This window comes from Eptesicus fuscus, chromosome 5 (assembly GCF_027574615.1).
Source record: "Eptesicus fuscus isolate TK198812 chromosome 5, DD_ASM_mEF_20220401, whole genome shotgun sequence".
Classification (NCBI taxonomy): domain Eukaryota; kingdom Metazoa; phylum Chordata; class Mammalia; order Chiroptera; family Vespertilionidae; genus Eptesicus; species Eptesicus fuscus.
This window is the reverse complement of record NC_072477.1, coordinates 41,533,959-41,594,906: the sequence shown is the minus strand read 5'-3', so window position 1 is coordinate 41,594,906 and position 60,948 is coordinate 41,533,959. Positions and strand designations below refer to the sequence as shown.

At 42.2% G+C, this 60,948-nt stretch overlaps 2 protein-coding genes, 1 non-coding gene and 1 pseudogene across 3 annotated transcripts in view; 3 read left to right on the top strand and 1 right to left on the bottom strand.

Moving 5' to 3' along the window:
• The first annotated feature begins 14,451 nt into the window (after nt 1-14,451).
• On the top strand, nt 14,452-43,577 carry KIF23 (kinesin family member 23). Its single transcript, XM_054716095.1, has 19 exons — nt 14,452-14,514; nt 14,931-15,067; nt 16,885-16,994; nt 17,425-17,592; nt 20,131-20,243; nt 20,586-20,707; nt 23,667-23,769; nt 31,075-31,154; nt 31,243-31,362; nt 31,655-31,781; nt 32,099-32,257; nt 33,059-33,216; nt 34,872-35,045; nt 35,327-35,506; nt 39,628-39,858; nt 40,834-40,916; nt 41,110-41,188; nt 42,011-42,081; nt 43,071-43,577. The coding sequence occupies exons 2-19, from the start codon at nt 14,978-14,980 to the stop codon at nt 43,084-43,086; spliced, it is 2,184 nt and encodes a 727-aa protein (XP_054572070.1). The 5' UTR covers nt 14,452-14,514; nt 14,931-14,977; the 3' UTR covers nt 43,087-43,577.
• Nucleotides 43,578-58,343: 14,766 nt separating this feature from the next.
• On the top strand, nt 58,344-59,048 carry LOC129149137 (60S ribosomal protein L21-like; annotated as a pseudogene).
• Nucleotides 59,049-59,086: 38 nt separating this feature from the next.
• Nucleotides 59,087-59,193, bottom strand: LOC114230686 (U6 spliceosomal RNA). Its single transcript, XR_003616653.1, has one exon. It is a non-coding gene; the product is annotated as a U6 spliceosomal RNA (small nuclear RNA).
• A 1,250-nt stretch (nt 59,194-60,443) lies between these two features.
• The window catches only part of RPLP1 (ribosomal protein lateral stalk subunit P1), a 2,453-nt gene continuing 1,948 nt past the window's right edge, over nt 60,444-60,948 (top strand). Inside the window, exon 1 of the mRNA XM_008139080.3 lies at nt 60,444-60,657. Coding sequence (XP_008137302.1) covers nt 60,586-60,657 — 72 coding nt within the window. The 5' untranslated portion in view covers nt 60,444-60,585. The remainder of the gene's footprint in view (nt 60,658-60,948) is intronic.

Genomic DNA, 60,948 nt, shown 5'->3' with positions numbered 1-60,948 from the left:
GTAGGGAAAATCTAAAGCAAGAATAGGGCAAGAGAAACAGGACAGCAAAAGGGGAAAAGTGAGGAAGAGAATGTTGGCATAAAGGTAAAGTTGAGATAGAGTGAAATGATGCTAAAGAAAAAGAAAAATAGAATGTAGAACACTAATCCCAAAATGAAATAAAGAGAAAATAAAATGAAATTAAAAAAAAGGTAAAATAGTAGTAGTAATAATACTAATTAAAAATAAAAATATAATAATTAAAAAGATAAAATCAAGTGAGGAAAAAAAAACTTTCGTTTCTTAAGTAAAAGATAAAAAATAAAAATGTGCAGTAGTGAAGGTCACTCACTTCCTCTACTCTTCTGTTTGGCACGCCTGTTTCCTGTCAGGTAGGACAGTATTGAAGTTCCCTGCGTTCCACAGCTCCTCTGTGTCGTAAGCCACAATCTTGTTTTCAAACAGGCAGTATTTCTTTGTTACTCAGCCTGCCTGTGGTTGTATTTTCACAAGAGTCAGTTTGTGATTCAACCCCTGGGTGGCAGTGTTTCTGTATTGACATCTGGGGCTATAAGTCCTCTCTACCCAGAATTTGTTTTCCCTGCTGTACTTAATACTGGTTTGGGGGTATGGACTGCCCCAAAGCTGGTTTTCTGATAGTTTTCACCCGCTCTGATCCCCAGGTTCCACAAAAATAACTTTCCCCTGCAGTCTCTGAGAGTGTTTTTAATTGGGTGATCCTGTGTACTGGGCTTAGTAATCAAAAGCAAGGATTTAAAGAGAAAAAAGAGCCAGAGTAAGTGCATGAACTCGCGACTTTTTTGTCCTGGCACTGCGTGCGACTCTGCTCATGTCTCTGTGCATGTCTTTTTCCCCTGGCATAGTGCAGCCCATTTACTGGTAAAGCTTTAGCCTACCTTTTTGTGTCCAGCCCAGCTATGAGTTGATTTCTAGACTTCCCTTTTGTGTCAGCAGCCCTGTGGACCCCCTTCCACATTCATGGACTATGCTGGCCCCAACGTCTGCAGATTTTGTGGGGCGCATACTTCATTTGAACCTCTAGATCCCACTGCGCGTGTTTCTCCCTTCAGCCTGAATCACAGACCTCACTTTTCTCTGGGTGAAATCTGACCTTTCCTTGAGAAGATGCAGAGCTCATCTGAGTCCCGCGTATTGTGCTGCTTGAGACCCGGTGTTTGTGGGTTCGCTGCTGGTCCCTGGGTGTTGTGGTTATAGGGTCCGGGGAGGTATCCGATTCTTTCCAATTGAAGGTAAGGCTAGGCTTCCGATCACAGCCACTCTCCCATTCAAGATGGCGCAATCTCTGTGGCAGAACCAGTCGCTCCGGGAGAGATTTCAGCAGCAGTGCAGGCTGCCCGGTCAGGGGAGCCCGGTCCGGCAGTCCCCAGCAGTCCTTGGAATATAGCTGTCCCTCACTCACAAATAGACACTTCCTGTATGTCCACACATTCACCTTTCGTTCTCTCACTCACTATCTTGCAGCCTGCCTTCCTGTCGGCAGCCATCTTCCTATCTCTCCTCCACCTGTTTTTATAATTTATTGAAGTTACTCACTTGTCAGTCTACCTTGGTCAATGGCTGTTGGTGCAATTTGTGTATGCACACAAACATAAATGTGTTTCAAGTAAGTGTGGTCATTCATCAGTAGACTTTTCAAACTTGTTGTGCCTTTGTAAAATTGCCACTCAAGAAAATATCCCAGCTATTTTAAATAGGAAGTACGTACATTTAGTACCAAAAATGTCTCCTAAAACAAATTTTAATTATATTTGGATTATGCATGCCACAGACACTACTAATGCAATTTATCCTTAATCACTAGAGGTCTGGTGCACGAAATTCGTGCATGGAGGGGGGTTGTCCCTCAGCCCAGCCTGTACCCTCTCCAATATGGGACCCCTCAAGGGATGTCCGACTGCCCGTTTAGGCCCGATTCCCAGTAGGATCGGGCCTAAACGGGCAGTCGGACATCCCTCTCACAATCCAGGACTGCTGGCTCTCAACTGCTTGCCTGCCTGCCTTCCTGATTGCCCCTAACCACTTCTGCCTGCCAGCCTGATCACCCCCTAACCACTCTACTGCCAGCCTGTTTGCCCCCAACTTCCCTCCTCTGCTGGCCTGGTCACCCCTAACTGCCCTCTCCTGCAGGGTTTATCACCTCCAACTGCCCTCCCTTGTAGGCCTGGTCCTTCTCAACTGCCCTCCCTTGCAGGCCGGGTGCCTCCCAACTGCCCTCTCCTGCTGACCATCTTGTGGTGGCCATCTTGTGTCCACATGGGGGTAGGATCTTTGACCACATGGGGGCAGCTATATTGTGTGTTGCAGTGATGATCAATCTGCATGTTACTCTTTTATTAGATAGGATAGAGGCCTTGTACAGGGGTGGGGGCCAGCTGGTTTGCCCTGAAGGGTGTCCCAGATCAGGTGGGGGTTCCCTTGGGGTGTGGGGCGGCATGAGCGAGGGGCCTGTGGTGGTTTGCAGGTCGGCCACGCTCCCTGGCAACCCAAGCGGAGGCCCTGGTATCTGGAATTTATTTTCCTTCTACAATTGAAACTTTGTAGCCTGGAGCAGAGCCAAGCCTGGGGCTCCCTCCGAGGCCGGCAGCCATTTTTGTTGGGGTTATAATTGAAACTTTGTTGCCTTAAGCAGGTGGGCCCCCCAGGGTGTGCAGAAAGCTTTGCTTCCCCTGTTGCCCGCAGCAACGCTGGCCTGCTCTCTCAAGCTCCATTCTGCTGCCATTTGTTTGCATTTGTTTACCTTCTATAATTGAAACTTTGTAGCTTGAGTGGAGGCTTAGGCCTGGCAAGGGCAGGCGGAAAGCTTGGCTTCCTCTGTTACCTAGGAAACCTTGCTCTCTGTGGCTGTAGCCATCTTGGTTTGGGTTAATTTGCATGCTCGCTCTGATTGGATGGTGGGCGTGGTTTGTGGGTGTGTCAGAGGTATGGTCAATTTGCATATTTGTCTGTTATTAGGTAGGATGTTAGTTATTTAGGGTGTAGTGTTTTGGAGCTGCTCAGAAATAATTTATAGACCTTGGAAGTTTTTCTTTGTATGAATTATAGGGGAGGTATTTGAATGTCAGTGTTGAACTGAAATGTTTTTCTTTGTTTTTTCAAATCTATGACCAGGAGGACTAAGACACCCAGGAAACCTGTAGGGAAGAAAGGATCCCAAACGAGTCTTAAAGACCCAGTTGGGGTAAGGTGAATTTGTGTGTGTTCTTTCTTCATTCCTTTTATGTCTTACTAGAAGCTCTGTGCACAAAATTCGTGCAGTGTGTGTGTGTGTGTGTGTGTGTGTGTGTGTGTGTGTCCCTCAACCCAGCCTGCACCCTCTCCAATCTGGGACCCCTCGAGCAATGTTTGACTGCCACCGGGATTGGGCCTAAATGGGCAGTCGGACATCCTTCTCACAGTCCAGGATTGCTGGCTCCCAACCGCTCACCTACCTGCCTGCCTGATTGCCCCTAACCGTTTCTGCCTGCCAGCCTGATCATCCCCTAACCACTCCCCTGCCAGCCTGATCAACACCTAACTGCTCCCCTGCCGGCCCGATTTCCCCTAACTGCCCTCCCCTGCTGGCCTGGTCACCCCTAACTGCCCTCCCCTGCAGCCTGGTCATCCCTAACTGTCCTCCCCTGCTGGCCTGATTGCCCATAACTGCCCTCCCCTGCTGGCCATCTTTTGGCAGCCATCTTGTGTCCACATGGGGGCAACCATCTTGTGTGTGGGAGTGATGTCCAGTTTGCATATTACCTCTTTATTATATAGAACTAGAGGCTCAGTGCATGAAATTTGTGCACGGGGGAGGGTGTCCCTCAGCCCAGCCTGCACCTTCTCCAAGCTGGGACCCCTTGAGGGATGTCCGACTGCCTATTGGGCCTAAACGGGCAGTCGGACATCCCTCTCACAATCCAGGACTGCTGGCTCCCAACTGCTCTCCTGCCTGCCTTCCCGATTGCCCCTAACCTCTTCTGCCTGCCAGCCTGATAACCCCCTAACCACTCCCCTGCCAGCCTGATTGATGCCTAAATGCTCCCCTGCCAGCCTGTTTGCCCCTAACTGCCCTCCCCTGCTGGCCTGGTCGCCCCTAATTCCCTTCTCTGCAGGCCTGGTCCCCCCCAACTGCCCTCCCCTGCAGGCCTGGTCCCTCCCCCCCCAACTGCTCTCCCTGCAGTCCTGGGTCCCCTCCAACTGCCCTCCCCTGCAGGCTTGATCGCCCCCAACTTCCCTCCTCTGCTGGCCTGGTCCCTCCCCTGCTGGCCTGATCACCCACAACTGCCCTCCTTTGCAGACCTGGTCCCTCCCAACTGCCCTCCTCTGCTGGCCATCTTGTGACTACATGGGGGCAGCCATCTTGTGTGTTGGAGTGATGATCAATTTGCATATTATTCTTTTATTAAATAGGAATGGATGGAGATGTGGAAGTGGAGTAAAAGAACATTTAGTTAAAAAACTGTACTAAATTGCTTAAGGCTGGTTCCAGCTTTTTAATTTTGTTTCTATATATGATTCATTAGTCCGGTAAAATGAAATTTTTGGTTGTCAACTACATGCTTACTATGACTAATTATAATTTGAAGAGTTAGATAATGAAAAATATCCAACTATCCCAGAGAATTCTTCATACTCTGTAAGATGGGAAAAAATCTTTCTGCTTGGATGAGCATCCTCCCCCATCTTCAAGACTGTAACACACCAACTGATGGAATGCTTCATGAGAAAAGCCCCAAACTCCATGTTTTATGGGACCAAGTTTAAGACTGATAGAGAACAGTTTAATTCAGTCTAATGACTATTCATAATTGCATGTACTTCACTAGCTTCAGGCTTTTACAAAGCAGGTGGCAGCCCTGGCAGTGTGGGTCAGTGGTTGGAGCGTCAGCCCACGCACCAAAGGGTCATGGCTTTGATTCACAGTCATGGGCACATTCCTTGGTTGCAGGTGATGATCCCTGGTCCTGGTCGGGATATATGCATGAGGCAACCAGTTGATGTCTCTCTCACATTGATGTATCTATCTGTCTCTCCCTCTCTCCTTCTCCCTCCCTCTCTAGTTTCTAGAACATCAATAGAAACAGTATCCTTAGGTGAGGATTAACAGCAACAACAACAAAAGGCAGGGGGCAAACATAGGACCGTTGGTTTGCTCTGGAATATTTTATTTTTAACCCTTTGCACACGCTTGCTTTTTTCTCGATCCCTTTATTCTAATGCTAACCGTGTCGAGTCACACTGGACATCCCAGTGCAAAAGGTTAAATATTTTTAAATTGGTTTTAGAGGAAAGGAGAGGGAAAGATAGAAACATCAATGATGAGAGAGAATCATGGATCGGCTGCCTCCTGCACGCCCCCTACTGGGGATCGAGCCCACAACCCAGGCATGTGCCCTGACTGGGAATCGAACTGTGACCTTCTGGTTCATAGGTCAATGCTCGACCACTGAGCCACGCTGGCCGGGCTGCTCTGGAATATTTTAACTCTCCCCTTCACTGGTATTGGAATGTGTCTCTTGGTCTGAGGGAACCACATCCTCTGCACATAGTAGAGCTGAACAGTTTTTCCTCAACACTGTCACTGATTAAGAAAACCACATACACTAAGTGTTAAGCTGGCAAATATTAATTGACATTTAATTCCAAAGAATTTGAACAGATTTTCAAATTCTCATTGTGTGGTATGTTACTGATTTTTAAAGTTTTAAATTAGTAGTATAACTTTATTAAATTTGTGTCAATACAATAATGAAAAGAAGCTATGGGTTTGATGATTTTGTTACCAAAATGTTTTAGATTTATGTGCATTTAAAATCTTATATCACTCAGCCAGTGTGGCCCAGTGGTTGAGTGTTGACCTGTGAACCAGGAGGTCATAGTTCGATTCCCGTTCAGTACACATGTCTGGTCGACCCCAGTTGGGATGTGCAGGAGGCAGTGATGATTCTCTTTCATCACTGATGTTTCTATCTCTTTCTCCCTCTCCCTTCCTCTATGAAATCAGTAAAAAATATACTTTAAAAATAAATAAAATAAAATCTTCTGTCCTATCATATCTAATATCTGTTTGCAGTCTTGGGTAGCAAGTTTTCATTTTCATAGCTCTAAGTTTATTATATTGATCTCTTAATTTAAGACACCAAATATTTGTTGAATGGATGAATAGGAAGCTTAAATGAAAAGTCAGGTAAAAGTCAACTTTTGTTCTTTAATCACTTCCTTGTATTTTCAGGTATACTGTAGGGTGCGCCCACTGAGCTCTCCTGATCAAGAGTGTTGCATAGAAGTGATCAATAATACAACCGTTCAGCTTCATACTCCTGAGGGGTACAGACTCAACCGAAATGGAGACTATAAGGAGGTACTTACTATTGAAACCAAGCTGTTTTTACTTGATGTGTTCTTTCAAGTAAATATTCAGGCACACCTTTGGCATACTGGTTCGATTCCAGCCAAGGGCACATGCCTGGATTGCGGGCTTGATCAATAATTCTCTCTCATCATTGATGTTTCTATCTCTCTGAAATCAATAAAGAAATATATTTTAGCCCTGACCGGTTTGGCTCAATGCAGGGGCCTGATGCGGCGGGGGCCAAACATGGCGGGGATCTCCCTTTTCCGCGTCCCACGCGGAAAGAGAGATGAACGAACCGGTTCTAAATGGAGGTGGCTTTTTTTTTTTTTTTTTTTAATTTGACAAAATTCATGTGTTTTGGGGGATTTTTTGAATGACTTATCTACTTCACTTTAACCACCATACCTAAAGTTTTTAATTCCTGGGATATTCAGGCACACCTTTGGCATACTGGAGTTAGAGGATTGCTTTCTAGAAGATAATTTATTGTATGGGATATTTATTGCTTCTTAGAGGATATGTTAGGCATTGTTTAATATGAAATGATATATGATCATGCTAGGAACAGACACAAAATTTCATATGTGGAGATTGAAATAACATTTAATAGGCATTGTACACTTGTACCTACCTCTTATGAAGTGTTTTTATTTTTAGTAAAATGTTGTGCAAAATTAGTTCATTCAGTTTAACAAACACATTGTGTTAAGCTTGGAGGGTGGAAGGAGTTTTTAAAAATAAGTGAGACACAGTCCTTGCCTTTATGGAGTTTATAGCTTGGTTGAGGACACAGATGGTAAAAAAGTAACACTCAAACAGATAAGTAAAAAAGATAGGTGTGCCACGGCTTGGCTCAGTGGATAGAGCGTCAACCTGTGGACTGAAAGGTCCCAGGTTCGATTCCAGCCAAGGGCACATGCCTGGATTGCGGGCTTGATCAATAATTCTCTCTCATCATTGATGTTTCTATCTCTCTGAAATCAATAAAGAAATATATTTTAGCCCTGACCGGTTTGGCTCAATGCAGGGGCCTGATGCAGCGGGGGCCAAACATGGCGGGGATCTCCCTTTTCCGCGTCCCACGCGGAAAGAGAGATGAACGAACCGGTTCTAAATGGAGGCGGCCAGGGATTGGGAAATAATAGAAATAAAGAGAGCAAGACACAGAAATAGATTCACAGAGCTGGGGGCTGGGTGGGACACCATATTGTCTGCTGGAGAGGCAGCATGACGACGACCCTGAGCCACACAGCAGGTTTATTTTATATCCCCAAAATCCTGGAAGTAGCACCAAAACTTAGGATCAAAGGAGCTTATTTGCATTCTTACTAGGCCCTAGCATTACTGGATTTACATATCTAGACCCGCCCCTGCTGACACCTGGGCTGCTATGAAGTCAGAACTGATTAACATGTCCAGCCTCATTGGGGAAGCATGTTCCCAGGGCGTGGCTCTGCCTACACCCTGAGTTCAGCTGACGATAATTAAAAGAAATGCCCAGGTGCCCCCCAGGCGGCCCTCTACAGCTCAATGGACAGAGCATTGGCCTTCGGACTCAGGGGTTCTGGGTTCAATTCCTGTGAAGGGCGTGTACTTTTTGGTTGAAGGCGCATACCCAGTGGGGAGTGTGCAGGAGGCAGCTGGTGGATGTTTCTCTCTCATTCATGTTTCTGACTCTATTCCTCTCTGTAAAAAATCAATAAAATATATATATTTTTTTAAAAATATTTTTTTTAAAAAAGATAGGTGTGCTAAAAGAGATGACTGTGAGAATGCACAAGAACGGATCAATTCAGGCTGTGGTTTCTACTTTCAAGTTGCCATTCACTCTTTTTTTTTTTTTTTTTGCCATTCACTCTTTTGTGCACATTACTCCAGTGAAATTGTTCATCAAAAGCCCATCAGTGACCTCTTTGCTGCTAAATTTAATGGACACCTCTTTGTCCTCATTATAATCTAGAGGCTTGATGCACAAAATTTGTGCAAGAGTAGGCCTTCCTTCCCCCAGCTGCCTGTACCAGCTTCCCTCTGGCACCCAGGACCCGGGCTTCCCTTGCAGCCCTGGCTTTGTCCAGAAGGACATCTGGTGTAATTAGCATATTACGCTTTTATTATAGACTAGAGGCCCGGTGCATGAAATTCATGCACGGGGGGTCCCTCAGCCCGACCTATACCCTCTCCAATCCGAGAGCCCTCAGGGTATGTCCTGCTGACGCCTTAGGCCCGCTCCCTGTGGTTCTCTGCTCTCTGCGGGGCTTGCTTGCGATGGGCAAGCAAGCCCTGCTGGGTGCTGCCTGCAGCTGCGCTTGTCTGCTCCTGGGTCGTCACGGCAACAGCTAAGCAGGCCCTGCTGGGTGCTGCCTGCAGGCCCACTTGCCTGTTGTGGGTCAGCAGCAGCTACAGCCAAGCAGGCCCTGCTGTCTGCTGTCAAGCTGCACCAGTGGACCCACCCCCAGGCCCACCCTGAGGTTGCCTGTCCAGCCCTGCCTGGCTCCCCAGGCCCCACAGCAGCTGCGGCCGCTGAGGTCTGGCCCTGCCTCCCTCTTTGGCCCTTGAAGCAGCCTCTGCGGCTGCTGACCAGGCCCTGCCCCAGTGCAGGTGCATGGAGGCGGATCCAGGCGGCGGCTATTGCCGCCGCTGCTGCCCCCATCCCCGGAGAGACCCCTCAGCGTTCGTGGGTTGGAGCGGTGGTGGCGTCCCCTGGACCCGCAAACGCTGATGGGGGCCGGTCTGGGCGCCGCCGCCGCCCCTGGAGAGACCCCTCAGCGTTTGCGGGTCCAGGGGCGCCACCACTGCTCCAACCCGTGAACGCTGAGGGGATCCGGCCGTTGAGAGGCCACCCTGAGTCCCGCCCCCCAGTCTCCCGCTGCCCAATCGTGGGCGTAGCGGAGTGATGGTTATTTGCATATTACGCTATTATTAGATATGATTTCTCAGGAGTGCCCTCCTTCCTGAGTCACTCTCCTGTTCCCCCTGCAACTTTCCATGTTCTGTGTCTCTTGGCCACTGTTTGCGGGCTCCTCCTTTTCAAACCTCTGAATACCAGGTTGGACTACACTCAGGGCTCTCTTCTCTATGTGTACTTTCCCATGACTGTAAATGTTGATTATATAGTAATAATTCTGAAATTTTTATCTCCAACCTAAATCTTTTCTCTAGCTCTAAACTTGAACATCCACTGCTTGGATGTCACACAGGCATCTCAAATTTAAGATGTCCAACTCTTGATATTTATCCCCCTCTAAATCACTTTCTCCCTTATCTTCTCAATAAATGGTGCCACCATCTGTCTATTAGCTCAAGCCAGAAACCTTGTCCCTACTTTCTCTGATTCCCCCTCATATCCTATTCATCAGTAAGTCCTACCACTTCTTCTCCAATGTTTATCTTGAACTTGTCTTTTCTATTTCCACTGCCACTGCCCTCCTATGAGCCCTGTTATTAATCATGGAGATCAGTGCTTCTCAAACTCTGGTGAAGGAACAGCTTTTTGAAATGAATTGTGACTGATACATTTAAGTAGTTTTGCCACTTGAAACTAACCATGTCAGACAGTAGAGAACCTGTTTAGCTGTTTAGTGAGATAAACCCATTAATCACATCCTGTTGCAGCCATACCAAATGGCTACAAAAGTTTCTAAACATTTCCTCTCAATTTCTGCAGTTATCTCCTAGATTAGAAACAAACATTTCTCAGAGAGGCACTGGTTTGCTGACCTTATTCTGAGTAGCATTGACAAGGCTATGCTGAAGCCCAACTGGACTGCCTGCTTCTACTCCAAATTTTCTCTAATCCATTTTCCACGGAGCAGCCAGATTATCTTTTAAAGCATGTCAGACCTCACCATTTTTATATTTAAAACCTTCTAAGAAAGCTTTTAAATAGGCAAAATCCTACTTAATCTGCTCCTGTCTTTCTGGCCACTTCATCTCTTAGTACTACCTCCAATACTGGATTCCTTACGTAAACCAGAATTCTGCCTGGACTTTTTTCTTTGCTCTTATTGTGGATGGCTCCTCATCCTGTTTCAACTTAAATATCACCTCCTCAGAGAGTATATCCAGTCTACATCAGAAGTAGCACTGTTCCCCCTTGTCACCTGATCTGCAGTCACTTTGATAGTGCTTACCACAATCTGTAGGTTTATCTACTTGTTCATTGTCTCTTTCCCCTGGTATAATGTAAGCATCAAGGGATGTTGCACCTTCTCTGTCTTGTTTGCCAAACAATAAATATGGATTAAGCATGAGTGAATGTTCCAGGGAGGCTTCATGGAGGAGTAGGTCTTTGAGGATACTGATTTTACTTATTAGAGTTAATTTCAAGTATGTGTAATTAGTACAGAAGGTTTGGTGGAGATTAAAGGTTCTGCCTTGTGACACAGAAGGCAACATTGAATAATGGAAAGAGTGTTGGGCTGGAAACTGCTTTGATGCTAATTAGCTCTGTGCATTTAGGGCAAGTTCCTCCTTTGGGTAACATTTTTCTTCACTGGGAAAGGAGGGATTTGTTCATGAGGACTTGGAGGTCATCTGACTATCCTGCCAGTACTGTCCTGTATGTATCCTTTGCATTCTAAGATTGTTTGTTCTTTTATGAATTCTAGAACTGTTTTACAGGAGTGGAAGAAAAACTTCCACAGAGGTGAGAGTTGCCCTGGCTAAAGTAGGTGTGTGATCTTTAACAAGTTATAAAATGAGCATAATAATGAATAGTACTTACATCAGAGGTTGTAAGAATGAAGTGATTCATTACCATGCTAAGGTAGTGCTTAGGACATGGTCAGCGCTAAGTGTCAGCTGCTACAGTTGTTATATTTGAGTACTAATCTATATGTCTCCTTTTGGAGGACAAAATTGCTAATTTTAAAAACAAGGATCATGCCCTGCTGATGTGGCTCAGTGGTTGAGTGTCAGTGCATGAACCAGGAGGACACTTCTTCGATTCCTGGTCAGGGCACATGCCAGGTTGCAGACGTGATTCCCAGTAGGAGGCATGCAGGAGGCAGCCAATTAGTGATGTTTCTCATTGATGCTTCTATCTCTCTATCCCTCTCTGTTCTCCTCTCTCTAAAATCAATAAAAACATTTCTTAAAAAACGCAAAGGTCATGAGATTGATATCTCAGCAGGTTTAGTTTAAAGTAAAGGTTGTAAAACAGAAAAAAAGGGGAGCCATTTGCCAAAGGCTGTAATCCATAATAAATTGTAATAAAAACTCATGCACCAAATAACTCAGCACTAACATTTCATGAAGCAAAAACTTCAAGAAATTCAGGAAACTTGCAGAAATAATTGCAATGTCTACAATCCAATAAAACTAAAAGTAATAAAAATAGAAATAATAGAACTCTAGCCCATGAACAATTGGAACATTTTAATTTACATAATTAATACCCCAGTCTCCAATCTTATTTTTTTTATTTTATTTTATGCTGAATTTACTACCAGACATAAGTTTTTGTTTCTTCAGTTTCTTCTGGGATATCTTTTTCTTCTGTGCAACCTTCCCTTCTGGTTTGGGAACAATCTGCTCTTTTTCATTAAGGATCATCTTAATGTGGCAGGGAGAGCTCATGTGGGTTAATCCGCCCATGAGCTCTGTAGGTTCTGCGGCATCTTGGGAGCTTTGTTCACCTAGATGTGCTCAATGACCAGAATCTAAATCTAAACCCTTAAGTTCAGCATTGCTCTCTGCATTTTTAAGATGTGCAGCAAAAAACTCAGCACTCTTTGGGCCACCAACCCTGTATCCAGCCCCACTGTTCTCCTGGGCACACCTACCAACACCACCATTGTAACGACAGAATGGCACACTATTGTGAAGTGACATCTTTCAGATACTTGGTGGCTTTTTGAATATGGATACCCTAGTAGCCTGGGCAGTTTCACAGGTGTTCTTAAAGTGGACATGAAGATTTGAGTCTCTTGATTTACATGATTTTGTGGGGTTTTCTGGGTTGAGTGAAAAGCAAACTATTTTCAGAGGTCACCTCAGGCCACTTGGGGAATCAAATCTAATTTTCCAAGTATAAGTTTGGTAATATTTTTGGCAATATAATTAGACTTTATAATAATCAATTTTGAAAGAGATTTGATCATTGAATCAAAGATCACAATTAATTTAAAATTTATCTACACTAATAAAAGAGAAACATGCAAATTAACCATCACTCTGCTACACCCACAGTCATCAGGAGTGAGTATGCAAATTAGCCCAACCAAGATGGCGGCGGCCACAGAGCTGGAGCAAGCAAGAGGTTTGGGTTGCCCCCAGCAATGGAGAAAGCCAAGCTTTTCAACCGCCCTAGCCTCCGCTCAAGGCTACAAAGTTTCAATTGTAGAAGATAAATAAATCCCAGATACCTGCTTCCAGCCAGCATTGGCCTCCGCTCAAGGAGGCGCTGAAATAAAAGAAAAGAGAAAAAGGAGGGGCTGGGAGCCTGGATCACCGGGGAGCATGGCCAGCCAGAAAATAGCCCTTAGCTCCTCACCCAGGCTGGCCACACTCCCATGGGGTGAGGGTCCCCGCTGGGGGGCTTTGCTAGCCTGCAAACAGCCATCAGCCCCTCACCCAGGCTGGCCAGGCACACCAATGGGGATCCCACCCTGAATGGGGTGTGGCCGGCCTGAAAACAGCCTTCAGTCCCTCACCCCGTCAGTGGGGATCAGTTGGAGGTGATCAGGACAGTGGGGGGGGGGGCAGTTTGGAGTGAGCAGGCCAGCAGGGGGGCAGTTGGGGGCAAGCAGGCCAGTGGGGAGGGAAGATGGGGGCGAACAGGCCAGCAGGGGGTGCAGTTGAGGGTGAGCAGGCTGGCAGAGGAGGCAGTTGGGGGCAAGCACACTGGCATGAGGGGAGTTGGGGGTGATCAGGCTGGCGGGGGGGGGGGCAGTTGGGGGCGAGCAGGCTGGCAGGCAGAGTGGTTAGGGGCAATCAGGCAGGCAGGTGAGCGGTTAGGAGCCAGCAGTCCCAGATTGCGAGAGGGATGTCCGACTGCCAGCTTAGGCCCAATCCCTGCAAACCAGCAGTAGGACATCATTCAAGGGGTCCCAGATTGAAGAGGGTGCAGGCCGGGCTGAGGGACACCTCTTCTCCCCCCCCCCCCCCCCCACCCCCCTTGTGCACAAATTTCGTGCACCGGGCCTCTAATTTTATATAAAAACTCAAGTGAGTTTATATTTACATTTCACTGCTGGTTTTTAAAAAAACAACAGTATATCCCTAACTGGTTTGGCTCAGTGGATAGAGCATCAGCCTGTGGACTGAAGGGTCCCAGGTTCGATTCCAGTCAAGGGCACATGCAGGGGTTGTGGGCTCAATCCCCAGTGGGGGCTTGCAGGAGGCAGCCAATCAATGATTCTCTCTCATCATTGATGTTTCTCTCTCCCTCTTCCTTCCTTTCTAAAATCAATAAAAAATATATTTTAAAAAAAAAGTACCTTGAAATACTTAGCTTTATGCTGCTATGCCATTTAAAATAACATCTTTATGAGAAAAAATAGAAAGTGGTAAAATGAGGTAATATGTGAGGATTTTCATATGCTGACTGAGTCATTATAATACCTTTTGATCTTATTGGTCATTTAAGTAAAACAAAGTCAGCCTTAGTCTGTAAAGCATTAGTGGGTTTAAATTTTTCTACATTCTCTTCAGTAGTTACAAATGTAAAGATTTAACATTTATAATTGGTATAATTAGGTAGCTCATGACTTTTTAAAAAGTTTTTGTTGTTGATTTTTAGAGAAAGAGAAGGGAGAGAAACATTGATTGGCTGCCTCCTACCAGGGATTGAGACCAAAACCACGAGCATGTGCCCTTACTGGGAATTGAACTGGTAACCTTTCAATGCATGGGATGATGCCCAGTCAACAGGGCCTCACCAGCGAAGGCAGGACTTTTTTCAGGGTTCCAGGTTTAAAAACCATCTATACTATTTCTTTGTGCATCTAGATCTTAAATGTTCATAAAGAAACATCTGAATAGGTTTAAACATGTGTAACTAACCTAGATACAGTGGAATTCATTTATGCATTTTTATTTTTTTCCTTCTCCACAGACTCAGTATTCATTTAAACAAGTATTTGGCACTCATACCACCCAGAAGGAGCTCTTTGATGTTGTGGCTAATCACTTGGTAGATGACCTCATTCATGGCAAAAATGGTATGATTCTTGGAGTTTTGTTGGATTTTGCTTTTTCTCCCCCTCTGATAAAACGTTTTTGATATTTGTATATTTGATTTATGTTTGGCCTTGAATTCAGATTTGGTAGATGGTGTTAAGCCTGCTTTTTTGAGCTGGTTACTTTTATTTTTTTAGAGAGAGAGGAAGGGGAGGGATAGAAAGATAGAAACATCACTGATTGGCTGCCTCATGCACATCCCCTACTGAGGATCGGGCATGTGCCCTGATCAGGAATCTAACCAGTGACCTCTTGGTTCATGGGTTGACACTCAAGCACTGAGCCACACTGGTCAGGTGCTGAGCTGGTTAATTTTAAGTGTTTTTTAATACAATGAGTAAATACTACAAGTGGGGGACTTTTGAGATATAACCCAGTGTGACTTGCTCTGTTGCAGGTCTCCTTTTCACATATGGTGTGACTGGGAGTGGGAAGACTCACACCATGACTGGTTCCCCAGGGGAAGGAGGGCTGCTTCCTCGTTGTCTGGACATGATCTTTAACAGTATAGGGTCATTTCAGGCTAAAAGATATGTAAGTATAATTCTTTTATGTTGTAACAGTTTCACTTGACACAGGGACCAAGATACCTGTGTATATAGTAGCATTATGGGAGAACTATTGGATACATTTTGAAATCTTAAATATCTATCCTATCTAGTAAAAGAGTAATATGCAAATTAACCATCACTCCGCCTACACCCACAAGCCACGGCCACCAGCCAATCAGGAGCGAGTATGCAAATTAGCCTAACCAAGATGGCTGCAGCCATGGAGCGAACAGGAGGCTTGGATTTCTCTGGCAATTGAGGAAGCCAAGCTTTCTGCACACCCTGGCGGGCCCAGGCGTCCAATCAAGGCTACAAAGTTTCAATTATAGAAGATAAATAAATCCCAACAGAAATGGCTGCAGCCACGGAGCAAGCAGAAGGCTTGGCTCCACTCAAGGCTACAAAGTTTCAATTATAGAAGATAAATAAATCCCAGATACCAGGGCCTCTGCGTGGGTCGCCGGGGGGCGTGGCTGACCTGCAAACGACCACAGGCCCCTCGCCCAGGCCACCCCACACCCCAAGGGAATCTCCAACCTGATCTGGGACACCCTTCAGGGCAAACAAGCCGGCCCCCACCTGTGCACCAGGCCTCTATCCTATCCAATAAAAGAGTAATATGCAAATTGACCATCACTCCAACACACAAGATGGCTGCCCCTATGTGGTCAAAGATCCTGCCCCCATGTGGACACAAGATGGCCAGCAGGGGAGGGCAGTTGGGAGGGACCAGGCCTGCAAGAGAGGGCAGTTGGGGGCAAGCAAGCCTGCAAGGGAGGGCAGTTAGGGGTGACCAGGCCAGCAGAGGAGGGAAGTTGGGGGCGACCGGGCCTACAGGGAAGGGCAGTTTGGGGTGACCAGGCCTGTAGGGAAGGGCAGTTAGGAGCAATCAGGCCTGCAGGGAAGGGCACTTAGGGGCAATCAAGCTGGCAGGGGAGCAGTTAGGCATCAATCAGGCTGGCAGGTGAGTGGTTAGGCGGTGATCAGGCTGGCAGGCAGAAGTGGTTAGGGGCAATCAGTATGGCAGGCAGGTGAGCAGTTGGCAGCCAGCAGTCCTGGATTGTGAGAGGGATTCTATATTGGAGAGGGTGCAGGCTGGGCTGAGGGACACACACACCCCCATGCACGAATTTCATGCACCAGGCCTCTAATAATATATAAAAAGCAAGCGGCTAGAACGCTGTAATGACCAGTCACTATGATGCTCACTCTGGCCAGCGAACTGGCCAGATCAGGGAGTAGGGCTGGCCGGCCAACCTCCTGCAGCCCCTCCCTTTCCCCCCCCCACCCCCGTGGCGGACCCCACCCGATGGGCCCCCATCACCCTGATTGGCCCGCACCCCCTCCCCCTGGCCGGCACTGCCCTAGATCTGCCCCCCGCCCACTCTAATAGGGGACAGGAGTGGCCCCTCCCCCAGGCTGCTGGTCCCCCATCAGCCCCCTCCACCACGTTTGGGGGCGCCCACAGCCTCTCCCCATGGTCGACCCCACCCCCAATTGGCCCCCACCCCAATTGGCCTGCTGTACACCAATTGGGCGATGGGGCCCCGCCAGCCAATTGCCCACGGCCCCTCTTCCCAGCCGGCCCGGCCTTGATCAGGCCTCAATCAGGGCTGGCCAGCCAGCCAACCTCCCGCCATCTCCTCCTCCGGACAGGACCAGCCTTGATCCACCAATTAGGGCCAAATTGGTGCACTGGGCCTCTGGTGTTTAAATAAACTTCTCAGTTCTCAAACAAATGTTTCTTACAATTTAAGTCAAATTCTCAAAATCATGGTTTGACTTTTGTCCCCACTTTAGGTTTTTAAATCTAATGATAGGAATAGCATGGATATACAGTGTGAAGTTGATGCCTTATTAGAACGGCAGAAAAGAGAGGCCATACCCAACCCAAAGACCCCTTCTAGCAAGTAAGTAATTGCATTTGTCTACAATGCTGGCCTGAAGGGAACGCTGTCTGATGGTTTCCTCAGGCATAGGGAATGATGCACATGAAATAGAGATGGCCTGACAAGTTGACATTAGTGAGATCAAAGATGAGGAATGTTCTCAAGTAGCTTTATTTGCTCAGATGTTCTCTTTCTTTATGAACACACTGCCTTTGAATCACTGCTTAGAGAAGGTGCCACTGTGGGTGGAAGAGGGTGTAAAAGCCTGTGCTATTTATCTGGGAAGACATGGGAGTATTGTTGGCTGATTGTGAGTGAATAAAGTTCTTTGTGCATTTCTGCTTGTAAGGCAGGACATTTGTGCTATATCTTTTAGCTTCCTCTGGGATCATTTACTTTTGATATTCACAATGTAGAAAATCAGACTTTCTGGCTTTTTTCCCTTTTTCAGACGACAAATAGATCCAGAGTTCGCAGATATGATAAATGTACAAGAATTTTGCAAAGCAGAAGTTGATGAGGATAGTGTCTATGGCGTATTTGTGTCTTATATTGAAATATATAATAATTACATATATGATCTACTGGAAGAAGTGCCGTTTGATCCCATAAAACCTAAGTAAGTAGTGAAGATAGTCCCTGCTTAGCTGCGTAATCTTGGGGCAGTCACTCACCTCAGTGAGCCTTCTTAAATAGGGGTAATGCTTATTTTTGTCTTCAAAATGAAATATAACTGTGTATCATGCAACTGGTGCTTGAATGATTCATTTTATTATGTATGTATATAGATGTTCTGGAAACCTAGTGGATTAAAGCATCTAAGGAGGAGTCCTGACATTATTTTTGAAAACTCTTGTCCCTGAGCTATATTTGAAGAAGGACCTTAATTGGATAAGGAAGTTTCACTGTCAGTGTGCCCTGAGGCTACCTTTCAAAAACTTGACACTGAGTGTTGGGAGTTTGTAACCATTTGTTTTGGTGATCTCTACAAAATGGAGCCTAAAGCTGTTGTCTATACAACTAATATTCACAGACCTTCCCTCATTGATTAATGTGAAATGACATATCTATTGTCATTCTGCCAGAGTTAAAAGACCACTCGCTGTCCTTAAGTCTTGCCCTGCTGAGAACGAAGACCAGTTACAACCTGACATCACAAACAATGAATCTGCATTTATGCCAGAACTAACTCTGGAATCCCATGTCTAATATTAATACCTGGTTTTTGAGTTGATGGTTTTATTCCTAAGCTAAATGCTTAACTTCAACTAGAGGCCTGATGCATGAAATTCATGCATGGGTACGGTCCCTAGGCCTGTCCTGCGATCAGGGCCAATTGGGGTCTTCCGGCTGCCTGCTGGGGCCTCCCTTCCCTTGTTGTTGGCCGGTTCCTTCCTTCATTCTGCGCCACCCCCTGGTGGTCAGCACACATCATAGCAAGCAATCGAACTCCCGGTTTAACGCTTACATAATTACCTTTTATAGATATATATAGATAGATGCCCTCTTCATTAGGGCCTTTCAGAACAATAATATGAAGACCTGTGTCATATATTTAACTTTTGTGTGTATGTCTAATCCAACATTATTGGAGAAGGAGTTGGATTTAGAAAAACATTAGACTGAGAACACGTGTCAGTATATCCACTTTTACTTACATTAAACAGTGTATAGACTAATTACTTTCCCATTTGTTTCAAAGTGTCAGTTCTGGCCCTAGCCAGTTTGGCTCAGGAGATAGAGTGTCGGACTGTGGACTGAACGGTCTTAGGTTTGATTCCGGCCAAGGGCACATGCCCAGGTTGTAGGCTCAATCCCCAGTAGGGGGTGTGCAGGAGGCAGCCAGTCAGTGATTCTCTCTCATCACTGATGTTTCTATCTCTCTCCTTTCCTCTCTAAAATCAATAAAAATATGTTAATTAAAAAAGCAACAACTAAGTGTCAGTTCTGCATACCCATTTTCCTAAACTTTTGTGATGTTATTCACTGCTAACAGTCAGTTTCATGTTTGCACATGTGCCAAGTTTTTGTTTGTCCTTAAATGAGGTTATTTTCATAGGCGCCTATTATCTTGATTTTATTTCGTTACACAAAAGGACTGACAAATATGACTTGTGTGCCTTCCTTGTAATCTTTTTTATAACTTTTTGAATAAATTCACAAAGTGCTTATTTGGCACTGAGTTCAGTTTTAATTTGTTAAGGTGGTATATTACCTGCTTTTTTGAACTGATTAATGTTTAGTATGTGTTTTTTAAATACAATGAAGAAATACTGCATTGGAGGATTTTTAAGATACAACTCATTGTGACTGTCACATACTATGGGCTGAACATGTTACTGTGAGATGGCTGCTGTAAAAACAGTAACTTATACCTTATTCCTTTGGTAGGTGGAACGTTTACAACACCCCCATGAGGAACACAGACTTTCTGTATGTGATTGTGTTGACTTTTTTTATTTTTTAATAAGGAGAAGGGTGCAGATATATACTAGTGTTTGGCATCTGTGGACTATCTGTATGTAGGTGGTTTTTCATTGGCACTGTGGTATTTGCTATCAATGAGCCCCTCCTTGCTTCCTGAAAAAAATCAGCCATTTAGTGGGTGATGGTAGCTGATAAATGTTTTTATCTCCACCACTCACAAGACAGACCAAACAAGCAGTGCCCTTTCCCATTTTATCTTATCATACAGACTAAAACTTGACCAGCCACTTTGGATTGCCACTCCTGGTATATACCAAACTCTCTCTGAATTTTTTTTTTTTTTTGCTTTTGTTTTTGTTTTTTTGCTGACCTGAGGTCAGAATCAGCTCTATCCATTGATCTTTTAAATTTAGGAAAATACTAAATTTTGATGCTTAACTTGTGCATGTAATGTTGCTATAATACTACGATGATCTCTAATTGTTTAGTAAGTGTTATATCATGTACTTTGTTAGAACAAATTAGAGCAAAACTTTTAAAACAAAATAGGTTTTTATAACTAATCTTAACTGTATATATCCTTAAAGTTAACTGTTTAATATTTTTCTGGGTTCTTGCTGAGGCTTATTTCCATTATAACAATTGATGTCATGTTGCCTGGCATTTTAGATAACTCAATTTATTAATAACTCATAACTTAGCAAACTTCTATATTTTTTCTTTCCCATAGGCCTCTACAATCTAAATTGCTTCGTGAAGACAAGAATCATAATATGTATGTCGCAGGATGTACAGAAGTAGAAGTAAAATCTACTGAAGAGGCTTTTGAAGTTTTCTGGAAAGGTTAGACTTAAAATTAGAAAACTATAAAATGATAAATATATTTGACCAGCGGTACTTTTTGGTTTAGTAGAAAGTGTGTATAGCCCTAGCCAGTGTGGCTCAGTTGGTTCAGCGTCATTCCCTGTGCACCAAAAGGTTGCCAGTTCAGTTCCTGGTCAGGGCACATGATTGTGGGCTCTATCCCCAGTAGGGACATGCAGGAGGCAGCTGATCACTGTTTTTTCTCCCTCTCCTTTGCTCTCTCTCTGAAAATCAATTTAAAAAGAAAGAAGAAAGAAACCGTATATAATGAAATGGCTGAGTTCAGATTTGAGCAATGATTTTCCCCCCCTGTTATTATAGGCCAGAAAAAGAGACGTATTGCTAACACACATTTGAATCGTGAGTCCAGCCGTTCCCATAGTGTATTCAATATTAAATTAGTTCAAGCCCCACTGGATGCAGATGGAGACAATGTCTTACAGGTAAGTTGTAGTGTATAAGATTTTTTAACTGAATCCTTAATTTTTGGAATTGGAATTAAATCAGGGAGGTTTTGTTGCAATGATTATTGCTCTAGAACAAAGATTTTCCACTGATTGTCACAGAAATCTTTTTTTAGCATATTAAAGTATAACTTAAAACTTATTTTTACCAGTACATATATTAATTTTACCAGCTGTTTGCAGAAACCACACATCCTGATTCAGCTTTATTGCACAATGTCTGTAAGAAAATATTTTTTAACTAGAAAACATAAAAATGCTTTCAGTACAGAAGAGATCATCTGATTTTTAAGGAGACCATCTGCGATTTTATATATGTCTGCCCAGAAAGTAACAAACTTGCACAGGATACCAAGCTGGATAGATGCTTCGGCAGATCCAGTACAAAGCACTGTGTAATCCAGCCCAAGCTACTTAATCCAAACTGTCATTCTTCATTACAAATCTAGATGCTTCTCAGAGTGGTTGCTTATACTTAAAAAAGTTGGGCCCTTGCCAGGTAGCCCAGTTGGTTAGATCATCGTCCGTATACACCAGAGGTGGGGAACCTTTTTTTTGCCAAGGGCCTTTTGGTTGTTTATAACATTCTCAGCCACACAAAATTATCAACTTAAAAATTAGCCTGCTATATTTGATCAAACACATAATTAACTCATCCCTAATGCCTTGGCAGGGCCAGACCAAATGATTTAGCAGGTCTTACATGGCCCATGGGGCAGCTGTTCCCCACCCCTGCTGTACACCAAGGCTGTGGGTTCGATCCCGGTCAGGGCACATGCAAGAATCAAACAATGAATGCATAATGGATGGAACAGCAAAATGATGTTTCTCTCTCTCGTTTCCTTCCTCCCCTCCCCTTCCTCTGTTTCTCTCTCTAAAAATTAAAATGTTTTTAAAAAGTTGTATTTTTCATTGTGAGCATTCTGAATATTTTTTACATATTAAAAATAGTGTTTCCAACTTATTAGCCATTTGCAAGTTTTTTTCCTCCATGCAGATTATCTCTGGCAACTGTTTTAATAACTATTAAATGATCTCCTTTATGCTGATAAAAACATCAAGTTAAATACACATTAAATATCTAGGTCTTTAACTTTTAAATTAGAAAATCCGTTTATAAATTTGTGTCATAAAAATTAGTGTCAAGACCATCAAGATGGCTTTCAGTTGTTTTTCATTGGTTGGTTCTCCCCGCAAGGATTTTTAAAACAAGCAACACCTGACCGTTTAGTTAGGTGAACTGACCTATTATTTTCCCTTAGAAAATATTTTATTAGATTGTCAAATAAAAAATGACAGCCAACACAATAATAGCCATCCAGTGTGAATGAATCAAAATTATACTTTTTTTGGCAGGTAGGCAAAAAATGTATTTTGTGGTTTTCCACAGAATTTTAGTAAGTTTATGTGTGCCATGAAATGAAAAAGGTTGAAAATCGCTCCTCTAGGGTTAATATATGTAGGTGTTGGTTTTAATTATTCTGTTAGATGTGTAGTTAGTTGGTTTTAATTATTCTGTTAGATGTGTAGAAACTGGCTAATCTCAAAACCTGAATATTTGCTATGAAAAAGGTTTACAAATATTTATAAATAAGAATTTGTGATCCATTGTTTTACCTTTGAAGACTCATTTTGTATGTGTAAATTCAGTTAATGGTTTTAAACTGTCAGCAGTTAACTTTCCAGCGTAGGATTAGTTCAGGAGATGTCTAATTCTAAAAGGTTCTTCTCTGGGCTGATCTGTTTGGTCACTGTTTATTGCAGGGACTGTCGAGCTACAAGGCTTACATCAATTAGTAACCACACTTAAGCCCAAATATAAATATTTAATAACTTTAAGCTATTAGGGTGTAATTCTATTCAAAATGCATTATGAAATTGTGGTATCACAAAAGTTTCCAGATGTCAGGAAGAAATGTTACAGCATGGTATTGAAGACCACTAGGATTCGAATTTTTATTTCCTTTTAATGTCCTGGCTATTTGACCTTATAGTAATAAACTCCTCATATTGTTGAGAGGATTAGGAGGTAGTACATATAAAGTTCTTAACCCCGTGTTTGATTTGTAGTCAACACTAGATAAATGTTAGCTAGAAAATGGTTATAAATCAAGATCCCATAGAAACTTGATTTTCTTTGAATCGCATCTAACATTACAATGTCAGTTATGTGCCTAGACTTTCATTTCTTATAAAAATTATTAGCATATTATTTAATTATTAGATCACAAAGTTATTAAATATATGATTATAAAAAAAATTTTAGGCTAGCTCTGTTCTAGACTCACTATTTAGTATATATTTATTGAGCTCCTGCTGAGAGCTAGGCACTGTAAGATTCTGGAGATAAAGTCATTACAAGGCAGAGTCCCTGCATTCATGGAGCTTACAGCATAATATAGAAGACCAGACAATGGGCAAGTAATCATTAATGTCATGAGTATATTTATCATATGCTTTTAGAAAACCTTTCCCCCAAAACTTGTGTCCTTTGCCCCTACCAGTACATTTTATATTGTGCAAATATTATCCTATATAATCAGACCCTAATATGCAAACTGCAGAACGACCAGTTGCTATGATGTGCACTGACCACCAGGAGGCAGACACTCAACGCAGGAGCTGCCCCCTGGTGGTCATTGTGCTCCCATATAGGGAGTGCCACTCAGCCAGAAGCCGGACTCAGAGCCTCTCCCACCTCTCTGGCAGTGCTAAGGAACCCCTCAGGGGATGTCCAACTACCAATTTAGGCCCGCAGACATCCCCTGCGGGGGTACCAGAAAGCACAGGCCAGGCTGAGGGACAACCCCGCCTCCAGTGCACGAATGTTGTGCACCAGGCCTCTAGTATTCATAATAATTTGTTTAAATATGTTTAAAAACATTGTAAACCACTTATAGCTCATGTTATGTTATTGGCATTATGATGATCTCTTCAGGAAAAAGAACAAATCACTATAAGCCAGTTGTCCTTGGTGGATCTTGCTGGAAGTGAAAGAACTAACCGGACAAAAGCAGAAGGGAACAGATTACGTGAAGCTGGTGAGTAAAAACATAATACTTATATATTGCTACACCTTTTAAAAACTTGCAATGCCAATTTATCATCTGCTTATTGATAGGAGATTTAGACATAATTGTCTTCAATTACATAACTTAGAGGCTAAATTTAATAGTTAATGTGGTTGCTTTAGTTATACTGATTTAGTATCAATCTGTTACATTACACTGATTTGTTTAAAAAGCATGGAAAAGTGGCTAAAGTAAATATAAGTTATATTCATATTGAAAGGATCTGTTGCTGGTATTGCCAGAACCTGGGTCCTTAACGCAGAGTAATTTAACAGTTACTCCAGCATTCATATTTGTAAAAATTGGAAAAATCTTCGAACACTAAAGCCAATTAAAAGGAATTCTGTGGGTGTTTTATTTTTATTTCAGTCTTTCTTTTTGTGTAGCCGTTCAAGTTATGTTTTATGTTACTAACATTTTTGGAGTACCTACTGTGTGCCAGGAATTAACACAGATATATGGGATTGAGCCCTGCCCTAGAGAGCCCAGCCTAGTACAAGAGATAGGCAGATAAGGAGACCATTTCAGTAAATGTAATGGTGTGGGAACCCCTTTTCACGTCCCTCGTGGTTCAGGGTTCGGGTTCTGGAGAAGGCCACACACAAATGAAAGAGACTAGAAAAGTATTAATTTGGGAATATTGGGGCCAGGCGGGAGCCCACCTCTAGCGGGAGGACTACACCCCACTCTGGCTTTGCTATCCCTTTTATTAAGGTTATGGGATACACCCATATCCTTTAGGCAGGAAATTCCAATAATAGCCAATCATAAAGAATTTACATAAGAGTAACAGGTGGAGGCTGCTTCAGCTACCAATGTCTCAACTAAACAATGAGTGATTAGCTCCAACCTTTCAGAGCATTTAAGGTTGACCAGCCTTCTGGATTCCCTGTCCACATCTCTCTATTAGTGGGACAATGATCGGTTTCCGGCATAATGAAAGTGAGCACAAGTTACTGTGGGAGTACAGAGTAGAGCTGCCTCATCCAATCTGAGGTGGGAGAGGGGGGTTGGAGGAAGAATTCATGGAGTTGACACTTAAGGTGAGGAGGGAGCTCTGTGAAGGACAGGATTAAAGGCATGGTCCCTGACAGAAGAGGCAGCCACTTGTAAACAGACCAGTCCTGAGAGAACATGCAGGGTCAAGGCAGCGGAAGTGGAGAGTGTGGGTGGTAAACTGACAAAGAGGCCTTTAATATGAAGACCTTGTCTGTCATTAAAAAATCTGAATTTTATCCTGAGGGAATGATGGTGGCTACCAGTTATTAAGGGACTGTTGTTTTATAGTTTCTACTATGCAAGGGCTTGATTTATTGACTCTTGACTTTTCAGAATTGTATCAGCCATTTTTCAGTTGAGGGGTTGGAAGAAGTAATTTTCACAAGGTTAGAGCCTGGGTTCAAACCCAGGTTGGTTGTACTCCCAACATTTGTGTCTTTCTACCATTATACAGCCTCCCCATAAAGCCAATGAAGGATTAGCTTTTTAGAAAGATCATTTTCCCAGTGAAGAGAATTAATTTACCAGGGGCAAACCTAGAGATGAAAAAGTTAGGAGCCTTTTACTATAATTCAGATGAGCAATCATATGACCTGGAGGCAAAAGTCAAACAAAACCCAAGAGCTAGTTAGGAAGTAGGTCCACCTGCATGTGGAGAGTGAGGAAGAGGAGGAGAGGAGCTTGGTTTAGGAGCAGTTTGAGATGCAGGTATGGGCAGTTCATGAATTTGGTGTTGGGTATGTTCAAATTTTCCAAGTGGAAGTGCCTAGTAATTGGATGCAGAGGCACATGGATTTGGAAGGAGAGAGATTTGACTTGAGACTGACAGGTTTAGGTTTTGCCAACAGAGAAATGATAGAAGCAGTGGGGGAGATAAGATTATTCCTGGGGAACAGATAGGAACAAGCTGAGGGCAGAGCCTTGAATAAGCCCGGGATGATTAATTTAAAGAACCTGTGAAGCCTGGCCACCATGGCTCAGTGAGTGTCAACTAAGAGGTCACAGTTCAATTCCCGGCCAGCGCACATACCCGGGTTGAGAGCTCAGTCCCCAGTGGTGGGCATGCAGGAGGCAGCCAATCAATGATTTTCTCATCATTGCTGTTTCTATCTCTCTCCCTCTCCTTTTCCTCTCTGAAATCAATAAAAATATATTAAATAATAATAAATAAGGAGGCTATGAAGGACAAAGAAGGTGATTTAAGGGATTATGAAATAACTAAAATAATACACGTTACACGTTATATATGTGTATACAGTAGTCCTCTTATCTGTGGGACTGGTTTCCCTGGTTTCAGTTACCCCAAAGTCAACTGCAGTCTGAAATATTAAATGGAAAATTCTAGAACTAGTTCATAACTTACACTTTTGCACTGAGTAGCATTATGAAATCTTGCACTGTCCTGCCTGGGACCTGTCCATGTTGTATATGCTCTCCACCTGTTAGTCACTGAGTAGCCATCTCAGTGATAGACTATCCTGGTATCACAGTGCTTATATTCAAGAAACCCTTAGTTTATTTAGCAATGTCACATTTACATAACTTTTATTATAGTACATTTTTATTAGTTATTGTTGCTAATCCCCTACTGAGCCTAATTTATAAATTTTTAAATCTTTATTGCTCAGATTATTACAATTGTTCCTCTTTTCTCCCCCATAGCTCCCCTCTACCTGGTTCCCACCCCACCCTCTGTCCTTACCCCCCCCCCCACTGTCCTCATCCATAGGTGTACAATTTTTGTCCAGTATCTTCCCGCCCCCCCCACACCGCTTCCCCCCTAAGAATTGTCAGTCCAATCCCTTTCTGTGCCCCTGATTCTATTATATTCACCAGTTTATTCTGTTCAGATTTTTGTTCACTTGATTTTTAGATTCATTTGTTGATACATATTTATTTGTTGTTCATAATTTTTATCTTTATCTTTTTCTTCTTCCTCTTCTTAAAGAGTACCTTTCAGCATCCTATCTAATAAAACAGTAATATGCAAATTGACCGTACCTTCGCTATGCCCACAGCCAATCAGAGCGAACAAGATGGCGGTTAATTTGCATATGCCGAGGGAGGGAGGAGTGAAGAAAGCAGAAAGCATGGCGGCTGCGTGGGTGGGCGGCGGCGCAGCTGTGGAGCACGGGGCCATGGTGGCCTCTGAGGTGGTGGTGGGCAGTGTGAACGGCGGCGACGCGGCCACATCGGTGGCGGCAGGCGGGGCGTGGCGGGCGGTGTGCGAGGCCGCCGTGGCCTTGGAGGCAGTGGTGGCTGTGGGCGGGGTGTGGCGAGGCGGGTGGCGCGTGGTGGGGCGCGCAGCAGCAGCGCGTGGGGCCAAGGAGGCGGCGGCGGCAGCGTGCGTGGCGGGTCGGGGTGATCAGAGGAAGCTGACTCAGCGGGCGCAGAGGGTCAGGAGTTCGGGGCGAGGCGGGCTGGGTTGGGTGGGCGGGGTGGGACGGGCGGGAGGCGGGCTGGGTTGGGTGGGCGGGGTGGGACGGGCGGGGCCTGCAGCGGGAGAGGTGGGGGGGCGGGAGGGAAGCCCGCCAGAAGTCTTGCAGGAAATATTCCTGCAACGGGTCCCTAGTTTCATATAATACTGGTTTGGCGGTGATGAGCTCCTTTAGCTTTTTCTTATCTGTTGAAGCTCTTTATCTGACCTTCAATTCTGAATGATAGCTTTGCTGGGTAGAGTAATCTTGGTTGTGGGTTCTTGCTTATTCATCACTTTGAATATTTCTTGCCACTCCCTTCTGGCCTGCATAGTTTCTGTTGAGAAATCAGCTGACAATCGTATCGGTACTCCCTTGTTGGTAGCTAACTGTTTTTCTCTTGCTACTTTTAGTATTCTCTCTTTGTCTTTTGCTCTTGGCATTTTAATTATGATGTGTCTTGGTGTGGTTCTCTTTGGATTCCTTTTGTTTGGGGTTCTGTGCGCTTCCTGGACTTGTAAGTCTATTTTTTTGACCAGGTCAGGGAAGTTTTCTATCATTATTTTTTCAAATAGGTTTTCAATATCTTCTCTCTCTCTTCTTCTGGCACTCCCATAATTCTGATGTTGGTACGCTTGAAGTTGTCCCAGAGGCTCCTTACACTATCTTCATATTTTTGGATTCTTTTTGCTTTTTGCTTTTCTGGTTGGTTGTTTTTTGCTTCTTCGTATTTCAAATCTTTGACTTGATTCTTGCAATCCTCTAGTCTGCTGTTGGATCTCCGTATATTATTCTTTATTTTAGTCAGTGTATGCTTAATTTCTAGTTGGTCCTTTTTCATATCCTCGAGGATCTCACTAAATTTATCAGCGGTTTCTAGAAAATTCTTGAAAAACCTTATAACCGTGGTTTGCTTTCCTCCATTTCTGTCATTTGTGACCTGTTTCTTCCGCATTTTGGCCGCTTCCCTGTGTTATTATAGTGGCTTTGTGTGCTAGGTGTCCTATAGGGCCCAGTGGCTCAGCCTCACCAGTTACCTGAGGTGGACACTGTTATGCACACCTTTGTGGGCTGTGTGCACAGTCTTGTTGTAGTTAAGCCTTGGTTGTTGTTGGTATCCCTGGGAGGAATTGACCTCCAGGCCAATTGGCTGTGAGGATCAGCTGTGTCTACGCTAGGAGAACTACTGTGCTGGAGACACCCTTATGAGGCAAGACTGGCTTCAGTGGGGCTTTGGTGCTCACTGAGTCTGCCCCCTGAGTGTGTCCCTTATGGATCTGAGGAGTTTTAATCTGGATGGTCCCACTCTGACCACTGGGTATAATGGCTCTTGAATCTCCAAAAAGGTGCTAATTTAGCCTCTACCTGAGGCCAACCAGCAGGAGCGATAGAGAGATCTGCAGGTTCCTCTTCTTTGTCTGGGTTTTGGAGGTGCCCAGATGAGGCTCAGCTGTGAAGCATTGCAAGCTGCTGTGGGACCTTGGCCCTTCTTTTGGATGTTCTGGGTCTCTCTGACCCAGCTGCAGTTTGTTAGTTAATTTTAGATTGCAAAGGGCCAGGCCATTCATATGCAAAAGCCTCTGCACACAGCTTGGGTGGGGCAGGGTCTCAGGGAATTAACAGGGTGGAGCAAACAGCTATGGCTGATACTCAGCCCTGCCTTAAGAGGCCCCTGGATCTCAGTGTCCCTCGGTAATCGCTGCAAGCACAGCTGAGAGAAAACCGCCGAGTTCTGCCCAATGCCAGACAGTCCAGTTTCTCCCCATATGAGTCTGAGTCCCCAGAGTCTCACCCAGAACTGTAGTTCAGAGCAGTCGGGAGCTTGTGTGTCTCTCCCGACTGAAAAAGACAACCATGTCCTCAGTTGCCAGCCCTCTCCGCGCCCGCACCTCCATACCTCTGCAATTTACTTCTGCACCTACTCTATGAGTCTGTGCTTTTCTCTTTCCTTCTAGTTGTAGAATTTCCACTCAGCCAGCCTTTCTGTGGTTCTGGATGATGTCCGTTTTGTCTTTTAGTTGTAGTTTTGAAGTGGTTGTGCGAGGCAGGAAGTTCAGGTGTTTACCTATGCTGCCATTTTGGTTTCTCCTAATTTATAAATTAAACTTTAGTATAGATAAATATGTGTAGAGAAAAACATAGTATATATAGGGTTTGGTATTATCCATGGTATCAGGCATCCACTGGGGGTGTGGGTACGTATACCTCGTGGATATGGGGGGACTACTGTATAAGAAGATCAGGAATCTGGAATTCGGATAATAAGAAGGATTAACCTGATGTGCAAAGAGGTGTAGTTGGATTGGGAACAACTAGAAACCTGAGGGGTTTATTTGTGTTTTGTTTTTTGTTGTTGTTTGTTTTAAACCTGAGGGTTCAGATGCTTAGGGGGAAGAAACAGGAAGGACTATCATTTTTAATATGGATGAGGAACCACAAGTTTAGGGAGTGAGAACTATAAGAAAAGAAGATTGTGGTTGGGGCATAAACACTGAAATGACCCAGGAGCTGGCATGTAGGAGGAATATTACCAGGCAGTAGCAAGGAATTAGGAAAACGTTGCTGGCCTCCCTCTGTTCACCATCCTTATAAATGTCAGGCTTCAGAAAACAAGCAGCTTTTACTCAAAAAGTGCTGCAGAGGGAAAGCACTACCCTTATGGGAAAATAAGGGTAAGGTTTCAGGGCTTTGTGCCATGGGTACAGGGTAAAGCCTGTGGACATTTTCCAGAATATTTTTTAATATATGACATAAAATACATAAGATTATAAAGGAAACCAATTAGGTTGAAATACTTTTTTTAAAGTATGCTTAAAACATTTGTCATATAGTAATTTATGTTCCGCTTTAAATAAAAACCCACCAGCAGGTCTAGTAACTACATACTTTCAAAGTAGTAATGAATATAAATATCTTGAGATTAGCAATAACTATAAGTGCTATAAAAACAAAGAAGTAATTTGTGACCTTTCCCATAGACTCCCTGAAGTGTATGCATGGACAATATGGACACCTGGCCATTAGGGAAAGGAATGAATGGATCATTCTGTGAGAGCTTTGAGGATTTAGGGAAATCTGTTAACAAATATGGGTTCCTGAGAGCACAGTAGTATAAGAAAGGACATTGGGAGTTGAGGGTTAAGGAAGATAAATCATGAATCATGGAATATTATGAGGGTACAGATGAGCCATGTGTTTTGAGAGGGTGGCCAAAGATGAAAACATGATTGAGTTAATCAACCTTAATCAGAGTTCCAAAGTAAACAAATTCTTACGCACTTTTGGGGTTTATGCAGGTGAGATCTCCTGTGCTATTGGAGGCTTGATTAATCTGTCAGACTTGTCTTGGTTCAGAAATCCAAACAAGAGTGGTCAAAAGTAACAAGTATGCCACCCAAGAAATACTTGTAAGTTTAGATGTAGAGGGGACAAGAATTAGCTGGGTCCTAAGACACTTGACTTAGAAACAGGAGCCCCTCTGGGTGTAGGAGAGATTTCAGTGTTGATGGAGCCAACTGTAGCCTGAAATGGCCATGCTTTAGAGATAATATTTTATATGAGGACATTAAACATCTACATCTAATATACTATTTCACGGAATTTAAGATGTGGAAGAAAATGGGTCATGAAGTGTAATGTTGCATTCATTGGAGAGTCCTTTTGATGAATCCCTGAAGGCTGGTATTCAACCTCTCCTGAAACTGCTATTAAAATACTGCCAGACTATGCATGGACAGCTCTTTAAATTGAGCCACTAAAATCTGTTAATTCCATCTAATAGTTGTATGCAATAGAGATTTTATAGCCAAACAGACTACACCTTTTTTTCAGATGTCTTCTGTGTATATTTTTCTATTAGGTAACATTAACCAGTCACTAATGACGCTAAGAACATGTATGGAAGTCCTGAGAGAGAACCAAATGTATGGAACTAACAAGGTAAGTAACAGCCTTTCATGTGTATAGTTTTATTTTTTGTGTGCCTTTTTTGCCTTACATGTTTATTTGGAGTTTAATGTATTTATAGATGGTTCCATATCGAGATTCAAAGTTAACCCATCTGTTCAAGAACTACTTTGATGGGGAAGGAAAAGTACGCATGATCGTGTGTGTGAATCCAAAGGCTGAAGATTATGAAGAAAGCATGGTAATTTTAATGTATTTATCCTATATAGTCTCAGGTTTCTACAGAGAAAACAACTATCTAACAACTGTCTGTGAAGAATGACATTTTGAACATTTAAAAAATTGGTGCAAGCCATCAGTTACAGAAATGAGCCGTTGGCCAATTTAATATTGTGTCATAGTAATTTCCAAGGCAGGACTTGGGATAGGTTTATGTGTAAAAACAAGAACAACAAACAAACAAAAATCTCCCATTTGGATTATTCTCTCTCTTTCAAAAAAAAAAAAAATCTCCCATTTGTTTTGTGTCTTAGCAAGTCATGAGATTTGCAGAAGTGACCCAGGAAGTTGAAGTTGCAAGACCAGTAGATAAGGCAATATTTGGTTTAACACCTGGACGGCGATACCGGAACCACATTCGGGCAGGTCCAGTTGGAGATGGTATGTTTTGGAATCAGATTATTTGCCCACTGATTAGTCTGTCTTTTCAATCTATTTCACATAAGAAAACTGTTCATTTCCCTTACCCTCAAGCACCAAGTGCAAAAAGAAATCTGAACCAGTATATAAATGAGACTTCTTTTGTTACATAACTCATATTTTTTTCCTGGTTTTCTCTTTACAGCTAAATGTATGATTATGACAACTCAAGAAAATACACAGTTAATTGGACTGGAGCTCTAATCAGTGTTAAACTTGTTTAAATAAGTTCTTTCTCTCCTGTGTAACTTTTTATAATTTTTTATAATTCAATACAGAACTGTTGGTTACAGAAGTGGTCTTACAGAGTTTTCCACCATTGCCGTCCTGCGAGATTATGGATATCAATGATGAGCAGACTCTCCCCAGGCTTATTGAAGCATTAGAGAAACGCCATCAGCTACGACAAATGATGATTGATGAGTTTACCAAACAATGTAAGGCCAAAACCTTTTACAATCATTTTAACTCTAGAAATTTGCAATGAATCTGAGTTCTGTAGTGGGGTGGATCTTTAAGAAAGGATTATTTTGTCTCCCTTTGCACTTGTAGTGCTCAAGGCATTGTTTAATTAGACTGACAAACTTTTCCCACGGATTTTTTTTTCCCAAGAAAGTAAAGCAACCGAAAAAAGTTGGTGTGTATTCTCTCCCATTTTAAAACTAACAGTGATGTACACAAAGGAATAATAGCTACTTGTAGTTCCTACTGGGTGCTTATTTGCAAGGCACTTTATACCTTTGGGCAAATTATTTAATCCTCTCTTTCTTAGTTCCCTGTCCGAAAAATGGGGATTGTAATTATTCCTACTTCAGAGGGCGTTGTGAGATAATTTATGAAAATCATGTAGAAGAGTGAACAGCCTGGTACATAGTTAGTGCTCAGTGATGTATCTATTTTTAGCACCATCATCAATTTATTTTCATCTTCACCCAAAAAAAAGGTATGAAATAAGTGGTAAATTCCCATTTTGAAATGAGGAAATGTGCTCAGAAAAATAACTTGCCCAAGTTACATAGCTAGTAAATGGTGACTAGGGATTCTATTTGGATCTAACTGTTCCTAGGATAAATCTGTTATTTCTGGTTTTGTATTTGTTGTTTAAAGCCAATTATTTACCCATAAGGATTGGGATGTCATAGTGCAAAATGAAAGACTTTATAGTATTGGCTAAAAAAGTTGAGTGGGTTTGTTACTTTGGAATTGGAATAAACAAAACCTGCGTGCTTTTGTTTCAGCTTTTACTTTTAAAGGTATGTTGCAAGAATTTGACAAGGGTGTTTCAAATAAAGAATACTCCATTCAAGGAAAACTGAATGAAAAAGAAAAGGTGATATCAGGACAAAAATTGGAAATAGAACGACTGGAGAAAAAAACCAAAACTTTAGAATATAAGGTTGGTTTTGACAATATTAGAATGGCTATTTTCTACTGTTCTCTGACTTAATCCTTATGCTCTCCAGGTCTGTAAATACTGCTGACTAAGAGTTATCACTTAGTTATTTACTAATCTTCAACGTACCACCCCTAAAAAAGAGGAAATGTGAGTGAAAAGCATAAAAGGGATGTTATACTCTTTAATTTTATGAGTTAGATGTTAACAGTTGACGAAAATGTTCTCTGGCCCAAACAAGTAAGCTTTATAAAGGACTTTCTAGAGTTTAGCTTTGATTATAGCTTGGTTTTTTAACTTATTACTGGACAATATATGTTTGTTCACTCATTTATAGAGGATCATTTAGGGGGGAACACTCATTTTAGAGATAAATTAATCTCAACCAAAATAACCTTAAAAATAAAACGTTAGGTTCTGGCCAATTGGTTCAGTTGTTTGGAGCGTTGTCCCATACAACAAAAGGTGGCAGGTTCGATGCTGGTCATGGGGCATACAGAGGCAACCAAGCAATGTTCCCTCCCTCCCTCCCTTCAACCCTCCTTCCTTCCCTTCGTCTCTTTTTAAAATTCAATGGAAACATATCCTCGGGTGAGAATTTTAAAAAATAATAATGAAATAAATTTAAAAATAAAAATTTAGGTTTGGCGCTCTCCCTCTCTGGAGGACGACTGCTCCTTTCCCATCTCCCGCCCCACCCCCCACATGTGACCTTTACCTTTGTCTTTCCTAAGCTCCAAGGGCCCCTTTTGCATCTCTAACTTATTTTCTTCCACTGCTCACTTCTACCTCTGTGACTTTCTAAATGATGAACTGTCTTATCGTTTGAGTGCTGGCTCTGAATTCTTTCTTAGCCAGAACTCCACTGAGGTTGCTGAACCAAGGTCTGTTCTGACTCCACCTTCGTACAACACACCTCTCAGTATAACCCGTGGTGCCCTTCTCGCTGCCAACACAATAGTCAGCTGTCCAGAGACCCTGGGCCTGAGGCGTGATGGGTATAGGAAAAGCAACATCTTTCTCCAACATTGACCAACCTCCACTAGCACAGGCCCAGTGACTAAAGACTTAGGGCCAAACCAAGCAGCAGTCCAGTGTTTGGGAACTCAGACTATTAGGGTGACCTGGCTGATAAGAAGAAAAAATATTAGGCCTGAATTTTAGGGGAAAATAATTTTTACATAAAATCATTTATAACTTTATCTTTCAGTGAGGAACATGTTTAAAAAGTTCTCATTTCGCCCTGGCCAGTTAGGCTCAGTGGATAGAGCGTTGGCCTGCAGACTCAAGGGTCCCAGGTTCGATTCCAGTCAAGGGCATGTACCTTGGTTGCGGGCACATCCCCAGTAGGGGGTGTGCAGGAGGCAGCTGATCGATGTTTCTCTCTCATCGATGTTTCTAACTCTCTATCCCTCTCTCTTCCTCTGTAAAAAATTGATAAAATATATATTTTAAAAAAAATTAAAATAAAAAAATAAAAAGTTCTCATTTCTAGGAATTAAGGTAGTAAATTCAGGTGAAATTTTAGAGGAAAATGCTTTATCCATGATTTTTTCTTTCCACAATTCGGCTTGCCATAAACAAATTATAAAAGATTGTTTTAGAGCTACATGAAATATTTACATGCCAATTATTGAACATAATGGTCTGCCTTCCAGATTGAAATTTTAGAGAAAACAACTACTATCTATGAAGAAGATAAGCGCAATCTGCAACAGGAACTTGAAGCCCAGAATCAGAAACTTCAGCAACAGTTTTCTGACAAACGCAGACTAGAAGCCAGGTTGCAAGGCATGGTGACGGAAACAACAATGAAGTGGGAGAAAGAATGCGTGAGTGTCATCCCTCTGCCTATCGCAGAGATGGGTGATTTATTTCAAATTGTAGTGTTTTGAATGACCTCCTGGGTTAGGGTTTTGGTGGTGGTGGCAATAGTTGCCTATTCAGTTCATTCCTTTCTCTGCCCTTGAAATTCATTAACATTATGGAGTATAGTTACCTCAGGAAGAATTGGAGAACTATAGTTTTTATGACAGAGTGTTTTAGTAATCTGGTATACTTGTTTGTATAGTATAATTGAATTAAAACGTCTATTGCCATTGATAATCCATAGGAGCGGCGAGTGGCAGCTAAACAACTGGAGATGCAAAATAAACTCTGGGTAAAAGATGAAAAACTGAAACAACTGAAGGCTATTGTTACTGAACCAAAAACTGAAAAGCCAGAGAGACCCTCTCGGGAGCGGGATCGAGAAAAAGCTACTCCAAGATCTGTTTCTCCATCGCCAGTACCTGTAAGATATTTGTAGTTGTGTAGTAATTTAGGGCTAGATTAGGTGACTGTTCTTATGAGAATCAACTTTTTGTTTTATATTACTTATATTTCTCAAACTTCTATTTAATTGTTTTAACTAGTATAGACACAAATTTAGTATAAAAATGTAACTTAGTACAAATAATTATAATGTTATCTTCATGTGTTAAATTATAGAAAAGTAATGAATTCTTTCTCTCAGTTTTTTACTCTTGCTCATTAATTTCTTTTCAATTTTTTTAGCTTTCTGGTAACTATATTGCTCAGATTTCCAACGGCCAGCAACTCATGAGCCAACCACAACTACATAGGCGCTCTAACTCTTGCAGCAGCATCTCAGTAGCTTCCTGTATTTCGGAATGGGAGCAGAAAATTCCTTCGTACAACACACCTCCCAATGTCACATCCATTGCAAGGCGTAGGCAGCAGGAGCCAGGACAAAGTAAAACTTGTATCGTGTCAGACAGAAGGCGAGGGATGTACTGGACTGAAGGCAGGGAGTTGGTTCCTACATTCAGAAATGAGATAGAAGTAGAAGAGGATCAATGCTACAGGGTTAGTTCCAGTGTTATTTGAAAGCATTATAGCAATAGAATTTAATCTTGTGTTTTTATAACTTGGTTCAGAAAATTCGACAGAAAGGTGGGTGAGGTCCATTATAAACAAGGTCTAATTTTTATATTCATTTGAAAGATCAAATCATCCCAAAATTGAGGCCTAGCTCTTGAGTTAAAGAAGCCTGGCCCTTGTGGCTCAATTGGTTGAGCATCATCCCATGCACCAGTAGGTCACTGGTTTCTTTCCTGGTCAGAGCACACACCCAGGTTTCATGTAGAGGGCATGCTGGAGACAGCTAGGCAATGTTTTCTCTCTTCCCCTCTCCCTTCCTCTATGAAATCAATAAAAACAAAGTAAAAAAGATTTTAAAATAATAACAATAAAAAAATAATAAAAACTTTTTTTTAATACCTGTGTTCAGTGAACACAGGGTCAGGTCAGTAGGGCACATGCCAGAGTAATCTGCTTTTTAGTTGCATAAGCTAATGAGCTTGTGAATATGAGTGTCATAGCACATTTTCTGATTTATTTTTAAATATATTTTTTTATTGATTTCAGAGAGGGAAAGAGCGAGAAACACCTATGATGAAAGCAAATCATTGATTGGCTGCCTCCTGCATGCCCCCTACTTGGGATCTAGCCCGCAACCTGGGCATGTATCCTGACAGGGAATACAACCATGACCTGGTTCATGGGTTGATGCTCAACCACTGACCCACACCGGCCAGGCTCCAAATTTTTTTTTCTTATGGTTTCTCTCTAATTAGGTTTTTTGCTGCTTTTGAACTTTTATTTTTTTAACTTTTACTTTTTAAAACTATATTTTCAACTTTTATTTTGAAAAATTTCAAACCCAAAGAAAAGTTGAAAGAATGGTACAGTATCTTTTTCCCCCCCTTACCTAGATGTATCAATTGTTACTTTATATAGATAAGTAAACATTTTTTTTCCTTGAACCTTTGAATGTAGTCAGACTTCATGATACTTCATCCCTAAGAATAAGGACATAATTCTATATAACCATAATCTTTATCACACTAAAGAAAGGTAATATTAACTATGAATAAATGTCCTCTGATATATAGTTCATGTTTACATTTTCCCAGTTGTCCCAGTAATAGTTTTTCTGTTTTCCATTCATAATTCTATCAAGGTGAATGCTTTGCATGTGGTTGTTATGTCTCTAATTTCTTTTAATAAAGTCCTCTGCTTTTTTTTAAAATATATTTTATTGATTTTTTTACAGAGAGGGAGGGAGAGAGATAGAGAGTTAGAAACATCCATGAGAGAGAAACATCGATCAGCTGCCTCTTGCACACCCCTACTGGGAATGTGCCTGCAACCAAGGTACATGCCCTTGACCAGAATCGAACCTGGGACCCCTCAGTCCACAGGCCGACGCTCTATCCACTGAGCCAAATGGGTTAGGGTCTCTGCTCTTTTTTGATTTTCATGACATTGACTATTTAGAAGAGTTCAGGCCAGTTATTTTATAACTACTGAAGGTTTGCATGCCCAATAAATTGCTTTTAATGTCAAGACCTTTATTTCAATTTACAAGGGCTCTGCCTCAATCAAGGGTGTTTAAATAAATTCACATATTTTCTTCTTAAGGATTAAGGTAAAGTTTCCCCCTAAATCTGAATAAATGAACCAAGTTACTAGTGTGAACTTACATTTAGTAAAATCTTAATATATAGCTCTTTTAAATTTTTTCTTCTAAGCATATTAATCTTATAGTAATTATTTGCCTTTGATTTTTTTTTTTTTTTTTAAGTCTCTTAAGTTCTGTACTTTGCAGATACTGCTTTAAACCTTTTTAGGGAGCAAATTATGGTGACTGGTCTTTCTGATCAACTCTAGTAAATCCCCTTTATTTCATGAAAGCTTACAGACAAAACTACTCATGGTTTGCTTATGCCAGGTCAACATTAATTTAATACCTAATTTGGCTAGGAGATATTTAAGAGGATTTACTAGAGATACTTGAACTTCTCACTTGAAATCAAAATCTCTTAAGAAGTGCAGCAGAAAAGTTTAGTATCTATGCATTTAGGTTTGTTGGTCAAAAATTATGTCCTGAAGGTTGAAATTATAAATACCATTTATTTCATAAATGGTAGTAGATTGTAAGGTCTTTCTGAAGCTTGTTTCAGAATATATTTATTGCTAAATGTGCTCAGGAAAACTATCACTTTTGCTAAATGGTAGATCATGAGAGCCAGACTATCTTGGAATGGAAAGTTTCCTGCTTGCTGTGAAGCTTGGGCATCTTTTGGGACAAACTGTATTGCCCGTGTTCTATACTGTCATGATGTATCATTAGTGCTTCATGTGTTTCTTCTAATTATATAAGGGAAATGCGTTAGTGCTCTAGATATGCATTTTGAAATTGGGGTCTTCATACTTAACTAGCTTGGAAGGATTTGGCCTTTGGTACACTGTGTCATTTGCTTTCAGTTTTACAAACAAACATATTGGCAAATTACTAAAGATAACTCATTGCTTCCAACTATTAACTATGTCTTATGTGAAATGTTTTCTCAGATTGAATATACTAAATTTAGTTTTTCCAAAATTACATGACATTTGACTTGGATGCAAATAGTTTTTCATTGTATGATAGAGACTGGTTTGACATTATATTCTTTTTTAAAAATATATTTTATTGAGTTTAGAATCATTGATTGGCTGCTTCCTGCAAGCCCCCTTCTGGGGATCAAGCCCGCAACCCAAGCATGTGCCCTTGGCCAGAATCGAACCTGGGACCCTTCAGTCCTCAGGCCAAAGGCTCTCTATCCACTGAGCCAAACTGGCTAGGGCTGACATTATATTCTTTATCTGGTTCTTGGAACCATTTATGAAATGTTTGGGCGGTGGGGATATGTTATAGCCATTGTTACATTTGACTTTTTAATGAACTTCTGCTTAGAGATTTTAAAATTTCAGAAAATACTCAGAAGTACTTTATTTACATTCGTTTAATCATTTTATACATGGAGTTCTTAATTTTACCTTATGTTCTTTAGCATTTTATATTATACAGTCCAATCAGCTTTTTTTTTTTTGTCTTTGTATAAGACATATTTTCTCTTTTATTTAGAGATCTATGAAATGTTTAGGCTTGCATTGATATTATTGAAGCTTTTAACATAGTTGTGGGCCTAATAGATTACCTCACAATAGCAAACACAAATATTGGGTTTTGATCAAGAATATGAAATGATTTTGTCTTGAATACTATCTACACCGGAAAGACTAACAGCATTACCAGAATTTTCCCTTCCATTCTTTGTTGAAAGGGAAGTTCCTGGTAGAATATATAATATACAAGCTGGTGTTAAAAGATGCTTGTTGGTTTTGTGTTTAAATTCAAAGAGGACATTTAAAACATTTGAATAATATATTTAGCTTTTGAAAAAGTTCATACATTTGTTTTGATATTGTCAGCAACTAATGTAGCCAAACCTGCTGCACTTCTAATAATACCCTTAAATTAATTCTGGGTTATGCTTGTTTCTTGATTCCTTTCAACTTGATCAGAACGCACCACCACTTCGTCTCCGACACAGACGATCACGCTCTGCAGGAGACAGATGGGTAGATCATAAGCCTGCCTCTAACGTGCAAACTGAAACAGTCATGCAGCCACATGTCCCTCATGCCATCACAGTGTCTGTTGCAAATGAAAAGGCACTAGCTAAGTGTGAGAAGTACATGCTGACCCACCAGGAACTAGCCTCCGATGGGGAGATTGAAACTAAACTAATTAAGGTAAAAACAAATTTGTACAGGAGAAAAAATGTACAAAAAGTCAACAAAAAACCATTTGCCCTTCCATTCCTTTGATGACACACAGGCAGTGTCCACTGGGACATAAATGGGTATATGATATAATCTCTTTGTTACAAAACTAAAGTAACTGCTTAGGGTGTGAATCTGTTAAACCAGGACTAAATTTGCTTTCTATTTAATGAAGCTTAGAATCTTAGGTTTGTTAGAGGAATGCCAGATTTATTATGTACTTTTAATTAATGTGTATTTTGTTTTAACCCCTACTTAAAAAGTAAACCTAAACAAAGAACTACCTTTGCTTCTTGTCAGTTCAAGATAAAAAGCCCACATTAAAATTTGACCTATCAAAATTACTTAGTATTAAGCTACCCAAAGCCCTTTCTTTTCTTTCCATAGAAGAATTTCCCCCTGAACATAGTCAATGAATAATCAGGGAAGTAAAAGACAAGGCTAGAAAAAAAAGCTTTAAATTTCAAATTCAATTTAGAGGATGGTTCTTATTATAACTATAGTTTTAAATAAGACAGTTATTTGAATATGAAGGGAATGGCACACCCAGAGAGGAAAGTATAATGCCTTAGAACATTTAGAAATTCTGGCAAATTTCTTGATCCTAAGCATAGTTTTTATATGATAAGTTGAATGAAAAGGAATACTATTTTCTGCAATTAAGAATGGTACTGATGGGGGGATTGGGAAGGGAACGGGGGGAGGGGGTTGATGACAAATATGTGATACCTTAATCAATAAAGTAATAAAAAAAAAAGAATGGTACTGATTATATCACATTGGACCTCTTGTTTAGTGAGAGAGTTCTAAAGTATTTTAATAGTACAGGCCCAGCAGTCCCAAGCACCATCTGGTTTTGTGATTGCAGTATCAATTTAAAGTATACTGTATGTTTATCATTTGGATGTATGAAAGTGTAATGGTGACCTTTTCTCTTGGCTCTAGGGTGATGTGTATAAAACAAGGGGTGGCGGACAAGCTGTTCAGTTTACTGATATTGAGACTTTGAAACAAGAATCACCGACTGGGTGAGTGATCATCAAACGTTTCTCTTTAGAGGGCTGTCGCTTTCTTAGCTGCTCATTCTCCAGGAACAGACTAGCCTGTAAAAGTATTCTGTTTTTGTTCTCTGAAGAACTGTAGTGGTATTTCCCCTATTTCTAATGTTCTCTGTTGTTAGATGCAAAAATAATTGTTGCATCATGTTTCCCCTTTTTCCAGTCGAAAACGAAGATCTTCCACAGTAGCACCTGCCCATCCAGATGGTGCAGAGTCTGAATGGACCGATGTAGAAACCAGGGTAGGGATAAAAATTAAATACTTGTCTGCTTAATAAAAATTAGGGGTGTCATATTTTAAGCCCCACAGCTGTAGCTTTTCATGCTCTTTGAAGTAGCTGACGTCTGATCTCACATTGCCAGTGCAGCCCTGTCTTACACCATAAATACATAGGTAATATAATAATGTTGAAGTTGCATCTTATTGGTCATGTCACATAATAAGGTTGTGTTTGTTTGGTTAATTCTTGGTACCAGAAATCCTTATATACATGTGTAGGCACCTGATTTTTTAAAAAGTCACATTGGAGCAAAAAGGTTAGATAATTACTATTATTTATTTTTTATATACCTCCCCTTTTTTTTTTTTTTTTTTGTCAGATAGGCAAAAGTATTTTTGGTATTGCTGCAGAATTTTAGCAATTAGCTTGTGTGCCATGAGATGAGAAAAGGTTGAAAATTGCTGCCCTAGGATAACAAGAATTCACTCAGATTGATGGGAATCTCTCAGAAGCAGAACTTTGCTGTGGAACTGTTATTCCTAAGAAGAGGCTCATATGGGAAGGTGGCAGCCAGGGCAGGCTGTGGCCACTAATTTCTCAAGAACTCCTCTTTATCTAAAATGAGGAAATTTACTTGGATGATCTCTAAAGACCATTCCAGATCACAGTCTTTGTGGCCTATGTCAAATAAGCTGCAGTATCTGACTGGTATTTTAGCAGGTACCTGTGCTGAACTAGAAAAGCAAGGTGGAGTTCACCTTGATGAACCTATCTAAACAGAATTGTGTTTTATAGACTTCTGAAAAGAACTGATCTTTTCCTCTTCTGTAATTTTCCTATCAGTGCTCTGTGGCTGTAGAGATGAGAGCAGGGTCTCAGCTGGGACCTGGATATCAGCATCATGCACAACCCAAGTGAGTACTGGGTAACTGGGGCCTATGTGTTTTCCCTTTAGTACTTCCAACACCACCCTCCTCCCTGCCATCCACTTCTTTTCAGAGGACATAAGTGGTTTTTGCTTACCCCTTGGAATACCTGGGCCTACTGGCAGACTGCAGTAGGCAGCAACAGGGCCGAGGACCTTGGAAGGCTTGATAAGAGCAAGTGGAGCTGCAAGAACAGAAGGAGATGGAAGATTGGCTCACTCTGTTCACATTCTGCCAATGGTCAAAGCTTTCAGAGGCTGAACTGAGATCACCTATAAGGAGGGGAGCTTAAAGGCTTTTGTCAGGGATGATAGCTCTTCCTGTAATTCATTCTTTCCTAACTTGCCTCTTGGTCTTGTTACAGCAATTAAGTATATTTTACTAGAGTAAAACAATGGTGAAATTTATAGGTTTGGAAAGGCATCATACTTTCCCTCTTCTATTAAACACATATCCAGGAGTCTTGGATGATCTCTAAAGACCATTCCAGATCACAGTCTTTTTCCATATTAGTAAAACTCCTTCTTTTCAAATATCTACTTAACTACGTCCACGTGTTCATATTTAACACAGGTATTCCTTAGGCAATATATAAAATTGCTGTAGCAGGATAAAGATGGGAAGAAGTCCTGTTTTTAAGTTTAATACTAGATAAGCATACTTGGTAACAGTTATTTGCTTTCTCAGAAGACTTGAATATTTCCCACGATAAAATCAGGAATTATCTTTTTTTTTAATTCTTTATTGTTAAAAGTATTACATAAGTCTCCTTTTCCCCCCATTGACCTCTCCCACCTGCACCCATCCCCCAGCACATGCCCTCCTCCCCCACCCCCCAGTCTGTGCATTGGTTATGCTCATATACATGCATGCAAGTCCTTTGGTTGAATTATCTTAAAGCTCTCCTAGAGATTAAATTACCCTGAATGTGAAATTGATAGCAAAATTCAACACTAAATGCTGTTTTTGCATTTTAGGCGCAAGAAGCCATGAACTGACAGTCTCGGTAATGAAAGCACATTTTCATTGTGTTGGTGATTTCTCAAAACCATGCCAGGAGAAGTCCAGCTTTGTTGACTCTCACAGACCTCAGATACATTATGCACTGGCCTAGATCAAAGATTTCCCAAAGACATCTAGGATTCAACGAACTTTTAATATTATACGCCTTACCATATTTAATATTAACAGCAAAGAAAGACCCTCTTTTCTCATTGCCGTCTGGACTTTTTTTAATAATGATGTTTTTTTGTATGTTTCTTGTATATTCATAAACTAATTCATGCAAAGTGTTTATCTTGAGTGATAAAGGAAGAAGATATATAAATCACACTTTCTTTTATATTGTGACTTTTCCAGCTCTTGCCTGAATATTTCTTAAGGTTTTATAAACAAAACAAATGCTGCTATTGATTAGCTGCAAAAATGCACTTTACACATATTGGACAATTCAAACTTTCAAAATAAAGGTATCATTGACTGGCTCTGGCCAGTGTGGCTCAGTTGGTTGAAGCGTCATCCCATATACCAAAAGGTGTGGTGGGTTTGATTCCCAGTCAGGGTACATACCCAGGTTGCGGATTCAGTCCTTGGTCAGGGAGTATGTGGGAGGCAACCCCAACAATGTTTCTCTTCCTCTCTCTAGAGTCAATTTTTTAAAAAAGTTTTCTCAAAAATCTTGAAGGAAAACGCCTTTTTTTAAATATGGCCAATACTAAAACCATTTTAGGAACTTATTTTGTATGTACATTTTTACTTTCTGCTACTTAGGTATGCTAAAAGAATTGAAAAAAGAAAAGCACTAAAGAAATGCAAAGTTGTGTGCCCTGCCCAAGCCGGTGTGACTGAGTTGATTGAGCATCATCCCATGCACCATACTGGTTCACTTCCCCTCAGGGCACATGCCCAGATTTGGGAGCTCAATCCCTGAGTGGGGGGGGCAGGGGAGTCGTGTAGGAGGTAGTCGATTGATGTTTCTCTCTCCCTCTCCCTTCTTCTCTCTAAAATCAATCAAGACATTTAAAACAAAAAGAAATACAAAGTTGTGTGATAGTCATAATACATATTTCCAGGATCTAGGATTGTGCCTTGCATTTAATGGGTTTGGTTCAGTGGATAGAGTGTTGGTTGGCCTGCAGATAGAAGGGTTCTGGATTCTATTCCAGCCAAGGGCACAGACCTTGGTTGCAGGTTCCTTCCCAGCCCAGGCCCTGGTCAGGCGAATCCAAGAGGCAACCAATCCGTGTGTTTCTCTCACATCAATTATTTCTGTCTTTCCCCTCTCTTCCATTCTCTCTAAAATCCATGGAAAAATATCCTGCCCCAGCTGGTTAGACTCATTGGATAGAGCATCAGCCTGTAGACTGAAGGGTCCCAGGTTCTATTCCAGCCAAGGGCACATGCCCAGTTGTGGGCTCATTTCCCAATAGGAGGCAGCCAGTCAATGATTCTCTCGTTGTTGATGTTTCTATCTCCCTCTCCCTCTCTGAAATCAATAAAAATATATTTTAAAAAAGAAAGAAAAAATGTCCTCAGGTGAGGATAACCAAAAAAAAAGTGGGCGAGGGGAGCTCTACAGAGCACCTGTGCCAGAAGCCAATTCCATCATGTCATAATTACAAGAGTTTCATTGAAAGGTTGATGGAACTTGGGGACTCAACAAGGGCTGGTTCACATATGCTATCGCCTGCTGGGATGGCTGAAAGGCATTTCCCCAAACCTGAAAAGGATACATAAATTGATTGCTTGCTACCAGACAGCTCAGGGCATCTCAATCTACATGTTATTGCCTTCTGTTGGCCGAACACCTAAACAGCCAAAGGCAGTTCCCCAATCTGACAATGGATCCTGTACAAAACTACCCTTTCATGTGTCTATCTCCACCTTGCCTTGGGACAAATTGTGTTAATAAAAAGCAAGGGGTCCTGAGACAAGGAGAACTTGGTTTCTTTAGCCAGGCTCCTCTACCTCTCTCCTCCTGCCCCACATGCCTTTCAAAATTTGTTTCGTCTCTGGACTCTTATTTAATTTACGCACAGCCCCTTCTCCAGGTTTCATGAACCCTTCTAGTTGCCAGATCAAGACCATGGCGTTAAATGGCGCCCAACGTCCGGCACACCTGAAAATACACCTCTCCCAAGAAGACATACAAACAGCCAATAGATATAACAAAAGATGTTCAACCTCACAGGCAACTAGGGAAATGCAAATTAAAACTACAATGAGGTACCACCTTACACCTGTTAGAATGGCCATTAACAAGATAAGTGGTGGAGAGGTTGTGGGGAAAAGGAAACCATTCACTGCTGGTAGGAATGTCGACTGGTACAGCCACTATGGAAAGCAGTCTGGTGATTCCTCAAAATAAGAATTGAACTACCAAATGACCCAGCAACCTGACTCCCGGGTATATACCTGAAAAACTCGAAATCACTTATTCGCAAAGATATCTGCATCCCTATGTAGCATTCATTGTTCATGGTGGCCAAGACAGGGAAACAACCATAGTGTTATGCGATAGAAGACTAGGTAAAGATTGGTACATATATGCAATGGAATATTAGTCATAAGAAAGGATGAATAAGCACCATTTGCAACAACATGGATGGACCTTGAGTACATTATGCTAAATAAGTCAGAAAAAGCTAAGAACCATATGTGGGACATAAAACTGAAACATGAACACAAACATCAGTGTGGCGGTTGCCAGAGGGAAGCGGGTAGGGGGAGAAGGGAGTCCTAATAGGTGACAGGAGATTTGACTTTGGGTGGTGGGCACATGGTGCAATATCCAGATTTTGTAACAGAAATCCACACGTGAAGCCTGTATGTTCATGTTGACCAATGTCACCCCAACCAATTTAATAAATAAAGGAGCCCTGACCAATGTCACCCAACCAATTTAATTAATTAATTAATAGATAAATAAAGGAGCCCTAGCTGGGTTTGCTGACTAGTTAGTATCAGCCCACAGACTAAACGGTCACGGGTTCAATTGTAGTCAAGGGCACATACCTTGGTTTGCAGCCTCAATCCCCAGCCACAGTTGGGGCACATGTGGGAGGCAACAAATTGATGTGTCTCTCACATCAATGCTTGTTTCTCCCCCTCCTTCCACTCTCTAAAAATCAATGGAGAAAAAAATACCCTTGGGTGACGATTAACAAAAAAAAAAGTGGAATTAATTAAAAGAAAACACTAGAGGTTTCTCTCACATAGGGGCTACTTGTTTTAGCGCACAAAGAAATGGCTTTGAAAGGGGGTATTTATCCTGCCAAGAACCAGGAATTCACGCCAAGTCAACATTCATAACCTGCTGGTATGCCATGCCCATAAGCAATCCTGTCCGAGAAAGGAGGCGTCCCTTGAGATAAACTTTAACCTTGCAGGTGTTCAGACATTCAAAGTAGTTGCCAGCAAAAAGACTACTTTATGCAGGCAGGACCGTGGCAGGCAATTTCATTAGTATAATTATTACTGCCGAGGAATTATGCCACACAAATAGTTACAGTGGCAATCCACACAGCAATTTATTCTCCTTTTATCATTGCAGTGGGTACAGGCTTAAAGGGAGCTCCCACAGTGTGGCTTCCTCTGGTGGCAGCACCGGCGCCTTCTCTGGCTGGCTGGTCGGTCAGGTCAGGAACGAAGTTTCAGTTTCAGGGCGGCACTGCCTTCAGAGATCCCTGCGCACAGGGCGGATCAATCATCTGTCTTCTGCCACAGAGAGGAGCTGAGCAGAGAGGGCAGGGGGACTGCACCTAAACTGAAGGCGATCAGCGAAGGTAACATCCAGCGATCAGAGCCACCAGTGCAGTGCAGGGATCAAAGCAATCAGCAACCACCAGGCGTCCAGCAATCAAGCAATGATCAACTCAAATGGTGTTCGGGGACCCTTTAAATAGCCTGTAGTACCCACGGCAGTCCAGGGGGGGAGGGGTAGAGAGATTCTGGTAAACAAAATGCATAACAATATCTCAAGTTTAACTTTAGTTCCAATGGGTATATCAGTAAACACACTTGTAAGCACTTGCTTTCACTCTGGAGAGGGGGAGAAGTATATGTCATCAGACATATGGTTATCAGGGCAAGTCACTCTAAGTCAGCAGTCCAAGTTCAAACCCTTATCAATAGAATACACAAGCTTCAGGGGAGTGGGGAGTGTGTCCTCAATATCACACTTTAAGTTTCAGGAAAGTCAACTCAAACCTTTTAAAACCTTTTTAACATTTTTTGGCATTTTAAAACATTTTCAAACATTTCTATGTTTTACTACAGCAAATCCTTAATACACAGTGTTTGACCTGGAATCTCCCCCCCCCCTTTTTTTTTTTTAATTAATTCAGGTGACTTACTGAAGCTTCCAGGTATGAAATATTTTAATTCTTGATACTATATGTAACTTAAACCCATATATAAAAAACTAGAGGTCCAGTGCATGAAAATTCATGCACTGGAAGCAGGGGGTCCCTCAGCCCAGCCTGCCCCCTCTCACAGTCCGGGAGCCCTCAGGGGTGGGAGGTAAACTGGCGATCAGGGGAAGGCGACGCCCCCATCACACCTCTGCTGCTGCCACTGCCAGCAGTGCAAGCTTCAGCCAGCCCTGGTTACCTGAGCCTCGGGCTGGCCCTGGGCGGCTGGGCAGCTGCCATCTGAGGCTTGCCTGTGCCTCGGGCTGGCCCTGGGCGGCTGGGGGACTGAAGGGACTGGGGGACTCTGGTGGGGCTGAGGGGACTGGGCACTGCCATCTTGTGGCTGTGGGCGCCACCATCTTTGAGGGAGTGGCAGTCAATTAGCATATTCCCTCCTTACTGACTATGGACGCTGCCATCTTTGAAGGTGGGACAGTCAATTAGCATATTCCCTCCTTATTGTCTGTAGGTGCTGCCATATTTGTGATGGTGTGAGGGTCAATTAGCATATTCTCTCTTTATTAGATAGGATAGAGACATCAGTATCATGGCAGTATGAGTCCAGTTTTTTCTCCCCTTTTACTTACAACTAATTGGTCATTCATAACTGTACAAAAGTGTCTTTGCTGCTGAAACCGGTTTGGCTCAGTGGATAGAGCGTTGGTCTGCGGACTGAAAGGTCCCGGGTTCGATTCTGGTCAAGGGCATGTACATTGGTTGCGGGCACATCCCCGGTAGGGGGTGTGCAGGAGGCAGCTGGTCGATATTTCTCTCTCATCGATGTTTCTAGCTCTCTATCCCTCTCCCTTCCTCTCTGTGAAAAATCAATAAAATATATATATTTTTTAAAAAGTGTCTTTGCTCATTACACCAGAATACCCAAGAGATTTCTACCTACTCATGCTTCAGAAAGTAGGTGGGTAGGACCTGGGGGGCTTCCGATCCAAGGAGTCAGTAAGCCTGACCCACCCCCACTTGCAGTGAAGCGGGGTTAGGAGGGGAGCGAAACTGGAGAATGCAAAACAGGTGGACACACAAGGGAGATAGAGAATTTGTGGAAATCCAGCCAACCTCATGGGAGAACCAGGCATGTCATCAAATGGGATAGAGATCAGTTTGGAGGCAGAGGAGGAGTAACTCAAGAAGGCAGTCCTCCTCCCCAGGTGACAGGGTAACAAGCTGGGCTTTCACCAGCAGTGACAACAGCTACCTTTATCACAAAGGAGGTGGAAGGAGAAAGTATTGAGTAACTGACCATGGGGGCTGGGACTGGGGGTATCCATTTCTCTTCAGCAGCAGAAGTAACTGAGGAGGGATCTCATGACTGCGTGGAAGGAGAGGAAAGGGAAGGCCGTTGACAAGGATAAAGTGTATTGAAAAAACCTTTGGGTTTCAGTAGGAGTCTGTGCACGAACCTCTCAGAGTACACCCATTGGAGGGCCCCCCTCCTGGGCCGTGGGCAACACAAAGCCCCAGATTCTAACCCTGCACTTCCCTTAACTCTACTCCAGACTTTTCACCAGCGTTTTTATACTCCTCCCCCAGTGCAGCCAGCCCCAGAGCCAACTCAGGAAAAGAGAAACCAAAAACTTGAGCTATTGCGCCACCTTCTGGAAAATAAAAGGTTCCTGATTGCCAGTCTTGAATTGTATAACAAGGTGAACAACTAAGAAAGATGTGTGCTATTTCAAATGCAACAGCAGAGACACATTTTGTCAAACACCAGGAAAAATCATGGTAATATGGTATTGCAAAATGAAAATGATAATTCTCCAGCACCTGAACCAAAGGTAGCAGAATATTGTGATCTAACTGATCTAATTCAAAATAGCTGAAGAGATTCAATGAGAAAAGTCAGAAGGGCATCGCAGTGAATTTAGGAATAAAATTATTGAACAAAAGGCATTCTATGCCTAAGATTGAAATTTTTAAAAAGCAGCAGACAGGGTGGTGAACATACAATACAGTTTTCAGATGATATGTTGTAGAATTGCGCAACTGAGACCTGTAGAATTTTCTTCACCAGTGTCACCCCAATAAATTCAATAAAAGGAGGGAAGCAGACAAATTCTGGAGCTAAAGTGAATGAATGAAATGAAAAATGCATTAGAGAGCTTAGAGAAAAGGGCAGATCAGATTTTTAAAAAAGCATTCTGCCGAAACCGGTTTGGCTCAGTGGATAGAGCGTCGGCCTGCGGACTGAAAGGTCCCAGGTTCGATTTCAGTCAAGGGCATGTACCTTGGTTGCGGGCACATCCCCAGTGTGGGGGGGGAGGGTGTGCAGGAGGCAGCTGATCGATGTTTCTAACTCTCTCTTCTCTCCCTCTCCCTTCATCTCTGTAAAAAATCAATTATATATATATATATATATATATATATATTTTTTTTTTTTTTTTAAAGCATTCTGACTTGGAGGATAGGAATTTAGAAATGACTCAGGAAAGGAGAGCAAACTAAGATTTTTAGAAAATGAACCTTACAAGAGCTCTATGATAATGATGAGAAAAACAAATAAGGATAACTGGTCTATCAGAAGGAGAAGAGAGGGAGAAGGGAGCAGAGTGTATTTAGAAAAATAATAGCTGAGAACTTCCCAACCCTGGGGAATAAATTGAACAGGCAAGTCCAAAAAGCTAATAGAACACCTTACTTTCTCAATGCATAAAGGCCCAGCTGGCATGGCTCAGTGGTTAAGCATCGACCTATGAACCAGGAGGTCAAAGTTCAATTCCTGGTCACGGCATATGCCTGGGGGATGTGCAGGAGGCAGCTAATAAATGATTCTCTCTCATCATTGATGGTTCTATCTCTCCCTCTCCCTCTCTGATATCAATAAAAAAATATTTTTAAAAAATACCGTCTCCAAGACACATTATAATGAAACTTAAAAATCAATGGTAAAGAAAAATATCTTAAAGACAATCAAGGAAAAAGAGAAAGTAGCCTACAAAGGAGCCTCCATTAGGCTATCAGCAGGTTTCTCAGCAGAAAGTCTACAGGCAGGAGAGAGTGGAATGACATATTCAAAGCATGAAGCAAAATTGCCAGCCAAGGATACTTCATCTGGCAAAGTTATCCTTCAGATTTGAAAGAGAAATAAAGGCTTTTCCAGACAAACAAAAACTAAAGGGAGTTCACCACAACTAGTCCTGCCTTGCAAGAAATGCTGAAAGTTATTCAAGCTGAAGTGAAAAGACACTAATTAGGCTCAGCAGTGAGTAAATCATCCAAACAGAAAATCAAGGAAATGAAATTGAAGCATACTCTAGAACAAATGGGCTTAACAGACATAAATAGAACATTCCATACAACAGGAGCAGAATACACATTCTCCAGTGCGCACAGAATATTTTCCAGGATAAATCATATAATAGGGCACAAAACAAATTGCAGCAAATTTAAGAAGACTGAAATCATACCAACTATCTTTACTGACCACAATGGTATGAAACTAAAAACCAACAAGAGAAAAGCTGGAAAGTCTAAAAATACGTGGAAGCTAAACAGCACACTTCTAAACAACCAATAGGTCAAGAAGAAATCAAAGAGAATTAAAGAATTATCTCGAATCAAATGAAAATGGAACTACAACACAGCAAATCTTATGGGTACAGTAAAAGCAGTTCTGAGAGGAAAGTTTATAGTTATATATGCACATGTTAAGAAATTCAGAAGATCTCTAATAAGCAACCTAACTTTACACATTAAGGAATCAGAAAAAGAAAAACAAGGTAAGCCCAAACTTAGCAGAAAGAAAGAAATAATAAAAAAATCAGAATAGAAAAAAAAATCAGAGTGGAAATAAATAAATAGAAACCAGAAAAGCAAAAAAAAAAAAAAAAAAGGATCAACAAAACTGAACACTTGTTCTTCAAAATGATAAACAAAAGATAAAACTGACAAAACTTTAACCAGACTAAGAAAAAAAAAGGACTGAAATAAGTAAAATTAGATATGCAAAAGGAGACACTACAACTGATACAACAGAAATACATAGGAACATAACAGACTATTGTGAACAATTATATGCCAACCAATTAGATAACCTAGAAGAATTGGATAAATTTCTAAAAATACACATCCTACCAAGACTGAATCTGGAAGAAATAGAAAAATCTGATTAGACCAATAATAAGCAAAGAGATTAAATCAGTAATGGAAACCTCTCAACAAAGAACACCCCAGGACTAGACAGCCTCACTGGCAAATTCAACCAAACATTTAAAGAATTAACAGCAATCTTTCTCAAACTCTTCCAAACTCATTCTACGTGGCCAGCATCACCCTGACACCAAAGCCAGATAAGGACAACACAAGAATATTATAAATCAATATCCCTGATGAATACAGAAATAAAATTTCTCAACAAAATATAAGCAAACCAAATTGAAGAACACATAAAAAGGATTACATGCCATGATCAAATGAGATTTATCCCTGGGTTGTAAAGATAGTTCAGCATACACAAATCAGCCCACCCTGTGTGGCTCAGTGCTTGAGCATTGACCTATGAACCAGGTCTTGGTTTGATTCCCAGTCAGGGCACATGCCCAGTTGCAGGCTCGGTTCCCAGTGTGGGGCATACAGGAGGCAGTTGATCAATGATTCTCTCTCATCACTGATGTTTCTATCTCTCTCTTCCTCTCCCTTCCTCTCTGAAATCAATAAAAAATGGAACTGTGCACTGCAAGGCTGCGGTAGGCACAGGGACAGGTCTCAGCCCATCCTCCATGACCCCACCCGGTCCATCCCACTGCGCCCCGGTCCTCTGTCTGCTGGCAGCCCGCTCCTGCAGCTGCTGCTCCCACATGCTGACAGCGCGAAATGATTGGGGCTGGCGCCAGCAGCGGGTGCAAACAGCAACTGCTACCCCGATCACCCCTCAGGAGCAGGGGGAGGTGAAGAAGCCCTCAGGGGCGATCGGGGCCAGCACCTGGCACTGGCAGTGGGTGCGAGCGGTGGCTCCAGCGCCGGCAGTGGGTCCGAGTGGGACTGGCGCCGGCAGCAGGTACGAGCGCCAGGCTGGACCGTGGCATGCAGGAGCAAAGAATTTTCAGTAACCACCAGAAGTTAGCCCTGATGACAGCGACCAGCACCCCACCTTGGTCTGGCGCCCCCACTCACCTGCTCCACCATCCCGCCATGGCCAACGCCCATCATGTTTCACACTCTGCCGCCTGCTGCCAACGCCCGCCATGTTCTGCGCTTGCCCCCTGATTGTCAGCATATGTCGTAGCGACTGGTTATTTGGTTGTTTGGTTGTTCTGCCATTCGGTCTATTTGCATATTAGGGTTTTATATATATACTAGAGGCCTGGTGCACAAAATTTGTGCACTTGGGGGGGTCCCTCAGCCCGGATTGCAAGAGGGCACAGGCCAGGCTGAGGGACCCCACAGGTGAACGATAGGAGCCAGGGATGGAGGCGGGAGGTTGGCTAGCCGGGGCGGGACTGCAGGAGGGCTCCAGGGTGTATCCAGCCCATCTCGCTCAGTCCCGATCGGCCGGACCCCAGCAGCCAGGTAACCTACCAGTCGGAGCTCTGCCCCTTAGGGGTCAGTACATGTCATAGCAACTGGTCAACCAGTCGACTGTCTGCCCCCTGGTGGTCAGTGCACGTCATAGCGAGTGGTTGAGCGGCCTTAGCATATCATTAGCATATTACACTTTGATTGGTTGAATGGCTGACTGGACTACTGGACACTTAGCATATTAGGCTTTTATTATAGAGGATAAATTTCACCCCAAAGCTGCAGAATATACATTCTTCCCAAGTGCACATAGATCATTCACAAAGACAGGCCACATATTAGGACACAAAACAAGTCTCTACATGTTCAAGAAGACTGAAATCATATCAAGCATCTTCTCAGATAACAGTGGAATGAAATTAGAAATCAACTACAGTAAAAACACCCCAAAAAATTCAAATACATGGAGTCTAAGTAGCATGTTAATAAACAATGAATGGGTTACCAATGAGATCAAGAAAAAAATAAAAAAAAAAACTTCCTGGAAACAAATGAAAATGAACACACAACAACCCAAAATCTATTAGACACAGCAAAAACAGTCCTAAGAGGAAAGTTCATAGCACTATAGGCCTATCTCAAAAAACAAGAAAAATTAACAATAAACTATTTAACCCTACAGCTTAAAGAACTAGAAAGAGAACAACAAGAAAAGCCCAGAGTACATAGAAGGAAGAAAATAATAAAAATTAGAGCAGAAATAAATGACAGAGAGACTTAAAAAAAAAAAAGAAACCAAGAGCTGGTTCTTTGAAAGGATAAACAAGATTGATAAACCGTTAGCCAAACTCATCAAGAAACAAAGAGAGAACCCAAATAAATAAAATCAGAAATGAAAATAAAGAAGTAACCACTGACACCACAGAAATACAAAGGATTGTAAGAAAATACTATGAACAACTATATGCCAACAAGCTGGACAATGTGGATGAAATAGACAAATTCCTAGAAAAATGCAATCTCCCAAAACTGAATCAGGGAGAACCCAAAAACCTGAATAGGCCAATAACAACTGATGAAATAGAAGCAATAATCAAAAAACTCCCAGCAAACAAAAGCCTGGGTCTGGACAGCCTCACAGAGGAGTTTTACCAAACATTCAAAGAAGTAACACCTACACTCCTCAAACTATTCCAAAAAATCCAAGAGGAAGGAACACTTCCAAGCTCTTCTTATGAGGTCAAAGTTATCCTAATTCCAAAACCAGATAAAGACACTACAAAGAAAGAGAATTATAAACCAATATCCCTGATGAACATAGATGCTAAAATCCTCAACAAAATATTAGCAAATCAGATCCAGCAATATATTGAAAAGGTCATACACCATGACCAAATGGGATTTATTCCAGGGATGCAAGGCTAGTACAATATCTGCAAATCAACAAACGTGATACATCACATAAACAAATTGAAAGACAAATATCACATGATCATATCAATAGACAAAGTATTCGACAAAATCCAACACCCATTTTTGATAAAAACTCTTATCAAAGTGGGAATAGAGGGAGCATATTTCAACATGATAAAAACCATATATGACAAACCTACAGAGAACATCACACTCAATGGGCAAAAACAAATACCATTTCCCCTAAGAACAGGAACACCATTCTTATTCAACATAGTACTGGAAGTCCTAGCCACAGTGATCAGACAAGAAGAAATAAAAGGCATCCAAATTGGAAAAGAGAAAGTAAAACTCTCATTATTCACAGATAACATAATATTGTACATAAAAAACCCTAAAGATTCCACCAAAAAAACTACTAGAGCTAATAAATGAATTTGGCAATGTAGCAGGATACAAAATTGATGGCTTTTTTATACACAACTAGAGGCCCAGCGTGCGATTGAAATCATGCGAGGAGGTGCCCCGCCCCGGGGGGCTGGGACCTGCGCCTGACTTGCAGCGTCCCCCAGCCACCCTGCCTGTGTCCACTCGGGGGCCGCCCAAGCCGCCGCGCCGGCTCAGGCAGGTCCCCCCGTCTCTCTCTCCGCTCTGGGCCTCACCTGCACGCACAACCTCCTCCTGTCTGGTTGTGACCCGTTACGGCGTCCCGGCCTAATTTGCATATCATCCTTTTTTTAAATATAGATAATGAATTCTCAAAAAGAGAAACTAAACAAACAATCCTATTTACTATTATAACAACAAAATTAAGATACTTAGGAATAAACTTAACCAAGGAGGCAAAAGACCTGTACTCAGAAAACTACAGGATGTTGAAAAATAAGATCGAAGAAGATATAAACAAGTGGAAGAATATACTGTGTTCATGGATTGGTAGAATCAACATCATTAAAATGTCCATACTACTCAAGGCAATCTACAGATTCAAAGCAATCCCTATTAAAATACCAACAGCATATTGCAGATATCTAGAACAAATATTTCAAAAATTTATATGGAATCAAAAAAGATTCTGAATAGTGGCAGCAATCTTGAGAAAGAAAAACAAAGTTGGAGAAATCACAATACCAGACTTCAAGTTATACTACAAAGCCACCATAATCAAAACAGCCTGGTACTGGCACAAGAACAGGTATATAGATCAATGAAACAGAATAGAGACTGACCCAGAAATTGACCCAAGCCATTATGTTCAATTAATATTTGACAAAGGAGGCAAGAGCATACAATGGAGTCAAGACAGTCTCTTCAATAAATGGTGTTAGGAAAATTGGACAGATACCTTCAAAAAACTGAAACTAGACCACCAACTTCCACCAAACACAAGCATGAACTCAAAATGGATAAAAGACTTAAATGTAAGTCGTGAAACCATAAGAATCCTAGAAGAAACCATAGGCAGCAACATCTCAGACAGGCGTGAGGTGATACCTCATTGCTACCTCTTGTAGCAATATGTTTATGGATACATCTCTTAGGACAAAGTAAACTAAGGAGAAAATAAACAAATGGGACTACATCAAAATAAAAAGCTTCTGCACAGCAAAAGAAACCATCAATGAAACGAAAAGGGAGCACACTGTATGGAAGAACACATTTGGCAATGATACTGATAAAGGGTTACTATCCAAAATATATAAGGAACTCATACAACTTAACAAAAGGAAGACAATCCAATTAAAAAATGGGCAAAGGACCTAAATAGACACTTCTCCAAAGTGGACATACAGATGGTCTAAAAACATATGAAAAAATGCCCAAAGTCACTGATCTTCAGAGAGATGCAAATTAAAACGACAATGAGGTATCACCTCACACCTGTCAGAATGGCTACCAACAACAAATCAACAAATGACAAGTACTGGCAAGGATGTGGAGAAAATGAAACCCTAGTACACTGCTAGTGGGAATGCAGATTGGTACAGCCATTATGGAAAACAGTATGGAGTTCCCTCAAAAAATTAAAGATGGAACTGCCATTTGACCCAGTGGAATATGTCCTAAGAAATCTGAAACACCTATCAGAAAGAATGTATGCACCCCTATGTTCAGAACAGCACAATTTACAATAGCTAAGATCTGGAAACAGCCCAAGGGCCCATCAGGAGATGAGTGGATAAAAAGCTGTGGCACATTTATACCATGGAATACTATGCAGCAGTAAAAAAGAATAATCTCTTATCCTTTGAGATTATTCTCTTATCCAGCATGGAGGGACCTGGAGAGTATCATGCTAAGTGAAATAAGTCAGTCAGAGAAAGATGAGTATCATGTGATCTCACTCATACGTGGAATCTAATTAACAAAATAAAATGATGAACAAAGTGGATCCAGAGACATGGAAGCATGAAACAGAGTGCAGAATCTTGGAGAGAAGGTGGGGGAGGGTGGATGTGTGTTAGATAATCAACCAAAGACCTTGTATGCATATATGCAAAACCCATGGACAGACAATAGGGCGGTGAAGGCCCGGGGTAGGGGGCAGGCTGGAGGGGGCCAATGGGGGTAAAAGGGACATATTTAATACTTTTAACAATAAAGATTTATTTAAAAAGAGAGAGAGAGAAGAAGACAAGAAATAAGTGGTGGGCAGGTTGTGGAGAAAAGGAAAACTAAAAAAAAAAAAAAAAAAAAAGGAAATTTGATGCATTGTTGCTGGGGATGTAAATTGGTGCAGGCACTATGGAAAACAGTATGGAGATTCCCAGAAAATTAAAAGTAGAACTACCGCCCGTCTGGCATGGCTCAGTGGTTGAGTGTCGACCTGTGAACTAGGAGGTCACGGTTCGATTCCCGGTCAGGACACGTGCACAGGGCTCGATCCCCAGTGTGGGCGTGTGGGAGCAGCTGATCAATGATTCTCTCATCATTGATGTTTCTATCTTCTATCTCTCTTTCCTTCTTCCTTCTTCTCTGATATATATATAATAAAAGGCTAATATGCAAATTGTCCCCTTAGGAGTTCGATCGGGAGTTCAACTGCTCATGATGAGGTGTGCTGACCACCAGGGGGTGGGTTGAAACAAAGGAAGGCCCCGGCTGGCGGGAAGGAAAGCCCCAATCAGCCAGGCCTAGCGACCCTACCCATGCACTGGGCCTTTAGTGTGTGTGTGTGTGTGTGTGTGTGTGTGTGTACATGTATGTATGTGTATGTATATATATGTGTGTGTGTGTATATATATATATACACACACATATATATATATGTATATATATATATATATATAGTTTTAAAACTATATATATATAGTTTTAAAGTATGATCCAGCAATTCCACTTCTGAATATTTATCTAAAGAAAATAAGAACAGCAATTTGAAAAAAAATGTTCATTGCAGCATTATTTACAACAGCCAAGGCCTGGAAACAACCTAAGTGTCCACCATAAATGGATGGATCACTATATGTATATGTGCTCTATATACAATGAAATATTATTCAGCCATAAAAAAGTAATAAAATCTTGCCATTTGAGACAACATGAATGGACCCTGAAGGCATTATGCTAGGTGAAATAAGTCAGACAGAGAAAGAGGAATACTGTAAATAGCATATGACCTCACTTATATGTGGAATCTAAAAGAAAAAGAAACAAGCTCATAAATACAGAGAACAAATTGGTGGGGTTGCAGGAGTTGGGGGTGTGAGGGTGGAGACAGGAAGGGGATGCAGAGTAGAGAAGGGGTGTGGGGTAGGGGTCATGAAATAGGTGAAGGGGCCAAACGGTACAAACTTCCAGTTATAAAAATAAATAAATCCTGGGCATATAATGTACATGGTGACTATAGTTGACAATATTTAAAAGTAGTTGCAAAGACTAGACCTAAGTCCTCAGCAAAACAAGAAAAGAAATTGCTTCTTTTGGGCGGGAACCGTGATCTTCCAGTAATTCACCGAAATGACTGACACAAGGGGCAGGAGGAGAGGCACCTGCTACATGTTCCCCGGGCCTTTTAGAAAACACGGGAGTTGTTCCTCTGGCCACATACATGTGAATCTATAGGAAAGGTGATACTGTAGACATCAAGGGGATAGGCACTGTTCCGAAAGAAATTCCCCACAAATGTTGCCATGGCAAAACTGGAAGAGTCTACAGTGTCACCCAGCATGCAGTGGGCATTGTTATGAACAAACAAGTTAAAGGCAAGATTCTTTTCTTTTTTCCCTTCTTAATTTAATTTACTGGGGTGACACTGGTTAAAAGTATACAGGTTTCAGGTACAAAATTTTACAACACACCATCTGTACACTGTATTTTGTGTTGACCAACCCAAGTCAAGTCTCGTCCATCACCACTTATCCTTGCTATTCCCTCCTCCCCCCCCACCCCCCCGCAAGCATTACATTGTTATCTGTGTAAGGGCAAGATTCTTGCCAAGAAAATGAATGGACTTATTGAGCATATTAAGCACTCTAAGAGCTGAGATAGCTTTCTGAACCGTGTGAAGGAAAATGATCAGAAAAAGAAGGAAGCCAAAGAGAAAGGTTCCTGGGTTCCACAGAAGCACCTGCCTGCTCCACTCAGAGGAGCACAGGTGTGAGAAGCAATGGAAAGGAGCCTGAGCTGCTGGAACCCGTCCCCTATGAACTCATGGCATGATAGGTGTAAATAAAAGACCTCTGTATTGGTGTGTTTTTTTAAATAAGGACTGCTTCACGAATTTGTGTGTCATCCTTGTGCAGGGGCCATGCTAATCTTCTCTGTATCGTTCCAGTTTTAGTATACGTGCTGCCAAAGCGTGCACTGTATTGATTCTTTAAAAAGAAAGAAAAACAATATCTATGTGTGGTGATGACGTTAACGGAATTTATTGTGATCATTTCACAATATATACAAATGTTAGATCATTATGTTGTACGCATTAAACGAATATAATGTTATATGTCAATTGTACCACCGTAAGAAATGTTTTAATACCCTCAATATAAACCCAAGAGAGGTTTTATTAGCTTCAAAGGACAAAAAGTGCAGTACAGCACCGAACCAAGCAAGCAGCAGTTGCAGCAAGATCTTCAGGCAGTTTCAAGGCATTTCCACCCAATCACCGGGTGCCTTAGTTATAAAAATTGAAGGAAGACAAAATTTACTCACAATCCCCAAACCCATCCATCCCTCTCCGCACTCACAAGAAGGCGCTTAAATTAGGATTCCAAATTCCAAATCCAGGCTCCACCGCACGCTGTCATCTTAGACTAGTTACGGGGCCTATTACACCTTAGTTAATAGTTCATGGAGTCAGTGATGGCGAACCTATGACACGCGTGTCAGCACTGACACGCGTAGCCATTTCTGATGACACGCGGCCGCATGCCGAGGATGAAACATTTGCTGCTCCTGAGGATGAAACATTTGCGACTAGAGTCTTGGAGTTAGTTTTTTTCCTCAAAGTGACACACTACCCGAGTTATGCTCAGTTTTTTGGCGAAGTTTGACACACCAAGCTCAGAAGGTTGCCCATCACTGATGGAGATAATAGTACTTACCTCTTAGACTGTGGGAGCATTAAATGAAACCTTGTAGCATGTGGCTCAGTGTTTGGGACATAGCAGGCGTTCAAACCCCACTTGGCTATCGTAAAACTGCAAGCTTCTTATTTCCTCCTACGTTCACTAACTTATTTCACCTGAGACGCTGCGCTAAGAACCCGGGACTAAAGGCGGTAAAGTAGCTCTGCCTCCAGGTGATGGTGCTGCGAGGTGGGTGGGATAGCGGGGCGGCTGGGACGCCATTAAATGGTTGTCTAAACAGTGTCACAGGAGCAACAGTGCAGAGGGTAGCGTCCATTTACCTAGGTAACTTTTCCCTAAAAACATCACTACTGTTCACGAGTCCTAACCAATGAGCACTTACAGGTTCCTAGCAACTTCTTTGAACGCGAGTCACGCCTTCTGCGCAGGCGCCTCCAGTGGGTCGTCCCGGGCGGCTCCAGCCCCGCCTCTTCCGCCAGACGCGGGCGCGGATTGGTCGGCAAGGCCCTCATAAGTCCCCGCGCGCAGGCGCGCCGCCCCCTTTCCCCAGCTGCCGGTAAGGTGCTCGGTTCTTCCGAGGAAGCTAAGGCCGCGTTGGGGTGAGGCCCTCACTTCATCCGGCGACTAGCACCGCTCCCGGCAGCGCTCGCCCAGCACTCGCCCTCACCATGGCCTCAGTGTCGGAGCTCGCCTGCATCTACTCGGCCCTCATCCTGCACGACGATGAAGTGACGGTGACGGTGAGTGCGGGCCCGGGCCTATGGCAGGGACGGCCCGCGGGCGGCAGAGTCCCCCGCCTTTCCAGGCCTCCCGTCAGGCCCTTCCGGCCGTAGTCGGGGCCTTCGACACCCACAGGGCGGCCTTGGGCCCATCAGGTGGCCCCATCAGGTGGCCCCACGTGGGAGTTGGCCTGGGGCCTCGGCCACGTGCCGGATCCGGTAGGGGCTGGATTACATTGGCGATGGCGCGCTCTGGCCTTGAGAACTTTTATTTATTTGGAGAAACTTGTGCGGCGCGTGGGCATCCGCAGC

Bases quoted from the DNA above. Each gene is read 5' to 3' on its own strand.
- KIF23 (XM_054716095.1), top strand. From the start codon at position 14,978: ATGACTGGTTCCCCAGGGGAAGGAGGGCTGCTTCCTCGTTGTCTGGAC. The intron at 39,859-40,833 runs GTAAAAACAAAT...TCTTGGCTCTAG, and splicing joins TTGAAACTAAACTAATTAAG to GGTGATGTGTATAAAACAAG. The intron at 41,189-42,010 runs GTAGGGATAAAA...TTTTCCTATCAG, and splicing joins GGACCGATGTAGAAACCAGG to TGCTCTGTGGCTGTAGAGAT.